The 69,587-nt window shown below is 54.9% G+C and overlaps 3 protein-coding genes and 1 non-coding gene across 5 annotated transcripts in view; 1 reads left to right on the top strand and 3 right to left on the bottom strand.

Moving 5' to 3' along the window:
- DNAI2 (dynein axonemal intermediate chain 2) overlaps positions 1-11,668 on the bottom strand; it is an 18,563-nt gene extending 6,895 nt beyond the window's left edge. Inside the window, exons 1-7 of the mRNA XM_059997890.1 lie at positions 11,486-11,668; positions 9,827-9,988; positions 8,723-8,844; positions 6,456-6,598; positions 5,333-5,446; positions 1,360-1,499; positions 113-235 (exon numbers count right to left, since the gene is read on the bottom strand). Coding sequence (XP_059853873.1) covers positions 113-235; positions 1,360-1,499; positions 5,333-5,446; positions 6,456-6,598; positions 8,723-8,844; positions 9,827-9,988; positions 11,486-11,668 — 987 coding nt within the window. The remainder of the gene's footprint in view (positions 1-112; positions 236-1,359; positions 1,500-5,332; positions 5,447-6,455; positions 6,599-8,722; positions 8,845-9,826; positions 9,989-11,485) is intronic.
- Positions 11,669-21,468: 9,800 nt separating this feature from the next.
- Positions 21,469-61,240, bottom strand: TTYH2 (tweety family member 2). Its single transcript, XM_059998355.1, has 14 exons — positions 61,112-61,240; positions 53,653-53,825; positions 48,212-48,323; positions 42,762-42,982; positions 37,803-37,898; positions 37,241-37,313; positions 32,843-32,912; positions 32,518-32,573; positions 31,950-32,042; positions 31,635-31,727; positions 29,709-29,851; positions 28,882-29,064; positions 28,358-28,436; positions 21,469-23,270 (listed from the first exon to the last, which is right to left on the bottom strand). The coding sequence occupies exons 1-14, from the start codon at positions 61,238-61,240 to the stop codon at positions 23,190-23,192; spliced, it is 1,602 nt and encodes a 533-aa protein (XP_059854338.1). The 3' UTR covers positions 21,469-23,189.
- Positions 23,940-24,067, top strand: LOC132415644 (small nucleolar RNA SNORA35). Its single transcript, XR_009517364.1, has one exon. It is a non-coding gene; the product is annotated as a small nucleolar RNA SNORA35 (small nucleolar RNA).
- Positions 61,241-66,226: 4,986 nt separating the features above from the next.
- Positions 66,227-69,587, bottom strand: part of RPL38 (ribosomal protein L38) — a 4,354-nt gene continuing 993 nt past the window's right edge. For both annotated transcript variants that reach the window (XM_059996491.1, XM_059996492.1), the window contains exons 4-5: positions 67,045-67,167; positions 66,227-66,301 (exon numbers count right to left, since the gene is read on the bottom strand). In XM_059996491.1, the coding sequence (XP_059852474.1) occupies positions 66,276-66,301; positions 67,045-67,167 (149 nt within the window). In that variant the 3' untranslated portion in view covers positions 66,227-66,275. The remainder of the gene's footprint in view (positions 66,302-67,044; positions 67,168-69,587) is intronic.

The following is a 69,587-nucleotide window of genomic DNA, read 5'->3' as shown; positions in this document are numbered from 1 at the left end:
CCAAGGTGAGAAGCAGCCTCAGGGTCCATCTGACACAGTAGCCACGGGTCTGCCCTTGGCTTTGGCTGCCCTGGCAGTGGAAGTCAGGAAAGGGAGAGGAAGGGACACCCACCAGAGTAGCCTCGAACTCCAGGGAGGTGGCCCCCAAGGCACGCTCCAACAGTTCCTTTTTGGTGATGTCCATGATGACGACCTCGGTGGGCTCGCTCATCTTCCGGACGTCCCACCACATGACCTGATGGGAGGAGGGGCCAACTCTGAGGCCTGAGGTCCCGCAATTCTCCTGACTTTTGCCTTCTCTACCCCCTCCCCCTTTTTGGGGCCAGTCACTGGGGCCAAAGGGGTCTCTGACAGAGACTACCAGCAACCCGAGGGGACAAACATGCTTTGAGAATCACTCCTTTTGGCCACAGTCCCAAGCCTGGTTAATTATCAGCGTCATGAGCAAGCTTCCTAAAATCCAGATGCCAGGGCCTCACCCCAGACCTCCCGAAGGAGAATTGCCAGATGTGGGCCCTGGAGTCTGTATTCTTAAAGTCTCCTCACAGCAGGGCAATATATAGCCACATTCAAAATGCACACATGCTTTGACCCAGAAATCCCACCGCCAGGAACGTATACTTCACATGTGTGCGGTAATCTATATACAAACACACTCTCTGCCACCTTTTCTGGTAACTACAAAATATTAAAATCCATTTAAACAAATTACAGCATACCCATAATTTATTAAGTCCTTAGCAGGCATGGGGCAGCGCTTTACGATATATGAAATCATCTTCAAGACATGCTAAATGAAAAACGTCAGGGCTTCCCTGGTGGCGCAGTGGTTGGGAGTCCGCCTGCCGATGCAGGGGACACGGGTTCGTGCCCCGGTCCGGGAAGATCCCACATGCCGCGGAGCGGCTGGGCCCGTGAGCCATGGCCGCTGAGCCTGCGCGTCTGGAGCCTGTGCTCCGCAACGGGAGAGGCCGCAACAGTGAGAGGCCCGCGTACCGCAAACAAAAACAAAAACAAACAAACAAAAAAAACGTCAAGTGCAGATGAACGTGCAAGGTGCACAGAAAGAGAGCGAAGACAGACACGCTTGCTTCCGTGTGCAGACGCGGAGCCTGGAGGCTGATGTGGGTGGGCGCCTACAGGGAGGGGGACTGGGAGGCTTGAAGGTAGAGGTGGGAGGAAGGCGTTCACTGTCTGCCCTTTTGTACCTTTGGGATCTTGCTCCACGTGCATGTATTACCTATTATTCAATTTAAAAATGGAACGAAAAGGAAACATGCTTAGGTAATTCAGCGGGAGGCCGGGCAACTGCTCTGATCCCCACCCCCTCGCCCCCCACAGCGCCTGGCTGGTGGGTACCTGCCCGTCCGTGGACGCTGAGAAGCACTCGGTGCCCGTCTTCGACTGCAGCCAGATGGTGCCGTAAACAGGGTCTCGGTGGCTGAACTCGATGGTGGACAGCTCTGCCACCAGGCTGCCCTTCCGGGTGTCCCAACAGGCTGGCGGGGAAGAACATGAAGGGGCTGTGATGGGGGCACAGGCTTCCTTTCTCAGTGCAGGGAGCACGGGATAGAGGGATGCTGCTTGCCTTGGTCTGGCAGGTATGTGGTTTTTTAGAAGCGGGGCTAAGTTCAAACCCGCCTGAATTTCCTACCAGCCCCCAAAGCGTGCTTCATCCGTTCCACGCAGCCCCTAACACGTGTTGAGCATCACACTGGGCACTGGGGAAGCCACTGGGATTCAGACAGCCACAGTCCCTGGGAGACAGGAAGGGAAATCTGCAAGTACAGCCCGTGCTGTGATTGCTCCAGGAGGAGACACATGGAGGCAGTCAGGGAAGGCTTCCTGGAGGAAGTGAGAAGGAACTAAGACTGAGGAAGAGCCTCGGGTTGGAGTGAGCCAGGCAAAGAAAGAAGAGCACTTCCACCCCAGGGAAAGGCTCTGGGAAGTAAAAACATCTATGCAAATCGCTCCTGCTGCATCCACTCATTCCCTTTTCGCCTCTATACCTTTGCTGCATCTGATCGGAAAGAAACAGAGGGAGATTTATCCTTTCTGCTGATTCATAATTAGTACGTCGCTTCTTCTGTTTTACCAAGAAAGACTCGAAGCTTACCTATTATTTTGTCCCAGTGGATTCTGTTTTCATTTTCCCACGAGTGTATGGCGAGGACCCACCCTATTACTCAGAGCTGTTTCTAGGAAAGCTGGTTTTGTAAAGCAACAACAAAAGTCCACGATCCATAAGTCTTGATTTATGGAATCCAAGTCCAAGGCATTTGACCCTGGACCCGTCTGGCCCAGAACCAGGTTTTCTTAGCTAAGCTCGCTCTGCTTGGGCAAAGCAGTACTCCAGGGTGGGTCCCACCATGTCTTTCTTACAGACAGCAGAGCCCCAGAGCCTGGGCTGGTCTGAGCTGGCATGAAGAACCACTGAAAGGGGTTATGAATGATGAGCGAGGCAGGGCTCCTGAATAAATCATGGCCAAGTGGCTTTGCTTCAGTCTTTTAGAGCCTGGGCACCCAGATAAATTTGCAGGAGGTTTATGGGAGCCCACGTCTATTTCATAACCCAGGAGCTCCCCTGGAGAGGAGGCGGCAGGTCTAAGAGGGAGATGAGAGGCCTCAGGAGGCTAGGAGGCCAGGAGGCAGCCTGGCCACAGAGAGGTGCTGAGAGGAGTCCCAGCCATTCCGGCCCCTACTCCTGGAGCGAGAGGGGAACATTAGGGGAGCTCGTGAAGACAGGAGGGAAGGGGAGCCCTTGTCATGTCTGGCTGAGTCTGGCCCGGGATGCAGACAGGAGGAATAATTGTTTGGTTACTTCAAGGCCAGAGGTGAAGGGCAGGCAGAAACCTTCAGGGCCCACGTGGGCAGGTTTCTTCTGAGCTCACCAGGGATACAGACATCAGTTTTCTGGGTGTCCCACCAGCAAAAATGGCAGAGTAAAGACCTCTGAGAATTCTCTCCTCCATAAAGGCCAAGAGAACCTTGGCAAAAATGGTCAGAATCAACTTTTTCAGAACTCTGGAAATTAGCCAAAGGCTGGCAGCAAATCAGAGTGTTTATCTGAGAAAAACGGCTGAATCCTGGTAAGAACAGTAAGTTCTGTTGCATTTTGACGGGCCCTAGTTAGGATCCTATACTCTCCGGTTCTATGGTAGCCTTGAAAAATAACATTCTGCCTTCCTGGTAAGAAACCACTAGCCTGACAGCCAAGGGATGGAGCAGAATGGAGCTGGAGCTCTTTCAAAGTCTCCTATTCCAAGAATTGTCATTATTTGACCTGTCTGTCTGATGGTTCCCTGGAAGACCCCCCCGCTACTTGCAAGGTTGTCTATATTCACCTTGACTTGGAGCTTGGCCAGTGAAAAAGGTCTGTTTAAGAAGGCAATTTTGAAAATAATTATGATTGCAGACAACTGATTAACTCTGCAGTGTCCCACAGTGGTGGATAACAAGTGGAGCAAACAATAAGCTAAGCAAAAAGCTTGAAAGGAGAAGCTGGAGAAAGTCCATAGGAGTTTTGAAAAGCTCCTGGAACCTAGAAGGTCACATGCATGGGTATGGCTGTGTGCATTCCCAGGGCTGCACACATACTTAGGAAAGAACTGAGAAGGCCCTAAGCTTTCACCTCTGGCTGACCTTAAGGCTTGGTGTGGTGGATAAGGCAGAGTTGACAACTATGCCTGGCTGAGTGTCGAAGGTGTGCACACAGAGCCTCCCAGCAAAGTCTGTGAGATTTACTGGTTCCAGATGACAACAGGCAGAAAACATTCACCTCAAGCGCACAGGGAACATTCTCCAAGATAGACCACACGTTAGGCCATAAAACAGGTCTCAATAGATTTTAAAGATTGAAATCATGCAAGGTATCTTTTCTTACCATAACAGAATAAAACTAGAAACCAATAACTGAAGGAAAACCGGAAAATTCACAAACATAGAGAAATTAAACAACATACATCTAAATAATCCATGGGTCAAAGAAGAAGTCAAAGGGAAATTAGAAAATACCTTGAAATGAATGAACATGAGAAGACAACATACTAAAACTTAGGTGTGGCTAAAGCCGTGTTTAGAGGTAAATGTATAACTGTAAATATCTGTATTTTTAAAAACCTCAAACCAATAATCAAACCTTCCACTTTAAGAAATTTAGAAAAAGAAGAGCAAAATAAACCCAAAGCAAGCAGAAGAAAGGACATAATAAGGATTGGAATGGAAATAAATGAAATGGAGAGTTTAAAAACAGAGAAAAATCAATAAAATAAAAAGTCGGTTCTTTGAAAATAAAACAAAGTTTACCAACCTCTAGCTAGACTGACCAAGTGAAAATGAGAGAACACTCAAATTACTAAAACCAGGAAAGACATGGGAGATGTTACTACCAACCTTACAGAAATGAAATGATTGTAAGAGAATGAACAACTGTGTCAACAAATTAGATTACCTAGACGAAAAGGAAAAATTCTAGAAAAACACAAACTATCAAAACTGATTCAAGAAGAAATAGAAAACATGAGAAGACCTGTAACAATTAAAGAGGTTGAATTTTCAACTTTAAAACTACCAATAAGAAAAATCCCCAGACCAGATGGCTTCATTGGTGAATTCTACCAAATATTTAAAGAAGAATGGCTATCAACTGTCCACAAACTCTTCCAAAAAAAACCAGAAGAGGAGTAACACTTCCCCATTCATTCTTTTTTTTTTTTAATGTATGAAGGTTTATTTAACTTATTAATGAAAGAATAAGCAAGATGGTAAACTGGTTTTAAACAAGTTTTGATAGAATCAGTTTCTAAACTGAATGAATGCCCCTGTAAATGGTCTTCATACCTCTTGTTTTAGCCAGTTCTATAATTCTTTTTTTTTTTTCTTTCCCCCCCCGACTCACTCTATATAGCTGGTATTACTTACACCCATTACCGTGTAGGTTGTCCCGACTGCATCTCCTGAGATGGAGCTCCCCAGTCGTCTCATAACCCCTTTGCCTCTAGCTAACCTAGCCTAGCTCAGGGTAGGCATACAGTAAATGTTTCTTGACTTTACGTGGCCCATAATTTTCTTAACTTTTTATTGTGAACTCATTTTAGCCTCACTTGAACTTCTACAACTGAAGACACGGCTGAGGTACCAGCAAAACCTGTCTCACCTTGACGTCTGGAAGCTGCAGGGAGTCCCCACCCCACTTTGTCCTCCATGGCAAGCCTGGCCCGGCAGGTGGGCCCTGGCCAGACAGCAGCAGGGGCCAAGCTGCCTGAGAGCCTGCAGGGGACTCGGGCTGACTCCTGGTTAAGTGCCGGGCTGCGGCGGGGGGGTCCCTCCTTACCGATCTGCCCATTGTAGCAGCCTGCCAGGAGCACATGGGAATCTTTGGGGTTGTATTCCAAGGTGACAAGAGGAGAAGACGGCTTTAGGACAATTTCTGGCCTGTTGGGGTTTTCTACAAAGCAAAACAACAACAACAACTATATATATATATATATATATATATATATTCTACCAGACCTGGAAAAAAAAGGACAGGGTCAAACACTTTAACCCCTTTTACAGGTGGGGGGTGGCAGGGGGAAGCCTGGAAGCCCCTCTCCAGGCTGCAAGCTCTGGTCCTCAGTGGCCAGCATCTAGCCCTGGAGGCTCTTCTACTGGTTTTATTTTTGGGAATCAGGATTGTGTGTGTGTGATTGTCATTCTAGTCCATTTTCCAGGTTCGGTATTAAATGAGGTTTAAGGCTTTTACAAAAAGTCAACTCTCCCCTGACTTGTGTGAACCAGCTGCCCTGTCTGTACAGCAGGGGTAATGATGGAGTCCAGCCCACGGGGCGGCGCTAAGAGCTCACTGAGCTCCTCAGGAGTGTAAAGTGCTCAGTCCTGTGCGTGGCACCTACACCTGCTAATAAAGGCTAACGTTTATTTTCACAACGACAGCAACGAGGGACGTCTGAGAGCATGGATGGGGACCACAATCACCTGCTACCTGCCGGACTCTGCCCTTGGAGTGAGCCCTTCTGTCAACAGCGGACCGTGCTCCCGAGTGGACACACTGCCCCTACTGGCCATGAATCAGGGGAAAGTGCTAGGACGGGTGGGACAGAGGTGAGTCCCTGCGTCCCTGTGAGGACCCCTTGGGTCACTTCTCAGTCTGCTGGGGACTCTTTCTGATATGCTCTTCAGGGACCCAGAGTTGGGTCTCCATGTGGTCTAGTCTCGAATGCCCTGGGATCTGGAAGTGAAGGGAGTTCCTGCTTCTGGTCTGGCTCCGCGTGGCCGCACCTGAACCCAGACAGCAAAGGGATGAGACAGTGGCTTCCTCCTGGGTCCCTGGACATCCCAGTGAGGGACCAGCCCCACGAGAGTCCCGCTGCTTCTACCTTCCTCCCCCCGGGTTTTCACAGGTCTCTGCCGCACTCCCTCATCCTTCCCTGTGGCTACCAGACCCCTCTGCTTCTCACCCAGGTCCCAGATGTACGATTCGTTGCTCATGCCCTCAGGTGCCCGTTGAAAATTCAAGCAAGAGTACGCCACTGCCAACTTCCTGTTGCCATCGGGGTGCAAGGAGATGTGTGTGGCTGGCCGCTTAATTTCCTGGGGATCCCTTTAGGGGAGGGAGAGAGGGCAGAAGACTGAAATCCCGGGCTCCCTAAATTTCGTATTTGCTAAAGTTTTTCTTAAAAGAATTCATACATATTTAAACATTCGCTCAGATAAATTTATTTTAAAAACAAAGCTGACAGGACTCCCTTAATTGGAAAACTGATCTCACCAGCCATAAATAAAAGCTAATAAAAATTAAGACAATGGAAATAAAATATTAAATTTCAGCCTGATGTCTTCGTTTGCTGAAAGTTCCGAGCCTGAGGCTTGATTTCTCATTAATATTAAACCATGAGGGAGGGTGGAGAATTCAGCCATTATGCTCCTTGGTATTTGCCCAATTGAGTTGAAAACGTATGTCCACACAAAAACCTGAACACAGAGGTTTACGGCAGTTTTATTCATAATTCCCAAAACTTGGAACCAACCAAGACGCCCTTCGGTAGATAAATGGATAAACTGTGGTACATCCAGACATCATTATTATTCAGCATGAAAAAGAAATGAGCTATCAAGCCATGAAGAGACATGGTGGAAACTTAATGCACATTGCTAAGTGAAAGAAACCAATCTAAAAGGCTACATGTTGTACGATTCCAACTATATGACGTTCTGGGAAAGGCAAAACCATGGAGACAGTACAAAGATCAGTCGTTGGCAAGGGTTTGGGGGCAGGGAGGGATACATAGGTAAAGTATAGGGGATTTTTGGACAGTGAAAGTATTCTGTATAATACATTTGGAACGTATGACACCAAGAGTGAAACCTAATGTAAACTATAAACTTTGGGTGTGCTGTAGGCATCCCCCCAAACTTCATATGTGGAAGCCTCATCTCCAATGGGCTGGTATTAGGAGGTGGGGCCTTTGGGAGGTGATTAGGTCATGAGGGCAGAGCCCTAATGAATGCGATTAGTGCCCTTATAAAAGAGGGTCCACAGAGATCCCTCACCCCTTCTGCCTTGTGAGCTCACAGCAAGCAGACGGCTGTCTCTGAGTTAGAAAGTGAGTCCTGGGAATTCCCTGGAGGTCCAGGGGTTAGGACTCAGCACTTTCACTGCAGGGGGTCTGGTGAGTCCTCACCAGACACAGAACTTGACATTGCTGGCACGCTGATCTCAGACTTTCAGCCTCCAGATGGGTAAGGGATAAATTTCTGTTGTTTATAAGCTATGCGACTTGAAACGAGTCCTTACTGGTCATGCTGGGACTGGGTGAAACACTTCCCAGGACCCTCAGTGGGTCACGGTAGCAAAATGAATCCTCCAGAGTTGGCATTTGAGGCTAGTCACGTCTGAAATCACAGGCATTCTCTGCATCTATGAGCGTACACACGCACGCACACACGCGCACATATATACACACATATACATGTATACGTGCACACACATGCACATATACACATACACACGTATACACGTATGCATACACACATGCACACATGCATATAGGTGTATTTTAAACAAAAAGTAGTGCTCTCTGCACACTGTTCTGCCCCTTGTTTTGCTTTGGTTTCACATAGTAAATCTTGGAAACTCTCTATAGGCACATAAGGAGCTGCCTCCTTCATTCTGATGGCTGCGTGGTATTCAACAGTGTGGGCATACCAGAACTGCTGGAACCAGCCCCCTACCGGTGGGTTTAGCTTCCTCCCAGTCTTCGGCTGGCACACACCCTGCCGCAGTGAATACGCAGTGACTTCACACATGTGTCTGTGGGATAGATTTCTTTTGTCAAATTTCTGCTGTCCTTGGAGGTTATTCCAGGCACACTCCTGAGAGTTTGGGACAAGGGTCTTGTTTACTCACAGTGCAGCCGGATCACTGACGTTTGGTACTTGATACATTCTCTACAGCGTATGAATCAACCACGCTTGTACACAGCTTTGCAAATTTGCTTTAGTCTTTCCCCAGACTCTGTCCTCCTTTTCTACCAACAAGGCCTGCCCTCAGGGTAGGTACCACTTGTCTGCTGGGAGTTTTATTTTGCTCTGTCCCTTATTAAGCTCGGATCACAGATGGCATTGTACCCATGGCATGGAGTGACTGGCAAGGGGTCACCTTTGGAAGCACCCACGCGTAGGGCTGAGAGAAATTGGCCAGACACCTGCCTGGCTATAGAGATACCTGAAAACACTGACGGTTTTAGCTGAAGGGGCCTCTTCCATCACCTCCACCGCATCCTCGTCATCAAAATACTCCTGGTAGATGTCAATGGCATTATTCTGCTTGATGCAGTGCTCCACGACCTGAGGAGGATACAGCGGGAGTTCTTAGCAGTAAAGGGATGTCCTTTCAGCCTGACCAGGGCTGAGATGGAGTCTGGGAGGGGCGAGAAATATCTAGTAGTCTTTTCCCATCCTTCCAGCCCATGCATTTTCAATGGGGGCAACATCTACCCTCCAAAAGGGTGGAAATTGGTTCTTGGGGGTAAAATATTATTACTTTTTTATACAAAGTACAGATATACATCCAGTACATAAATATATAGTACACCTACGGTATTACATTTTCATTGGGGTGGGGCGATGTCTAAAAAGGCTTCTTGGGGGACAACAATGAAAAAAAGGTGAAGAAACACCACTGCTCCAGGCAAACAGAATTAGTAACTACCCCATATATGGCATCCATCTCTTGTTTCCTCCACCCAGAAGGCCATTCCCCATTATTCCAAATTTCCAACAAGGAAAAGCTCAAGATCAAGTGCCACCTCTTCCAGGAAGACTCCCCTGATTCCTTCAGCAGGAAATCAACTCTCCCTCCTTATGGGGCAAATGGCAGAGCATCTTTTCTCTTACAGCCTTTCTTTCTACATTATACAGTGATACCTCTGTATTTGTTTTTGGCCTCCAATGGATTATAAACTCTTTGGGGCAGAATATATGTGAATTTCATTTTTGCAATCTCTACTGCACCTGGCAGAGACTAGAAGCTCCATGCAAATGTGTCGAATGAATGAATGATCCCTACTGGCAGGTAGCTGCTGGGTGGGCTTCCTTGGGGGTCTCTTTGCCCAGAGGATTTCCCACTTTTCAGATTCCTCTTAAAGCCCGTTCAGTCCTTGGACCTTCTGGTCTGCTGTGTGGACCTGCCTGCCTGCTCCCAGACAGAAGGTTCCATAACGTAGCTGGTGTCCTTCCCCGAGGAGCCACAGTTGCTGAGCTTGACACGCAGCTGGGGAAGCAGAGTGATGGCCGAGGCCCTGACCACTGGCGCTGAAGGAAGCCTTACCGAGCCCAGCTGCATGATGGTGTTGACGTAGTTCTCATCTTTCTCCACCTTCTTCCGGAAGCGGATCGTCTGCTCCAGTTCCAGGGGGTTCACATCCTTGGGCCAGCCCCCCTCGATGTGATTAACCCCCCGGGTCTCCATTTCAAACCGCTCTGTGTTGGCCTAAACGGAGAGCCACAGGTGAGAAGACGCCTGGCCCTGGTGGAAGCATCTGACCACTTCTGCAAACCAGTGTCCCAGGGCTCCCGGGTCCCTGGGCTCTGAGTGCTCAGGGATAGACCCGTGAGGTGCCCCTGGCCAAAGCCACTATATTTTCAGGTCCAGCAAGGAACTTTCTGGTCCTCAGGCGGTCACAGGCAGCCACAAAAGCGTCACCCCTGTGGAGTTAGCAGCTTTGCAGATGCTGCCAGTGGCTATGGAAAATCCAGTTCTGACCTGATCTCACCCCTAAAGGTCAGGAGGAGCCCACCCATCGGTTCTGTGAGATCCCAAAGGAAACCGTGACTAAGCTTTCTCCACCCTACCATTCACAATGTCACAGGGATCGAAACATAAAAACGATTAAGAGTGTGGACTTGCTTTGCCCATTCTCTGTTGTGGGGAGGTTGGCATAGATGTAGTTTGACCCCTTAAACGTGCCTCTTTTCCTCCTTCCCAGTTTTCCCCCATCTTTTAAATTGTGGTAAAATACACATGACATAAAATCTACCATTTTGACTGAAATGTACAAGTTAGTAGCATTAAGAAGGGTCACAATGTTGCACAATCATGATCACTATCTAATTCCAGGACTTTCTCATCACCCCAGATGGAGACTGCATACCCACTGAGCGGTCACTCCCCTTCTCCTTTTCCTTTTTAAGCCAGTTCTCACAAAAGCTAAAAGTTTCAACAGGGTGGAGCTGCTGACAGAGGAGACCCCGACGTGGTGTGGTCTTCATGGCTGCCATCTTGTTTAGGTGGCTACACCATGAACAAAACCACCCTGGTCCCCATGACAGTAGCTTGCCCTGGGAAAGCAAGAAACTCAGTCTGTTTGAACTGTGAGCTAGTGGAGCCGTCCACAAAGTGGATGGCCAAAGCGGTGTGACTTTCACTCCGTTGACTCGGGGACATGACAGTTGTGTTAACCCCTTCGGTCTAATCTTCTCCCAGCAGTTCTTGACATAATCAGGAGCGGATCACTTGGTTCAGACAGACCAGGAGAAATCTGGGAGCTTGGACAGCGACATGACCCCCAGTTCCTTTATCCTGGAGGCACTCTGACCGGCACTTTCTATGGGACCCTTTCCTTTTCCCAAGCTAAGCAGGTCCTATAGGTGTGAATCCCTGGCTCCCTCAGATACCTCTCCCAGATGCACCCAATGCCTAAAACAACTCTAGTAAGAGTCTTAGAGGTGAGGCCAGATTCCCTGGGAGAGAGAACATCTTGATTTACATCCACCCGGCCCAGGGAGTGGTTGGTACCGGGCCTTGTCCTGACCCTGGGCACCCAGGTGGGTCTGGGAGCGATTCTGCCCTCGTACTTCCAGCATCTTCACTGGTCCACTCTAACTGGCTTCCAGGGGGATGGAGCCACCCAGTCCCACTTGCCTACCTTGGCCAGCCACCCTGCCGGACCACACCTCCACTGGCCCGGCCCCTGGGGCAGGGACCCACCTCGTGCTCCGACATGCTAATAGAGCACTGGATGCCTGTGTCCACGGGGTTCCGCTCCACGAATTGCTTGGCCAGCTCAGGGTTGGGCGGTATGTCGATGTTCAGCTCTGCCTGGCGGTCGGAGAAGTTGCAATGCTTCCCGAACTCGCTGCGCTTCTTGACATATACGTACACAATCTCCATGGTACCAGCTGCTGCAGGAACAGAGGGAGGGCGTGTGGTGAGGGGTCCCAGCTGGCTGCTTCCCGGTCCCCACGGACCCTACCACCGGGGGCAGCTCCAGGTCCCCAATCTGGTTGCGGGGAGGGTTCCTAACGGATTTATCCAGATGCTGCATCTGCATTTGAAAAAATAATTTATAGAGTGATGACTACAGGCTAAGCATCATCTTGTTCAGTTCTTACTGTTGCCCTCTGAAGTGGACAATAAAATCACCGTTTTACTTTGGAGGAATCCGATATTTGGAGATACCCAGAATGCTTTGCCCAGGATCACATAGCTCACATGTGGTACAGCTGGTCTACCTGACTCCAGAGCTCTTACTCACCAAATGATAGTTTCTGCTGAGCTAGTATGCTTATGGCGAGGCAGGAAGAAATACTAATGGCGATTATGTTCAACTTAATTCCCTGCCACACACTGGACCTGATCATACAGCATATAGATTTGAGCCCCAGGCCTCTCTGGAAACCCTCCCATCCAACCACGTGATTGCCAGAAAGGCTCACCCACTAGGTTACTGGATTCTACCCTCCATCACCCTGTGGGAGCCCCACTGAAACCTCTTCCCCCTCCACGTCACTCCAACGGGGACAGGGCTGGGAGTCCAGCTGAGAAGGACGGAGGGTCAGACCCCTTCCCAAGCAGGCAGAAGAGGTAGACCTTTGGGAAACCTTCTGACTTGTGCTACTGGTCGTGAAAAGCACAGTGGGAAATTGAAAAGCAGGCTGGGTTGGACCCTGACTTCAAGTTCTGGCCCTGCCACTCACCAGCTGCTTGACCTTGGCTGGGCCACCCAGTCATTCCAAGACTTGACACACTTAGGATGCTGAGAAGGTGAAATGCAAGATCTCGGGCAGCAGCAGAGCCAGGGTTCACATGCAACGCTAGGAAATGCTTTCTCACTCTGCTAACTGGAAGTCTCAGACAGGCCGTGGGCCCTTCCCACGAATTGCTCTCGACTTGCCCCAAAAGACAAGATTAAGAAAATAAAGAGAGGGCTTCCCTGGTGGTACAGTGGTTAGAAATCCGCCTGCCCATGCAGGGGACACGGGTTCGAGCCCTGGTCCGGGAAGATCCCACATGCCGTGGAGCAATTAAGCCCGTGTGCCACAACTACTGAGCCCGCGTGCCACAACTACTGAAGCCCGTGCGCCTAGAGCCCGTGCTCCACAACAAAGAGAAGCCACTGCAATGAGAAACCCACGCACTGCAACGAACAGTAGCCCCCGCTCGCCGCAACTAGAGAAAGCCCGCGTGCGGCAATGAAGACCCAGTGCAGCCAAAAATAAAAAAGTAATAATAAAATAAAATAAATTAATTAATTTTTTTAAAAAAAGAAAATAAAGAGATAAGCTATAGACTTGGAGAAAATATTTGCAAATCATATATCTGAGGAAGGACTGTGTCCAGAATATCTAAAGACCTACCAGTTCCCAGGTGCTGTGAACAGCACTTACAGGCACTCTCATTGCATGCCCACTACAACACCCCGAATAGGTATCACAATTCTCATTCTACAGGTAAGGAAAATGATGTTCAGAAAGTACCTGGTCAAAGGTCAAAGTTCTTAAGTCTAAATAGAGCCAGGACCCACACACATCTGGCTCCGAAGCAATGATTCTCAACCCTGGCTACCCACTTAGAAACACCGGGAGGGCTCTGTAAACATCACAGTGCTTCGGTTGAACTGCAGATTAACTAAATCATCATCTCTCAGCAGTATTTTTACAAACGCCCCACGTAACTCCAGCCTGCAGCCAAGGGTGAGAACCACCAATGTAAAGTGAGGGCTCTTACCGCAGTGAGAAGCCCGCGCACCACGCAAGAGTAGCCCCCGCTCGCCGCAAGTAGAGAAAGCCCGCGTGCAGCAGCAAAGACCCAACGCAGCCAAAAATAAGCAAATAAATTAATTTAAAAAATAAAAAAAAAAATAGGGCCTTCCCTGGTGGCGCGGTGATTGAGAGTCTGCCTGCTAATGCAGGGGACACGGGTTCGAGCCCTGGTCTGGGAGGATCCCACATGCCGCGGAGCAACTGGGCCCGTGAGCCACAACTACTGAGCCTGTGCATCTGGAGCCTGTGCTCCGCAACAGGAGAGGCCGTGACAGTGAGAGGCCCGCGCACCGCGATGAAGAGTGGCCCCCGCTCGCCGCAACTAGAGAAGGCCCTCGCACGGAAACGAAGACCCAACACAGCAAAAATAAATTAATTAATTAATAAACTCCTACTCCCAACATCCAAAAAAAAATTTAAAAAAAAATTAAAAAAATAAATAAATAAAGTGAGGGCTCTTAATCTCTCAACCAACGTTTTTCGCCTCTGGGATGTCCATTCAAAACATAAGAGATTCCTAGACCCCCTCCTGCAAACACTGATTTACATGTGTGGGAGGAGGCCTAGCGACGCGTGTTTTACACAGTCACCCCAGAGGACTGTTAGGGCCAGGTATGTGTCTGACTCCACCTCCAGGGCCTCAAAGGACCAGACAGGTGGGTCCCGGCTGCCCCCTGAGATGCAGGGCCAAGAGCTGTGTGACAGCCTAGAAGCACGTGCCTGGGACCAGGCCTCAGGGCGACGAGGGTGGGAGGTTAACCCCTAGGTCCCTTTGCATCCACCTATGTTGTTCCTTGAAGACAATACCACCCTCCGAACCGCCCAGTCCCAGCCCCAGAACAACTCAAACTGCACCAGACTCACAGAGAGCGGTATTTCTCGCTCTTTCTTGTGGTTTGGAAACTCTTCTGCCCAGGGAAGGGTAAAAACAATGGCTTGGAGAACAGAGGGTGGGGACGGAAGCACAAATCACTGCCCTCGTGGGTTATTTGACATGGACAAGATAGAGCCTCGTGGAAAAGGATGCACATCCAATTAGCTTCTTCCTGTCCGCCAGCACACTGCTGCAGTACGACAGGGCTGCACCTGCGCCCCCTCCCTCCCCCCCGCCCCCTCCCCCAAGGACTGCCAGACTTGGGCAATTACAGGCTGCCTGTCTCTCCCTCTGTTAAAAGATAATTGCTACGAGGCAGCTAGCTCCTAGGGGACACGAGGGGTCTTAAGAGCATGAGGAAATCCCGGGAAGACAAAAATATCCTTTCAGCCCAGGTCATATCTTAACAGCTTTATTTCCTTCTTGGTGCTTCCTAAGGCCAAGCTAGGAGAGAGAACAGAGGCATTGTTTTCTATCTGGAGGCAGACAGAGGGGACATTTAAAGGCTGGCTGGGTGATGGGAAGACAGCTCATTCAAGGACCCAGAGCGGGCTTTTTCTTGCAAGCTGGTGGAGCGCGAACATGAATGGTGAGGTCAGAGCTGGGGGTCTCAGGAGGTCTCTTCCCGCCCTGGTGAGACAAGTCTCAGGGGCTGGGCGGCCCCAAGCAGCGCCTGAACGGGGGTGTCTGCAGAGGGGGCTTCCAAGGAAGGCGGGAGCAGCAGCGCTGCCCTCTGAGAGTTCAGGGGAGGAGATCGCCCACCCGTGGGAACCTCAGACCCACAGGCATCTCAAACACAAGAACGCGCAGAATCGGAGACGTGCGGATCTGAATGTCAAATATGCATCCTGGGGCAGTCAGATCAGAACCTTAACCAAACACAGAAACAAAACTAGTCTTGTGCAGTGATAGCGAGCAAAGTAATTCCTGGAAAAGAACTTCCTTTGGCTTAAGAGAACGTGTGTTTCCCAAGCAAGGAGACGAGGGAGTGGAGGGTGGCTCAGAAGTTCAGTGCAGGGTTTTCACAGGCAGGCGGGTGGGGGGGCGGCAACTTCCCTCACCACGGGACTCACTGGTGGTACAAAGGAAACAAGGTCTCCTCTTCCTCGTGTCCCTGGGGCAGCCCCCAGTCTTTGTGCTGTGTCTGGCTGGACAAAGGACTGCAGGGGGAGGGGCTTCCTGCCCTCTTTCTTCTGTCTGTTCTCCTTCTGGAATTTGCGGTCCTAAGGGACTCACTCGCCTTCAAAAGAGGCTGATCTCCCTGAATCCCTTCCTCTGTTTCACACTGGGTCGACCAGCAGTGAGCGCCAAGAAGTGGAGGATAGGGCTTCTCTGGTGGCGCAGTGGTTAAGAATCTGTCTGCCAATGCAGGGACACGGGTTCGAGCCCGGGTCCGGGAAGATCTCACATACATGCTGCGGAGCAACTAAGCCCGTGCACCACAACTACTGAGCCTGCGCTTTAGAGCCTGCGAGCCACAACTACTGAGCCCACGTGCCACAACTATTGAAGCCCACGTGCCTAGAGCCCGTGCTCTGCAACAAGAGAAGCCACGACAATGAGAAGCCCGCCCACCGCAATGTAGAGTAGCCCCCGCTCGCTGCAACTAGAGAAAGCTCGCGCACGGCAACGAAGACTGAACACAGCCAAAAATAAAAACAAATAAATAAATACATTTATTACAAAAAAAAATAAAAAAGAGGTGGAGGATGAGGATAGCCAGAGGTGGGAGGAGGTCCCCAGAACCGGAGGGTGATGCGGGACCCTGTCTACATCCTCTGCCCACCACAGTGTTGGCCCCTTGAATGAAGACGGAGGTCTTTTATTCATCCCCAGTGCCTGGTGCAGAGAGGGGCTCCCTACTCCGTTTGTCACATGCTGAATGTGTGATGTGACCCCGATCCCCCAGGCCTCTCCCCTAGAGCTCTTCTCCCTCCACTCCTCTTGTGGCCTGAAAAGCAAAGCACAGCAAAGGTAACAGTTTAAGAGACGAAAGCACTGGTTCTGAAAGCTGCGAGAAGAGCGCGCTTCTGCGGTTCAAGGGACCACGATGAAGTTTGAACTTGTTGCAGGAAGAAGGAACTAACGGTGTGACCTTGAGCGTGATACCCTAAGGGGCATAAGTATGCCCACTCCCGGGTTGAGGAATAAACTGATGCAGAGGGCCTGTCCCCTAGTAGGGGCTCAGTCACTATAATTCCCTGTCTTCTGTTCTTATCAGAAAGCTCTCCTCTTCACGGGCTTAGCCTCCTGGCACCCCAGCCCCAGGCTGTATTTTCTATCCATTCAGCTGTAAACCCTTCAGAGGTCTCCCGTCCCCTCCAGGAGACAGATCACATCAGGACCCGCCTGGCAGCTAGGGGTGCAGGAGGCAGGGTGTTTAGAACTTGCTGGGTCCCGTGACTCGGGAAGCATCGAGGGCAGCGAGGACTGATGGGGCGGGAGACCCTAGGAGAGCTAGTCCAGGAATCCACCATCCGGCAGAGCTGGCCCCGAAGGACGCCCCACGAGGAGTTTCTTGCACTAGCGGTGGTTCTCACACTTGGGGACTCCCCCTCCCATTCACTCTCCACTGTCCTGTTCAGCCGCGGACGTCCTCCTCGCACCCGCCCTTACCCTCGGTCCGTTCCTGTTGCCTCTGGGCCGCTGGGGAAGCACCCGAGCGGCAGTGCCGGCTTCCCGGCTTCTCAAACGGCTCGGAGCCTTGGAGTTTACCCGTTGCCTAGCAACCCTGGCTGGCCCCGGGCGCGGGGCGGTGCTGCGCAGCGCTGCGCGGAAGGCGAGCCGGAGCACGTGACCCCCGCCATCCCGCTATGTTGGAAGCGCCAAGCGGTCCCTCCCAAGTTAGTCAAGAACCGGTAATGATAAACGTGTGTAGAGTCTTTGCCAAGGCGCTTATCCGAGTCTACAAATATGCATTTGGCAAGATCCTGAGAAAATGCAAATTGTTCTCAGCGCGCCTCCGGGTCCTGCGCCCTGGTTGGGGCTCTGCTATTTATTTGCTCGTAATCCGGCGGGTCGTTTTACTACCCCTTCCTTCAGTTCCTCGTCTGCTAAATGGGAATTATAATCCCCAGCCTCCTTTCTGCTACCATATTCCCTGCACATTGTATAATAATCTTAAGTCTGACTACAGCACCAGAATGGAAACTCCTGGAAAGTAGGGACTGGGTGTTTCCACAGCTTAGCTCTCGGTTGCCACGTTGTAAACATGTACTGTTTATTGAATGGATGAATGAATGAATAAAATGAATTTCTCATGGGTTAAGGCAATGAGGGGAAATAATGTAAACTAAAAGAAGGGGATTTGGGGCTAGAAAACATGGGTTTAAATCCCAGTTTGGCCATTTACTAATCGCATGACCTTGGGCTAGTTGCTTTCCTTTTCTGACTCAGCCATCCTCGTTGGCAAAGGGAGGGGACAGTGGCAGTACTTAGGATAATTGGGAGGGCCAGCTGAGCTGACACGGCAGGGTGCCCAGGCTGGAGCTGACCGCAGAGCCGGCATCTGAAGGGAGGCCAGCTCTGTACCTCCGACGGCAAGGAATCTAATCGGAGTTCAGGGATGGGCGCTGGAGATTTGGAGTGGGGCGGACCATGTGTCATCCAAGAAGTAGCATTTGAGGTTGGAGCCAAGCCTTGAAAAAACGGTTATGAGCTGCAGGGGGGAAAGAGTGGGGAGAGGATTCCAGATTGGGGGGAGGGCGGGGCTGGTGTGAGCAAAGGAGGGGCTGTTGTCATGAAAGAAAGGCATCTGGGGGGCTGGAGTCCCTGCAGGGGGACAATGAGAGATGAATTTGCAAAGGTCAGCTGGGGCCAGTTTGTGGGAGATCCGAGAGGCAGTCTAAGGCGCCTGGCCAGCTTCCCGGGGGTTTTGTGAAAGTACAGGAAGAAAAGCAAACATTCCCTCCCTCAGGCTCCCCAGCTCCTCCATAAATGTGCTCTCACCACTACCGGGCAGGTGCAACAAAATGGCCACTGAGACGGCACTTGGCCAACCGCACTAACCAAAGGCGAGCCCAGAAGTGACTGCTGACATCAACCGCCCCTCCCCTCGACTCCCGCCACCAGTTTCTCTGAGTCAAGGAGTCCCTCAGGGTGGATGCCGAGGGGGGTGATGGGGGCTGGGTAAAGGAGCATCTGAAAGCCCCACTGAACCGGCTTTGTGTGGTCAGATGTGAATCAGACCCGGACAAAACGTCAAGAAGATTGGCTCCACCTTGGAGCCCTGGCTGGTTGGGACTGTGGTCCCAGGTGCCCTCCTCACCCCACCCCCAGCCTTGGGAAGCTGAGGCTCCCTACACACACGTTATGCCCTGGGCAGGGAAGTGAGGCAGAGGTGGAAAAGGGGGAAATGGGAAAAGTTGAAAGGAAAACTGCCCCCTCCTTTCTCCTATTATTGCAATGATTTATTACAGGCTCCCGATCCACGCCCCCCCCCCCCCCCACGCAGAAAGCCTGCATGCTGCCAACCACCAACATGCGGCTGTGTTCACTGGGAAGACAGGTGGCACCCACGTGCAAGCCCGTCTCAGCCACCCTGGGAAGCCAGCAATAGAGCATATAATTAGAAGTAGGCACAAGGATCCAGTTTAAAAAATGCGTGGTCTCTCAGATCTCTGCTCAATCACAGCAGAACTGGCAACTGAAATTCTTTGCTGAGAGCGGCCCCTGGCCCTGGACATCCCCAAGGCCAGTCTGCAATCCACTGCACTGCTGTCCCCTCAACCTCTTTTTCCAAGTTTTTATTGTGGTCAAGTACTCATAAAATCTACCACCTTAACCATTTTTAAGTGCACAGTTCAGTGTTATTAAGTACATTCATATTGTTAGGCAGCTGTCGCCACCGTCCATCTCCAGAGCTGTTTTTATCATGCAAATCTGAGACTCTACTCCCGTTAAACAATAAGACCCCACGGCCCCCCTCCAGCCCCAGGCAAGCACAATCCTACTTTCTGTCTCTATGATTTCGACTGGTCTAAGTGGAATCACACAGTATTTGTTCCTTTTTTGTAATTGGCTTATTTCACTTGGGCTTAATGTCTTCAAGGTTCATTCACGTTGTAGCAAGTGTCAGGATTTCCTTCCTTTTTGAGACTGAGTGATATTCCGTTGTACGGATAGAGCACATTTTGCTTGCCCATTCGTCTATTGACCCTGAGGTTGCTTCCACTTTTTACTATTATGACTAATGGTGCTATAAACGTGGGGGTATAAATATTGAGACCATGCTTTCAATTCTTTTGGGAAATGGAATTGCTGGATCATATGGTAATTCTATTTACTTAATAGAATTTATCTATTTTTAATTTTAAAAAAATATATTATTTATTTATTTATATTTTTGGCTGCGTTGGGTCCTCATTGCTGCTGCGTGCAGGCTTTCTCTAGTTGTGGCGAGCGGGGCTACTCTTCGTTGCGGTGCGCGGGCTTCTCATTGCGGTGGCTTCTCTTGTTGCGGAGCACGGGCTCTAGGTGCGTGGGCTTCAGTAGTTGTGGTACGTGGGCTCAGTAGTTGTGGCTCGCAGGCTCTAGAGCGCAGGCTCAGTAGTGGTGGCGCACGGGCTTAGCTGCTACTCCGCAGCATGTGGGATCTTCCCGGACCAGGGCTCGAACCCGTGTCCCCTGCCTTGGCAGGCGGATTCTTAACAACTGCGCCACCAGGGAAGTCCCAAGCTTTAATTTTTCTGGAGAACCTTCATACTGTTATCCACAGCAGCTGTACCATTCCACATTCCTGCCAACAGTGCACAGGGACCACTCCGTCTGCCGCTCCATAGGGATAAGTGTGAACGACAGCCTCAAACACACGCCTGTTCCCGGCAAAGGCTTGAAACACGGTCGATTCTGGGAGCACAGCTGCTGCATGGAAGTCAACAGTAGCTGAGGACCATGGGCGGGAAGCTGGGGTCGGCCTGCCCAGCCCTCCCAGGCTGGCCCAGGTGTTCAGCGGACAAATGAGATGCTGCAAAGAAAGCTGGAAAGACGCTGTGCATCCCCGGCGCCCAGGCCCATAGCAGCACCCCGTGGAGGTGAAGAGTTTAGGAGGAGAAGACAGCAAGGACCCGCTGCAAAGCTGGGAGAGGTGGCCCGCCGCACGACACCCGCCCCAAGCCCATGGAATGGCACAGAGGTGCCCAGCCGGGGCTTTGGGTTACACGCTCCCGGCCCTGACACTCTGTTCTCAACCAGGGTTCTTGGACTTACCCGACCAATAGAAATTGATTAGAGGTCAGACAAGAAATTCAGGCCAGGTTTTACTGGGGCCCCTGCTGCAGCAGGAGAGAGCGAAAACAAGTAACAGGTTCCCTTGCTTGCTCCCCGAAAAGGGGGGAGCTGAGCTGTTTCCTTATATGGGGTGAGGGTGGGGGTGTGTCCGGGGGTCCAGCTGGAAGGGTGGCTTAGGTGGTCTCCGCCCACCCCACTGGTGGTGCTGTGCGCAGGGGCATGCGCAGTGCCCTGCTTTTGCTCCCAGCTCTTCAGAAGTGGCGGTTGGGTTTTGGGGGTCTTTTTGTCCAGAGTTTGCCCCAACTGCACAGGCATGCAGTTATTTTTAGTCCCTTCTGGTTTCTTTGTATTTTGTTGCTTGAGGAGATGTGTGTCCAGGTGTAAGCACTGCAGCAAAGGGCCCCAGGTCCCAGCCTGTCTCAGCTCCAACTAAGTCCTTACTCTCTCTCTGCACCTCTGTTCTTTTATTTACAAAACGACCTCATAAGGTTATTATGAGGTTTAACAATTAATGTGAATACTTGGGACAGTCCTTGGTACACTGGAGATACTCAATAAACGCCACTCGTTATCAGCAACCTTAGAAGCAATGACCTTTAAAGGGAACTTTGGAGACTCGAACAGGAAGGCCTGTCCTTGGGCCTGAAGAGCAGCAAGGTCACCGCCGCTGGAGAGGCCCTGGGACATTCATTCAATAGCCCTGTCTTTCAATCCTTGATACTGAGGCCCGCTCTGGAGCACTCCCCGCGCATAACCCAGCCAGAAGGCGCTGTTAGGTGCCCTCGTCATTCCCAAAGTTGAGGAAGCTGGACACGGTGTGCATTTTAGTACCAGTGGTTTATTTCTCCCCCAGGTGAGGGCACACGTGTATCAAGCAGAGGTGTGCCCACACGGCCCCTTCAGGAACCACCCAAGGGATTCTAGTTTAGTTTACATGCATTGAAAACAACTCTAGTCGCCAACGAGTGTTAAGAAGCACCACCTTGATGTCGCCAAGTCCTGTCTGCACGTGACGGGCCTCACGAAGGTGGCTTCACGGTGCACGTATGTACAGGTGAATGGGGGAGACGGAGTCCCAGAGGCCCCGTGGCCCCGCTGTCGTGGGGGCTTGGCTGGGGGCTGAGAACCACTCTGCTGACAGTGTTCTGACCAGGAGGTGGTGCTTCCAAAATGGAAATGGAGCCCCTGTCCACAGCCACACTACCCTGCGGCCCTGCTGCGGTGTGCCGGGCTGCGGAGGCTCCCGGGCCGCGCACTCTTCGGCGGCAGGAGGTTGGAAGCACCAAAGACCCTAACCCTGGATCCTCAGCGGGAAGGATGGTGGGTCATTATTTTCTCCTGGTCCACAAGCTCCTTCTCACCCAGCAGGTGTAGGTCAGGGGCTGGGGGACAATGGGGTGGGGACGGGATGGTGGGAGAGGTAGGGAAGACACCTATCTTCACATCAGGACACAGTCAGCCCATTCTGCTAAAACCTTTTATGACAAACTTTCCTGAAGACAAAAGCGGGGGGGGGGGTGGGGGGGTGGGGGTGGGGAGAGCTGACCTGGGCATTGAGCCAGTCTCCTGGACCAGACTCTGTTCCTGTTCAGACTTGCCTCTTAGAGACTTTGTTCTCTCAAAATGCCTCCCTTGGGGTGGGATGAACCCACAACCCCATCAATCAGCATCTTGGGACAGGATGTCTCACTGATCTTTATTTTGGTAGACAAATCAGGTGGGAGGGATGAACCCCACATCTATAGTAAAAACCGGCTGTGCTGTGAGTTTCAATTCTTTGGATAATCAAAACTCTTTAAAACACTGGCAAAAAAGAGAACTGCTTTCCAGGTGTCTGTGAATACCTGAGACTGTCCCTATCCGCGGTGAGCAAACTCACAGCAGCGATTCTGGAATGGAGGTGAGGCGACAGAGGGTTGCAGAAAGACAGGCCCACCCCTGCCACCTGGAAGCCCACCAGGCACGAGGCTCTGGTCCCCCAGCCTCCTATGCAGAGCCTGCCAGTGCCTTCCCCTGGTGGCACAGGAAGAGTCCACCTGGCCCCGGGAGACGGATTTGGACAGTGTCTGGTCTCATCAGGGATGTCATCTCCTGATCCGCCCTTCCACCTTTACCTGTGGGGAAATGGCACCCATCCGAGCAGCCAGGAGGAGGCACAGTCCAGGCAAGGGGACCCTCAAGCCTGACCCGGTCCTCCTCACTGTCATTCACCACCTGGTGAGGGTGGGGCGCAGGCGCCAACTGAACCAGGCTCTCCCAGCTTAGGGACGGCCAAGCCCCTGGAGGGCATTTCCGGTGTGGAGAGGAGGTCAAAGGAGGGAGAGGCTGGTCCGAGTCATGGGTCTTCTGTCTGCCTGGGAATCTCAGCCAACCCCAGGCCAATTCTCCCTGAATCTCAGCCACTCCCTTGCGCCAGCAGGAGCCTTCCAATCCTGCAGGTCCACGCACAGTCTCTAGATGCCTTTGGTTTCTATGAAAGAAACACGCTTGCATTTGCCTTAGTTAAAAACCAAAATGGATCAAGGAGGCAGGAACTCCCGAAAGCGTGTTAGGCTGGAAACTCATTCCCATAGTGCCTCAGGTGTTCATCTGCCACGGACAGGTAGGTGGCCCTCATGCTGGGAGAGTACTGTGGGAGAGAGGGGAGGGGACAGTCAGAACAGGGTCACACATCACCCGTTAAACCAGACACCGTACTAGCAAAAATGCTGGAACTTCTGAGGAAGCGCGAGCTGGGCCAGCCACAGTGGCTGGGCACCAAGTTTCAATGTCAAGGCCTCGTGGCGATTATCAGAGGATCGTCGAGTGGCCTGGGCAGGCTTCGTGTTTGCTGATGCTTCCAACCCGGGGGCCATCAGGACGTCTGGGTCCCAGCCTCAAACTCTAGATGCACACACCGACCAGCCACCCTAATGCGGCAGTGTGCCTAGAAGCCCGCCTAGTGAGCAGGCCGGGGGCACAAGCCCACTGACCCAGAGAGCCAGGCTCAAATCCCAGCTGTGCACCTTACTCATCCCATGACCTCGGCGGAGGCTCTCCAGTCGCTCCAAGCCTCCGTTTCCCCACCTGCACGATGGCCCTAGGAACACTCAGCTCTTCCGCTGAAAGGATGGAGTGACATAAAGCAGGCAAGACCCCTGACACGGGGGTTCTCAAACGTGGCTGTGTATCTGAGACACTGCGGGGGCACAGGGGTGGGTCTAAAAGCAGCCTGAAACCTAGGCCACACCCACCAGTATTGTTTTTTATGTGATAACACACACATAACGTAAAGTTAAGCCTCTTGAAGTGCCACCAGCAGCACTGGCCGGTGACCCACGAGGCTCCCCCCTGACCAACTGGCATCGAGTAGTGCAAAAGCAAATCCCTCCATAAAGCTGGGAGAGTCACGCTGTGGGCTACACCTGCATGCAGCTGGGTACACATCTCCTGGGTCCTGGGACGCTGCCTAAGGAAAGCGAGGAGGTGGAGAGCAAGTCAAGCAGCTCAGTATCTGCTACTAGATAAAAGTGACTTGGGGCTTCCCTGGTGGCGCAGTGGTTGAGAGCCCGCCTGCCGATGCAGGGGACGCGGGTTCGTGCCCCGGTCCGGGAAGACCCCACATGCCGCGGAGCGGCTGGGCCCGTGAGCCATGGCCGCTGAGCCTGCGCGTCCGGAGCCTGTGCTACGCAACGGGAGAGGCCACGGCAGTGAGAGGCCCGCGTACCGCAAAAAAACCCACAAAAGTGACTATGTCTGAATCAGCTTAATAGTAGGTGCTCAATAAATCACTATTATTGCTTATTATCATCATTATTACTAGCTGTGTAGCGCTTAGCAATTCACATTAATCCTCTTAGACTCAGTGTCCTAGTTCGTAAAACAAGCTTGACAACTACTGGAATGATCTAAGATCGTCATGGTGATTATATCACAAGATAAATTCATTTAAATTCGCTGGCAAATTGCTCATTAAGGGTTACGACAGGAGGGATAAGTTGTTTTCTCCTTTTGATGTGAGAAAAATAAGACTATAATTATCTTACAGAAAAAAAAAAATGCCACGAATATTTTTCTGTAAGTTCTTCCAAGTGCAGCCAAGTCGGAGAAACACAAAGTTTAAGCATTCATTCACAGATGTCAGCCGGCCTCTGCTCGGAAGTAGAGACGCGGCTTCTTAGGTTAGCACATCTCACATCACACGTAGGACCTGAGATTCTGCATTTCTAACAAGCTCCAGGTGCTGCTGGGCAGCTAACTCCAAGTAGCAATGGTCCACAGGACCCTGACTGTCTCCTAGCGCCAGGGATGTTTCCGGGGTCCAGGTCTAGGCCGTTCACACCAGAGATGGACGAAGGCTTCCTGCTGGGGGGCAGGGAGTAGGGGCCTGAGACCCCTTAACCCAGTGGGTCTCAACCAGGGGCAATTTTGCCCCTGCCCAGGGACATCTGGTAATGTCTGGAGGCGTTTTCAGTTGTCATGGCTGGGGGCTATGGAGTGGGGATGCTACTGGCATCGCGTGGGTGGAGGCCAGGGATGCAGCTAAACCTCTGACAGTGCACAGGACGGCTCCCCACAACGCTCTGGCTCAAAGTGCTGGTACGCCGAGTGAGGAAGCCTGCCCCTGAGCAGGCTGCAGGCTTCACCTGGGAACAGGTTAGAAATGCAAATCCCCGAGCCCCACCCCAGATATTCTGAATCAGAAGCAGCGTGGGCCCAGCGGCCTGTACTGTAATGAGTCCCCCAGGTGATGGATGTTCAAGAGTGAGACCCCCCTCCTTGAAGCAGTATTTTCCAAACTTGCTTGACGACGAAGTTCGCCCGGGCTACGTCTTCAGTGAAGTCCCTGGACTGGTATTTTTAAACAAGTGCCTGGGTCATTTTTGTCCATCGGGCCCAGGATACGGTGCCTGGAAAGACAGGAGGTGATTCCTAGAAAGCAGAGCTAAGGGAAAACACATTTCTAGGCGAGGGAAGAGGCTGTAGGTTCCGATGGCCTGGCTTGATATCACCCACCTTAGTGAAATCCCCAGTGTCCCAGAGATGGGCTGGCAGGGGGAGGGATTTTCCGTACACCAAATGCACTGGGTACCGATGGATAATATTTAGAGCAGGTGCAGGGGGAGAGTGGGGAGCGGTCAGCTGTGTCCCCTTTACTGGGGCTCACGTCGTATCCTCCACGCTGTGGCTTCCTTGGTCAGCAGGCTCAGCCGTCTCTTCATGCCTCTTGCATGTTAGGAGGGGAGGGGGGTCATCTCTGGAGCAGGTTGAGCTGCGTAGGGCAGGGCAGTCAACTCTGCCAAAGCAACTGGAGTTTCTGGGCTGGTCTCAATTATAGCGGGGGAAGGTTTAGTCCGTCCTTGTCCTTGCAAATAAGGTCAGTTCTTTATTATCTCTGCTAATGTCAGGGAGAGTGGCCTGGATCTTTCAGAACAGAAGGTAATCCGAAATTCATTTTTATTTGGCATCCCAGTGCCTCGAGTAATTTATTTTTCACAGCAGCGGATCTCCCCTAATTATGTTGTACTGAGATTAATATTACAATCAGTCTGCATTCCCGGGGCCACAGCAGCTGGCGGGAGGAAAAAAGGAACCCCAGAGGCTTCTGGTTTAGAGAGAAGCCAGCTTGGGATTTCAAAGGTGCCAACTCTGGAAGCAGGCTTGGACCAGCTGCTCTCCCTGCCTCAGGCCCCCAGGGAGCGAGTAAGGCCTGGGTCTAGTGCTGTTTGTAAAAGGACAGCAGGGAGGCGCTCTGGGCAAAAAGCAGCAAGGTGGGGAGAGCCAGAGGGTCGGTCTGGGCACGACACTGCACACATTTGGGGCCGGTCATCCTGCGTGGTGGGCGGTGCCCTGTGCGCAGCAGCACCCCTGGCCTCCACCCACTAGATGCCAGTACCAGCGACCCCCCAGGTGTGACAACCAAAGATGCCTCCAGACGTGGCCAAATGTCCCCCGGGGGAGCAAGCTCCCTCCTGGGTGAGACCCAGTGCTCCAAGGTAAGGCTCAAATGTCACCTCCTTAGACCCCGAAGCAGCTCCTCCCTCTAGTCCTAAAGCACCACACGGCACTTATTACAACAGCTTTCTGAGTCTCCCCCCCACTCGCCCCCCCGCCCCTGCAGGCTATCCATGTCCTGAAGATGGGCCTGGGTCCCCATCTCTCTTTCTGGAGTCCGGCACTGTGGTTTTCCCCAGGCACACTTGCTGGATTCCCTGAGCGCACGTGAACGTTGCGGTTCTCGGGGCCAAGGTCTATTTCATTAGTCCCCCGTCCTTGGGGCTCCAGGGCTGCTATTTCACCAACTAGACGGCTCCTTCCAAACTACCTGGATGGGGCAGGTGAAACACCTCGCCCAGCCCAGTGAAGGCAGGGGCTCCTTCCCAGACAGACCCCTGGCTCAAGAATGCAGACTTCAACCTGGTCTTAGAGCCCCCCGCTTTCTTACATAGGCCACGCCTCCGTGGAGGAGGTGGGGTGGGAGGAAGCTTGAGTGACAGCAGGAGAGGGTGAAATAAACAGGTGGCTCAGTCTCACAGCACTTACTGCGTCACACAAACACGCTTCTGTAAGGATCAGTTTCTCCAATGCTCCAACCACCTATGTGCTGTGCGATTACATCCCCATTCTACAGATGGGGACACTGAGGCACAGAAAGGTAATGTACTCGCCCAAGGCCACAGAGGTCATAGGCAATGAGCTGGCATTGGAGCCCAGGCATTTGGTACTGGAGTCTGTTTTTTTTTCTTCTCTTTTGGCCATGCCACGATGCTTGCAGGATCTTAGCTCCCCGACCAGGGATGCAGCCTGGGCCGCGGCAGTGAAAGAGTTGAGCCTGTGTTTCTGAACCTCAGCTGTCTCTATTCGCAGCTGTCTCAGCCAGTAGTATGAGGTGACCCTCATACTTCTCCGGGGCAGACAGCTGGCACACCCCTCACACCCTGATGTTGCTTCTAGGTCCCCTGGCCGGGGTGGAGGGTGGGTGGGAAGCGCAGATCCCACTTGGGCACAGCCTGAGGACGTCAGGAGCTGCGGCGGGGGTGGGGTGGGGGGTTTGGAGCAGGCAGGTCTGGTATTAGCCCTCCCAGACCTGCCACTACAGGGGCCCCTGACCCTCTAGCCTAGGGTGTCAAGGTAAACGTAAATCTAAAAAGAAAAAATTTCCCTGGTGCAAAAAGGGAAAGAAATGCTTCTTTGAGCAGCATTTCCTTTAGAAAGCTGATCATCATAAATTACTCCTCTGTCCCTCTGAGAGGTGTGTAAACCTTTTTAAAGGCCAGCGAAGGCTCTCAGCAGTTTTACAATCCAGGAACGTTTTCTTCCGGGGCTGGGAGCCATCTCTGAAATGGTAGCATCAGGGAGACTGTCCCCCATCTCCCTGGCACTTAGGGAGCCCTGATGGCCACACAATTAGCAGGTGGATTTAGGATGAACCAGTGTGACAAATGGTGCTGCCGAGTCCTCTTGCTGGCGGACAGGAATCGCTCATCTTGAGGACGGGTACGGAATGCGGTGCCTCTATCTGCCTGGCTGTGTAGGATGAGCTCTGTCTCTACAATCCCCTTAGCAGACAGCCTGCGATGTGCATGGCAGTCTGGTTTAATGCTTATCTGGTAACAAAACTGTTTCATTCTTTTCTACCTCTGTGGCGGGGAGTCACTGGGTCCGCAGGAGGTTTTCTCTTCAATTATTCCCCCCTCCCCACAAGGGCAGTGCCCTTGCCCCGGGAGACCAGGTTACCGTGGGCGGAGGGGAGCCTCTTCCAATGAGCGGCACATTCTCGTAGCGTGGGTTCCCACCGAAGAGCAGAGCTTGGTTCCTGCAGGGCCGAAAGGAGCGGGGAGTGCTCAGGCTGGGGAGGCCGGGTGGGGGGTGTCTGCTCAGATTTCTACAGGAGGGTCCCGGAGGCGTGCAGATGGGAGATGGAAAAGGACCACGGATAGACGGGAGGGAGTGAGGGCAGGAAGACAGGGAGGCCTGGGGAGGAGCAGATGGGGTGATGGCGCCGGGAGCAGTGTGGCCTGGAGAAATGCAGCTTCTCGGGCCTTCAACCTGCCCTGCAAGCTTGAGGCAGAAGACCTGACGCCTGCAGGGGCTCTTCCTCCAGCACTAGATGCTCCCCGGGGGCCTTCCCACCTGGCATCCTGGCGCTGGCCTCGGATGCCTCCTCCCCACCCGGCTCTCTGGACCCAAACGTGCTGCCCGCAGATCCAGCCCGATGTGTCGGGGGAGGTACCGGGGAGGCCCTGGGAGCCCTGCCGTACATGTACTCCGAGACGGGGGCATTGGAGATAGTCTGGGCCGGGGGCTGCAGGCTGGTCTGGCTGCCCAGGCCGCTGCTGTAGCTGCAGAAGCTGCGAAGCTGCCCGCGAGGGGGGTTGTGGGCAGCGATGCGCCGGGCCTGGGGGTTGAAGGGGTCATCGTCGATGTCGTCGTAGTCTCTGTCCCTAGAATGACACGTAGGATATGGCCAGCTGTGAGGGGCGAGGGAGGCTCCAGGCAGTGCGGCCCCGGCCCGCTTCCCTATCTTTCCTCCCAGGACTCTCCCTCTGGCCACAGGTGCTTCCTTGAGGTTCTTTGATATCACTCTGCTCCATTCCCAACTGCACATCCACCTCCTCCAGGCAGTCCACCATGCTGACCACAGGCACACGGACCCTCCCTACCCTGCTTCCTTTTCTGATCTACTCTGAAGACACTGAAATACCATCTTGGCTCTGTCTATCTCCTCAATGAGACTATAGGTGCCCTGGTGCTACAATATGTCCTTCTGGTATTCTGAGGCACCCCTCCCAGCAGCCGCATCACACCACAAAGTCCTGCAGAGGAAGAGGGGATAAGCAAAGGATGCCAGGCTGTGGCATGACGTTGTCACCATTCTTGGCCCTGCTCCTGCCCTGGCCCCCTCCAACCTCCTTTTGGGGTTCTGTCTGGACTTTCAGGGACGCTTGGGCAGAAATCCAGCCAGCCTGTTGGGGCTGAATGCCTGGTCCCCCTGCTGCCCTTCTCCATCTCAGGTTATCAGCTCTCGGTTCAGTCACAGAGCTGAGCCTCCTGCCTCCTCCCCCAGGAAGCCGCCCAGGCAGCCCACCTGGTGGCACAGTGCTTCCAGGCCCCTGGCCCCATGCAGATCATGGTAGAGAAGGTGAGGGCAGCCAGGAGGGAGAAGAGGCCGAGGTACAGCAGGCCCTCGAGGCCGTCGTAGCAGATGCCAGTGAGGGCGTCCAGGTAGTCCTGGCAGAGGAAGAGGGACACACAGTTGGAGGGGGAGTGGGACACAGCCTGGGGTTTGAGCTGGTCTCTGAAAGCCCCTCTCCCCCAGCCTGGACTCGGGATCTCTGCCCCTCCCCCATCCCAAGCACCTTGAACAGTCCACGCTCGGGACCGCGACACGATGGGGCGTCTCGGGTTCTCTCTACAAGCCTTTGCTGAATACCTACTGTGTGCTGGGCTCTGAACAGGGCAGATGAGCTTGCAGGGTGGGGGAGCCAGGGGACAGGGGGCATTCAATCTGAGGCCAGGACGGCAAGGAGTGGAGTGTGCCTTGAGCAGCTGAGGCAGAGCAGACAAGCTCGGTGTGTTCAGGAAAGAGGAGGAAGGCCAGCAGGGGACAGGTGAGAGGGCACCAGGTCATGCTGGGCCTCGCCGGACAGGCGAGGAGTTTGAATTTTACACAAGGTGATGGGAAGACACGGGCAGGTTTGGGGATGGAAGGGATGTGATCCGATTCATTTTTTTTTTTTGCGGTACGCAGGCCTCTCACTGTTGTGGCCTCTCCCGTTGTGGAGCACAGGCTCCGGACGCGCAGGCTCAGCGGCCATGGCTCACGGGCCTAGCCGCTCCGCGGCATGTGGGATCTTCCCGGACCGGGGCACGAACCCGTGTCCCCTGCATCGGCAGGCGGACTCTCAACCACTGCGCCACCAGGGAAGCCCGATCCTATTCATTTTTAAAAGACCGCTCTGGCTGCCTGGCTGCCATATATGAAAGGTAAGGAGACAGGAGAAAGTGGGGACCGGCTAGGAGGTCATGGTTGTCACCCAGGGGAGCGGGATGGTGCTCGGACCAAGGCGGGAGCTGTGGAGGGAGAGAGAAGTGGACGGAGCAGGATATATTTGAGAGTATAGCTGTGAGGACTTGCTGAGGGATTGGATGTGGAAGGGGAGGAAGGGTACTGGGGCGACTCCCATGTTCTTAGCTCTGAAGTCAGACTGCTGGGGTCGGAAACCCAAGCACTTGCATTGATAGCTCTGGGATCTTCAGTAAGCTACTTTTTAGATATACATATAGATAGTTAGGTAGGTAGATAGATACATCTGTCTATCTACCTATCTATGTCTATCCATCCACATACATAGACACACACACACATTGCTTATCTATAAAATTTCCCATAAAATAACATGTATCTCACAGTAAAACTGTGAGGACTCAATGACATGTTGGATATAAACTGCACAGAACAAGGCTGAACACAGAACCAAGGACTCAGTAAACCGCAGCTGTGAACATTATTACGAATATTTGCTCGAATTCCACATGGGATGTGAAACATCGACACGCACTGGCTTTCTGCTCTGGGGGAGAGAGGGCCTCACATACTCCCAGTGTGTTCCCTGCACGATTGTCCGATATTCCAAACTCCTAGAGATGACCCTGGCAATGAGAATGGGATGTCCACTTGCAATTCAGGAATTGGTCAGGTAGACCAGATGGCTGGGAGTCTGGGCAATGGGGAACAGCCACCCTCATATAGCTCAGGGCCCCCCAGCGTTCTAGAGGTAAACGGATCCAACTCTCCTACCTGCACCCCCGGGTACCTTTCACTGAGGCTCCCCGGCTCAGCTACTGGAGAGAATCCAGAAACCAGGCACCTCTTCCACCCCATTCCCTGGCCTGAAGGGAGCCCAGGTAATCACTCTCCCAGCCTCTGCAGCCTTGTCTCTGGGAAGATGTGGCCTGCTGGGGTGCCCCCCCCGCCCGCCTTCCACCCGCGCCCCCAGGGCCACCCCGGCACCTTGTGCAGCCCCCGGCAATCCAACATGGCCATCAGCTGGTGGAGGCTGGACTCAGATGAATTCAACAGGAGCTGGATTCTGAGCAGATCTTTCTGAAGCAGGAAGAAGGAAAGAGACAAACATGCAGACAGACAGAGAGGCAGAGAATGAGCGCTGGGGGGAGGGCTTGTGGATAAAACCGCAAACCGCAGCTTGTGCGGCGAGGCCTTCAAAGCCAAAGGAAGCGGCTAGGCTGCCGGGAGGGGAGGGAACACTTTCTTTCCACAGCCCGGTCTCCGAAGCCCGGCCCTGTGGGAGGTGGCCGGCCACCTTACCTCTGCTGTGGGGAAAAGCGGGACAGCAAACTGCAGCAGTCCCGTCACCTGGATGTGCATGGTGGTCAGCGAGCGCTGGAAGATGGTCAGTGCCTGGGCCAGGAGAGACCGAGGTCCCGCATGAGCTTCGATTCCCAGGAGACCCCCGCAGCTGCCTGAGTCCCCTCCCCCGTGTGCAGCTGCAGTGGCTTCCCTGATCATGGCCCTTCCTGCTTACAGGAGGTCTTCCCCTCAGCCCTCAGGCTTCTTGAGAGCTGCCCCATTCTCTTGCTTCCTGCTACTCTAAATGTCCTGCTGGGACAGCCTTGCCGGGGGTGGGGCTTGTGAGAAATGCAGAATCTTGGGCCCCAACCCAGACCTACTGCACAGCCTCTGCATGGTAACCAGCATCCAGGGTGGTGGATGGGCGTGCACGCTGACCGAGAGCACTGTCCCCTGCAGAGGACCCCAAAGAACACCCAGCCACTGCCACCCTATTGGTCAGCGCTGGGGCTTGGGGACAAGACGGAGCGAGGTGACCACCAAGGGGGCTGGGGGCAGCGTGAGGGCTGGGCTGGGCGGGCCGTACCTGCTGGAAGGGGCTGCTTGCACTCTGACTGCAATACAGGTAGTAACGGGTCACCTCTGCAAGGCAAAGACACTGGGTCAGGCAGGAGCTCACACGTGACCAGGTGCTCATTCACCCTCAGCGGCCAAGCCAGTACCCAAGCTCCCAAAGGAGGTAACTTCGAAGAAATGACCCAGTGGTCCAGCTGGACCTGAAGTACAGGGGTGGGGAGGCGATGGGTGACTACCGTACTGAAAGGGGTAAGTAGAGGCACAGCCTGGCTGACCACGGGCCTGGACTGAGCATCCTGAGTGGCTCTGACCACAGAGGCCCGAGAGCTTGTTACCTGTGCGGAGCTGGCCCTCCGTGATGTTGAGGATGAAGGCGTCGGGAGCCGCGCAGAAGTCGCCGGTGCCCTGAGCCGGGGAGAGACGGGAGGGGTGGAGGAAAGTCACACACCGGGGCCCTGGGAGGAACCGGGTGCCCTTGGCCCCAGGCACGGGGACCCCGCAGCTCAGACCCAGGTGGGCAAAAACAGTCAACAGCCATCCTCCCTGCGCTCGAATCCTGGCTCTGCCCCTGCCCAGCTCTGTAACTTTACAGACAAATGCCTTACCCCGTGTCTCAGCGGCCTCCTCAGTCACATGGAGAGAAAAACGCTATTCACCTAATGAATTAATCTACATAAAGTACTCAGAAAAGTGGCCAACAGCAGGCACTACGATCCGTTAACTCTTATTTCCAAATGCCTCTTCTGGGATGGACCTGGGTCAAGGGTAAGCTGCGGGACGTGTCTTGGAGAGTTATTTGCACCATGACCTCGTTCGCTCATCCCTGTTTTATTTTTTGTCTTGCAGTTACCAAGTCCATCCCCGCTCTGGGGCTGTCCATCTATGAAGCCTCCCTCAGAATCTCTTTCTAAAGAACTACATTGGTGCTGAATCCGTCTTTGAGCTTTCGGGTGCAGGTCCTGTCATGATGAGATGGGGGACCAGGAAGCGCACGGGCTGAGAGGACACGGGTTCCGGGCTCTGCCACTGCTGCGTTGGGGGACTGGGACACCGCAGCGCAGCCTGGCTAGGTGACCACCAAGGGCCCACAGGGCTGAGTGCAAGCACGTCTGGGCCCTGGAAGAGGCAGCAGCAAGGATGCCATCCTCTGAGCCAGGCCCTCCCCAGATCTGGCCTGGGGGGTGCAGTGGGACACTGGGTAGAGGGGGACTTCCACATTTCAGAGCAGCCAGGGGAAGCTCTGGTCCTCTGGCCTGTTCCAAGGGGCACCCCTGCTCCAGTGCATGCTCTCCAAGCCGGGGACTCCTCTCCATGGCCCTTTCCTGCCAGTGCCCTGTCCTCCTTCAGGAAGGGCTGCCTCAGGGGGCAATGCTGGAGCATCACTCATTCATTCACCGAATTGACAAATATTTATTGAGCACCTACCAGGTGCCACACGATGTTCTAGGCATGAGACAGTGGCAAGCTGTACCACGGCACTTATGGTCTAGAAAGTGTGTGTCTGGGTGGGAATGGGGAATAAGACGCCCCTCCAGATACAGAGCTTCCACAGAGCCACACCTGTACACACGCACATATACACGCTCACACAACCACGTGCCTCAGGACCCTGGGAGAACCGTTTTATACTCAAATCACTAGGGTCCATCATCAGACTGGTTTATTAGTATAAGTCAGAGCTGCCGCACCAGCGGGCCCAGGGTGCACCCTCACCCTCGTTAAGGAGTGGCAGAGAGAGGGGAGCCAGAGCCAGGCAGGGCCATGGAGAGGCCTTGGGAAACATGATGAGCGAGGCCGCCATCTTCGTCTGGGTCACCCCCAACAAATTTGGGATCCAAAGAAGGACAGGAGGCCACTGGCAGAGGCTCCACCAGGGATGTGCCCCTCACCCCCCCTCCTCAGGCCAGGTCTGCTCTTCAGACCCTCAGTGAGGATTCAACCTTCCTATCGGTGAAGACAAGGGCCGTGTGTGCGTGTGCACACGTGTGCTTTCTTCACGCAACGGGGATGGGGATGGGGGGCGGGGGAGGGTGCGCTGAGCACAGCTGGAGTCACCCTGTGACCCTCCTAGACAGGTAGTAAATGTGCAGGAAACCAATGGACCCTTACTACGTGCCTCCCAGGGGTCAACCAACCCATCTCTTCCCGACAACAACCCTTCCAGGCGACTGCTGTTCTCCCCATTTTACACAAGAGGAGACAAGGAGAGGGAGGTCTGGGGAACTTCAGTTATGTCCCTGGGGCCCCCTGCTGGGGAGGGGGGAGGGGATGAGGACCCAGCCAGGGGGGTTCCAGCGGCCAGGCTCCTTGGGCTTGGAGTATATAATTGTAATATTTACCTATTATTTGCTTTTGTATTTGTTCAAAGTATGGGCTATTTTTATAAAATTCTTTGGAAGTTTTTCCTTTATTGATTGGAAGCAGATTATTTTTTGCACTATTAAAATAAGCTTATTATATGAAATATTAAAAAAAAAAACCCTCACTGGGTCAGGGCCCAGTGAGGTGGGCCCGCCGTCCCTCCGTGGCCGATTCTCAGGGAGACCTCGGCTCAGTCAGTGGTGCTCTGCGGCCGAAGCACCTGGGTGACCCTTTCCTCCTTCCTCTCCCGGGAATCCACTTCTCCCCCTTCCTTCTCCTTGGGCGCTCTCTCTCCTCTCTGCCCCTCATCCTTCACCTCTGCCTTACACTCCTGACTGCACAGGGGGTGGTCGGGCAGATAAGGCTCAGCTACCCGGCTCCCAGCTCCCTCCCCATCACATTCTTACGGGCAACAGCTCCACTCCTGTCTCATGGAGGCCCTTTGGTGGGGGGGTGGGGGGGACGGGGAAGGCAGGGGGTGAGGCCACCCCTGCAGCAGGAAGGCAGTGTTGGAGCTCTGGTCCCACAGATCTCAAAAACAAAAACACCCCCCACCCCCGAAAAACAGGCTCAGAGAGCAGGGGCAGTGGCCACACAAAAGCTCCCCACAATAGCCTTTGAGGGCCTGGCTCCTTCACCCCCAACTTCCTATTAAAATGCAGCAGGATCCGTAGCCCCATCAAAGGCCCATTCACTCCCTCACCCTCTCTCTCTCTCACACACAAGGGCCTGACTAATCGAATTAGGGAAATGGCCTTTCTCTCCAGCTCCCTGGCATCCCGGGGCCCTCAGCTGGGAGCTGAAGTCCCCGCTGGGAAGGAGCTGTCTCCCAAAAGGCAGCCCGTGGTGGCCAGCTGGAGGCCATCGCTGCTTTGAGAAGGCAGATGGGGGAAGGGCCCACCATATGCAAGCTTCCCTGCGCCCACTCTTGTCCCTGGAGGAGAGGCTGTCACCAGGCAGTCGTGCGTGGGGCTCTGGCCAGCAGCCGCTCCCCCCAGACCATGTACAGCCCACCCAGCTCCAGATGAAGGCAGGATGCGCTTGAGTATGGCCTGCGCTCTCCTCCTCTGCTCTTCCCTGTATCTGGAGGGGCCTCAGCCCCGGGGATGTAGGTTCCGCCTGTCCAGTGTTCCCTCCTGCCCAAAGCCATGGGCAGAGGGGAGACAAAACAGGAGATGCCCACCTCCTCCCCCTGCTGGACAAGCTTTGCCCAAAGCTACTCTGAGCCAAGCTGCACCAGGGTCTACTCATTTTGGGGGCATCATGGATGCAAAGTGGTCAAGGCCAGAGCCACCAGCCAGCCCCCAAGTCACTGGGCCAGGCACGTATTTGGGTAGAGGGGTTCCAGTGAGCCCTTTTCTTTTCTCCCCAGGTTGAAAGGGCAGAACGGATGCAGGTCACGGGGCTACTTTGTGGCCCTTAAGTCAGCTAGGGGTTCCCTGAAATCCCTTGGTACATCCTGCCCCCTGTGCCCCCCCCCCCCACACACACACTCTGCACCACCATGTATCGATTCACATGGGATTGCAATGATCTGCCTACAGGTCTTTCTTCTGCGGGCTGTGACTTAGTCAAGAGCAAACATCACGTCCTCCTGTTTCTGCATCTCCAGGCACCTGCACCATCGAGTGCCACACAGCCAAGCATCAGCTGAACGAACGAACGAACGAATGACTGACACGCACACAGCTTCTCTCGAGCATTAGGTCTATTAAAGACCAAACATACCTGCACAGGAAGCTTCCCCCCTTACACCCCTGACCCACCTTGTGTGTGTGTGTGTGTGTGTGTGTGTGTGTGTGCACGCTTGGTTTTGTTTTTTTCACATCTCAAGGCACCACACCAGGAAACATACACCACTGCGTTTTAGGCGGTGTGTGCGAGTCCAAGGGCAAGGGGACGGGAAGCAGGTGAAACGCCACCTTCCACGTTCCTGACACCGGGGAAGCCGGCCCAGGAGTGTGCTTCTGAAGCTGGAGGGCTCCTCCAGCCTGAGGTTCAAACCCCGCCCACACCCACCAGACCTGGTTAGTTCTTTATACCCAGAGAGAAGGCACCTGGTCATCTGTGCCCGTCCTCACGAGCCGTGGCTGGGAATGGGCCAGCGGGGTGGGAAAGGGATCAGGCTCCACGGGTCTTATCTTGGCTCTGCCCCGAAATGCCTCGTGACCCTGGGCAAGCCCCTTCCTTTCCCTGGGCCCGTGTCCCCATCTGAAGGGGGAGGGGCTGGCACAGATGAGCCCGGCCCCTTTAGTCCTGAGACTCTGCGATTCTATTAGGGACTGAGACTGGCAGCTGGCCCTACCCTGGGAACGCTGGACAGACGGTCCACCTGGTCAGACCACCCAGCACCCCCAGGCCACCCAACTCACCACCGCCGCAGCAGTGTCAGCAGCCAGGGACGTCCAGCTGAGAAGCAGGGCCACCACCCCACAGCACAGCACCCTAGGAGAGAGGCAGCTGCCGGTGGGATCCAGGCCGAGGCCGGCAGGCGGGGGACCCCGTGATGGCTGTCACCCCGCCAACCTTCAACGCCCTCCCTCTCGGCTACGATCTTGTCCCCCCGACCCCCAGACTCTTGCAGTGGCCCTGAGGGCAGCCTCAGCCCCTGCCCTGACATCGCCCCGCTGATCGCTGGCGGAGGGATATGGACCGATGCCTGGGGTACAGGTCCCTGAGCCGAAGAGACACGGCAGTGAGGGCGCAAGCTGAGGAAGTGAGTGTCTCTAGCGCCTCAGCTGCTCAACAGTCAGGCCCAGGAGGGAGGGGACACGTGAAGAAAGTCTGGTGTGGCTTGGTGTCCAGATGGTGAGCCAGTGGCTGCTGCCCCCACATCCTCCCAGCCCTGCCAGGCCCTCATCTCTCTGCTGGTGGCACTGTCACCCCACACCCTTGGCCAGCTCCTGTCCCAGGCCCAGAGGCGGGGCTACTCACGAGGCCAGGAGGCACCTGGAGCTTTTGGCCAGTCCCAGGCAGGCGAGGAGGCAAAGGACCAGGTCCAGGACGAAGAGCAGGAGGTAGGAGAGCCACCTGAGCAGACCGGAAGGGATGGTCAGGGGAGCAGGGCAGAACTGCCCACCTGGGGTCCACCAGGGAGGCCTGGACCACTGCCCCAGGCCCGCTGGACCCTTCGTGATTCAAATAGCCCACAGCCAGTGGCTAAGCAAACTAGACCAGGGGGCGCCCCTGCCCCGGACAGGAAGAACCCAGCGTGCATGGTGGACAGCTCCTCTGGGCTCTGGGAGCTGCACCCCGCTTCTGCCCGGACAAAGGAGTCACCTTCCCCTGCCCCAGCTGAATGTCTGAACCAGCACGGTCCCCTGAACTTTCTGCAGTGATGCAAGTGGACCACCTCTGCACTGTCCACTCTCTCTGCCCCTACCCACGTGTGGCCAGGAGTGGGAAACATGGCTGGTGCAACGGAGGAAATAAATTTCTCCTTTCATTTACTTTTTTTTTCTTTTTTTCTTAACTTTTTAAAAAAAATTGAAGTATAGTTGCTGTACAATATTACATAAGTTTCAGGTGTACAATATAGTGTCTCACAAGTTTTGAAGGTGATACTCCATTTATAGTTATTATAAAATATTGGCTACATTGTACAATATATCCTTGTAGCTTATTTTATTTTTTAAAATTTAATTTTTATTTTATATTGGAGTATAGTTTTTTTCTTTCTTTTTTGGCCACACCCGGCGGCATGTGGGCTCTTAGCTCCCCGACCAGGGATCGAACCCACGCCCCCTGCAGTGGAAGCGCGGAGTCTTAACCACTGGACTGCCAGGGAAGTCCTGGAGTGTACGTAGTTGACTTACAATGTTGTGTTGGTTTCAGGTGTACAGCAAAATGATTCAGTTATACATATACATATATCCTTTTGATTAGTGTTTTTTTTTTTTTTTTCTGCGGTACGCGGGCCTCTCACTGTTGCGGCCTCTCCCGCTGCGGAGCACAGGCTCTGTACGCGCAGGCTCAGCGGCCATGGCTCACGGGCCCAGCCGCTCCGCGGCATGTGGGATCTTCCCGGACCGGGGCACGAACCCGTGTCCCCTGCATTGGCAAGTGGACTCTCAACCACTGTGCCACCAGGGAAGCCCTTGATTAGGTTTTGATTTCAACCACCTTTTGTGCCAGGCACCGAGCTTAGGGCCAGGGGATTCTCGGATGCGTGGGTTCATCCCCAGACCATCAGGAGCTCGGGGTGGGGCAAGGGAGCCCAGGCCAGGTCATCCCAGGGCACCAAGAACCTCCGGGCCTCCCAGCCCCTCACTCCTCTGGCCTTTTGCTGCCCACCCAGGGCTGAGGTGATGGGGAAAGGCAGTCACACAAGCTGGAGAACTTGGCAAGTTGCACCCCCCTTCCCCCTTGAGCCTCAGTTTGCAAACCTGTGAAGGAGGCCGGAACTCTGTGAGGATTAAGTGCTCGCTAAATGAAAAGGGAAACAAAGAAAGGCAGAGGGATTCCGGGGTCCCTGCTTTTCTGCTTTTCCAAAGCACGGGCTGCAGAGCCCAGGGTACCCAAGTCCAAGGGTGCTGACAAGACCCCAAGCAAAGCACCCTGGTTCGTTCCCTTCCAAACAGGATCCCAAGGTGCCCTCACACCTCAGCGCCAGCCTCGCTGAGCAGCCACTTCCATCGGCCCTGCGCGGGGGGACCAGTCTGAGCGCTGGGGACTGGTGGACGGAGACGGCAGGGAGCAGAGAGAAGGGGCTTCTCCTAGTCCCAGAAGAGGGAAGTCTTCTGATCATTATGTCTCTTGATGCAAAAGCCAAGCAAATTCATTGACTTCTCTCCAGCAAATGTTTTCGGCTTCACTAATACCACAAGGAGGGTAAGAAAGAGCTTGGAGTGTGGGGAGGGAGTGGGGTGGAGCTGGAAGAAAGTGACAAAGAAGCTCCAAGTCGGGGAGAGCACGCTGGAGGCCGCCTGGCAGCCAAACCAGGTTCCTTCCCCCTTTACGAATGGAGGCTAAACGCCTCAAAAAGGGGGCAAATCAAAATCCTCGATTCCCTGCTTGGAGCGGAGCCGGGCAGCCACTGTAGTCTCTGGAGCTCCCAGGAATGGATCTAGCGGCTCTGGGGAAGTGCAGAGCCCGCCCCGCCCACCACTAGGACGAGGCCACCAAGAGCCAGTCTTCCTAGAATCAGAGTCGGAGCTTGAAAGAACCTCAGGAACATCTAGCATTAGAATCTCATTCTACAGGGCTTCCCTGGTGACGCAGTGGTTAAGAATCCGCCTGCCAATGCAGGGGACACGTGTTCGAGCCCTGGTCCGGGAAGATCCCACATGCCGCGGAGCAACTAAGCCCGTGCGTCACAACTCCTGAGTCCGTGCGCCACAGCTACTGAAGTCCACCTGCCTAGAGCCCGTGCTCCGCAACAAGAGAAGCCACTGCAATGAGAAGCCCGCACGCTGCAAGGAAGAGTAGCCCCCTCTTGCCGCAATTAGAGAAAGCCCGCACGCAGCAACGAAGACCCAATGCAGCAAAAAATAAATGTTTAAAAAAAGAACCTCGTTCTACGATTGTTAAACTGAGGCCCGTGGGAGAAGAGCCTGGACCAGGAATTCCAGACTCTCCATGTCTCGGAGCCTTCCTACAAGAGACACAGCCAGCCACCAGGCGCCTCTGAAAGTCCTGGTTTCATGTTTCCAACATAAAGGTTTCTTGTTACCTCTCTCTCCTCTACTCTGCACGTTAGCAGGAAATCAGTTAGGACTGCTTCTAACCGACTCTCCACGAGGACTGTGTTTCAAGGCATCCACGCCTCCTTGTGTAGTAAAGGGTTCCTGGAAACAGCTCTGCGAGGCGGATGCATTTTCCCAGAGGAGCCTGGTGATGACCTGGGGATGTGTTTCTAACCAAGAACTTGGCTCTCGCAGGAGCAGCTCAGGCCCCTGCTCTCTCAGCTCCTCCCATATCCGGTGTTGATGCGATTGCTGTTACACCCTTTGTAAATCTCCGGAGAGGAATCTCTTAGCTTTTTAATTGCCTCCAATACTTAGCCAGGCCTTGTGTAAAAGTACTAAAAAGAATTTGCTTAGCTGGATGGCTGTGCTCTAGAACCATTTGGAAAGCAAAGATGTGGAGGCTGTCCAAAGGAGACCCAGCCCCTAAGGCTGGTTAGGTCATGAAGAATAAAATAAGGCTTTTGTTTTAGGGCAGCTCAGGCAAGAGGCGGGAGCAAACAGCAGATGAGGGGAAGGGACAGAGCATCACTAATGTTCAGAAGCCACAGGTGCTAACCTTGAACTAGACCTGAACAGGGGTGGAAGCTGGGGATGGGGGCTCCAGAGGACGCTCTCAGTCGCCCACATTGAAATAGATACTGTGCAGCGGTCACCACGCTTACCCCAGTTTTCCATAAAATCATCTTAAACGTAAGTCCCGGTTGATACATACATTCTGACTTATTTCACCACAGTCATTCTCAAAGTGCCCCATTAGGCCCTTCGGCGTACATGGCCCCAGGTCAGTTCCACTCAGAGAGAATGGCAGGGTCAAAACGGATACCTAACTTTCCACGACAGAAAGATCTAGGAGGCTCAGGCAATGACTGTCCCTCACGTCACAGGATAATCAGATGCCCCTGTACTGGGTCACAAGTCACAACCAGTCCTTAGAGTTGGCAGTTTCTTTGTGGTCACTTGGGAGAAAGGTGCTTTTGCACGTGAGAGAAAAAAAATCTGGTGGGAAGCTGCATTGGTGACATCTGGAAAGGCAGGGGCTGGATGGGTGGAAGGGGAGGAACAAGGAGCGCTGTCCAGGGCTGGGGGGCCTCATGAGCTCCCCCTGGTCGGGGCCCGGCCATCTCCTACCTCGGGGAAGGGAGAGCCCTGGATGGGGAGGTCTCTGGCCAGAGGCCACCAGAAGCATTTTCTCTGGGTCAGTTCAGCCTGGGATGAGGCTTTCTCATAAAGGGGAAATGAGCCCAGAGTAAACTGTGCAGCGTTGTGGTAAAGACTCTGACCTTTGCTAATGGCTTGAAGGGGAGGCAACAAAGGGGGGCGGAAGGGGGGGTGGCGGGAGGGGCATCCAAAGAGCGGACACCTGCTCTTCAGGGCTCCTGTGTCCATTGCTCCCCAGCACTGCCTCCGTGCCAGGCGCCCTGCCCTGGGTGCGCAAGGACGTGTACGCCATGAGTGGGTGTCACCCTTCGGCTGGGAGCCCCCCAAAGCCGGGACTGCCTCCTCCTTTCTTGGTTGTCCCCAGAGTGACCTTCACCAGACCCTGTGCGTGGAGGGAGGGCAGCCGGTCCCTGGTCAGCTGGCCTGTGTCCAGTGCCTTCACCTGGGATGGGGTTTGGGTGATGGGGAGGCAGGGGAGACGTAAATGAAACCCCAAAGGCTCGATGACACAGGTATGAACCTGCATACCTGACATGGCAAAGGTGGGGTGGCGCCCCGCAGCCCACATCACTCAGGCTGGAGGCATCTCTGAGCTTGCTAAGCAGCTGCCCCTGGGGAGAGGCAAAGAGGCTGCCGTCTCCCCTACGCCCTGCACCTCTGGGGCTGAGAATGCAGGTGCAGGGAACCCTGTCCCAGAAACCCGGGCAGGTGAGGAACCCATAAGCCACCAGCACTTCACCTAGCGCCAGCCACAGAGGATGCTGGTCCCGGAGGAGCCCCTTGCTGTGTGCGGGGTGGGAGGCCAGGTCCAGCCTCCTGCGCTGAGATCTCGGCACATCACTGCCTCTCCCTGGGGCTCAGCGCCTGCCTGTACAAGCAGGCTGTACCACACGCCCACCGCTCGGCCCCCACCAGCTCTCATGTCCTAGGGATTTCAGTCATTAAGGCTTAAGACCTTCTGGTGCCACTTCCCAGCCCAAGCCCCAAGACGCTGGCTTGGATGAAGGAAGCTGGGGCAGCCCCATCACCCCTCCCCGGGGCCCCTCACCGGTAGTACTCCACGTAGCCAGTCTGGTTGACCAGTTTGGTCAGTTCCTCGGTGACCTCTGTCCACACGGGCACCCCTGCCAACTGCACGATGATGTTACCCGCCATCTGCTGCATGAACTTCAGCGTCTGGAGGTAATCGCCCCGGGTGGCAAAGATCTCACTGAGCCGGGCCAGGTGCTGCTCGAGGTCGACCTTCATCTTCTGGGTGGTTCCAGACACCTGGGGAGGGGCGGGGCTTCTGAGTCTGGCCTCGGGTGGGAGGAAGCCAGAGAGGTAAACACTCTGCCTCAAACTCTGGAGGAGAAGAGCTTGGCCTTGAATGAGTGCCCCACGGGCGCCACCCCCAGCCCTGAAGAGTCATGAGGCTGTGGTCCAGACGGAGGATGGACAACAGAGGCTCCCACTACCTGCCCAGCCCATGGGTCCCTCCACCCAGGGGACAGGCTCGATCTGGCCCTAACCAGGACCTGGGCTCCAAGACACAGTGCTTTCCTAGAAAGACAGACCCAGATGGGGAAACAAACAAGAGAAGCCATTTTTCTTCCTTGAAGATTCTCTTCAAAGTTTAAACACCTTGGGTGATGAATTCTTTTGGGGGGTGAGGAATAAAACGTTTAAACTGAAGAGTCCCTCTGTTGCTACCTGACCTTTTGTTCCCACAATAGGCTTTCTCAGCGTCTCACAAGAGAAAGGCTTTGTTGTAGAGCAAAGGACAGCCCACAGCGTCCTGAACCCCCCGAGTGAGGGCAGAACAATGGAACTTTGAAATAATACAGGCAGACGGGATCCTGCCTCCGAGCAGCCGGGACACGTGACAGGAGGAGGAAATCGGCGCCTTCTCTGTGCTTGTCCACCCGCCCCCCCCCCCCCCCACGTTTGTCCTGCCTGGAGCTGAGCAGAGCCTGAAGGAAGCATCTTTCTGCTCAGAGGTAGAGAGGGAAGGTCAGTGGAAGTGACTCTCCTGGGCCTGCAAACAAGGACCACAAGAATTAGAAAGGTGCCTCTCGATAGCCCAGATGCAGGGTCCCGGCAGGGGCTGGAGACCCAGCCTGGGAACCCCAAGCACCTCCCTGCCAAGCCCGTTCTGAGCCTGGGTGTCAGCACGAGGGGAAGAAGGGCTTCGTTGCTCTGAAACTGTAATGCTATACCAACAAGCACAACTGGTTGGAAGCGGGGAGTGTGCGCTATTCCTCCAGGCAGACGTCAGCTCCCCCTGGTCTGGAAGGAAGAGAAAAATGACCTAGAATGGGAGTTCCCTGGCGGTCCAGTGGTTAGGACTCTGCGCTTTCACTGCCGAGGGCCGTGGGTTCAATCCCTGGTCGGGGAACTAAGATTCCACAAGCCTTGTGGTACTGCCAAAAAAAAAAAAGACCCAGAAGAAGGTTTAGGAGTGTCCAATGGGGAGAGCTCTGCAGAGAGGTGATCAGACCCCACTCCTGGCAGCAAACGCTGTTTCTCCGCATCAGGGGGGACTTGACAGCAACTTTGTGGCCTTTCACATCTGCGCTAGGCTAGGAGTTCCTGGTTCCAGAAAAGAGAATGGCCCCCTTTGTTGCATTTTATGTTTTTCAGTGTCAGCGGCTTGTTCCTTTTCCCGGCTTGTTGCTGGTTCTTACAAGCTGGCTAAGGACTGAGAGATACCAAAGTGCAGAGATGCTGGGCATGTACAAATGAATTCAATAACTAAACCTCACCCTAATAAACGTTCCTTTTCAATTCAATAAGATCAACGGACAAGTGCTTTGCAGCCATTGATCCAAAGGCACTCAATAAATGTTCACATTGGGAGCAAGACCTGTACTGTGTGATATTTTCATATTCCTATATGATACCCAGCACACTGTAGATCACAGGGCCATTAAAAATGCTCTGTAGGGGGCTTCCCTGGTGGCGCAGTGGTTGGGAGTCCGTCTGCCCATGCAGGGGACGCGGGTTCGTGCCCCGGTCCGGGAAGATCCCACATGCCGCGGAGCAACTGGGCCCGTAAGCCACAACTCCTGAGCCTGCGCGTCTGGAGCCTGTGCTCCGCAACGAGACAGGCTGCGATAGTGAGAGGCCCGCGCACCGCTATGAAGAGTGGCCCCCGCTCGCCATAACTAGAGGAAGCCCGCGCAGAAACGAAGACCCAACACAGCCAAAAAAAAAGTGCTCTGTAAACTTTTCCTGTAAGATGACTTTTTTTCCCCTTCCATAGCTCTATATGTTTAACTTCTCTATTTCTTAAATTCCTCCTTGGAAAGAAAACCCGAAAGCCAGGCCCTCTCTTTCCTCCTGATGTCTTCCCATAGGAGACGAAACAAAATAGAAAAAATTAAAATCACAGTGTTGACCTACTTACACCCCCGGCTTCCCCACTGCACCTCCAGTCCTTAGAGGTTCAGCACAGAGCTCCCCACAGGGAGATGGCGATGGGCACACTCAGAGGTGGACCAGGCACTCCCACGGGGAATCGGGAGGGCCGGCTCAGCTCCCCAGGCTGGGGTGGGGTTAGGGGCGAGCTAGCAGGTGGTAGAGGAAGCTGCTGCCCCAGAGGATGGAGCCGTGGTTCTCCAGCTGTGGCCCCTGGACCTGTTATCAGCTGGGAACTCGTTATAAATGCAGATTCTCAGCCTGGTCCCAGACCTACAGAATTGGAAAGTCTGGGGTGGGCCCCCGCCATCTGTGTTTATCAAGCCCTCCAGGGGATTCTGTTGCAAGCGCCAGTTTGAAAATCTCTGAGACGGAGGAAGCTCCCTCCTGGAGGGGGAGTTGATGAGGTTTTCTAGACAGGCAGGGGATGAAGGGCCCGGAGATGAAGGGTGGAGGCTTGGCAGGCCGGGGGCGGGGCCCCCATCTCAGAGCCTTGAAGGGAAAGGCTAAGACCAGACCCCTGGGTTCCAGTGCTCGCTCTAACACAAACCAGCTCCCTACCCTGCAGCAGCAACACGACCTCTCTGTGCCCAGTTCCTTCCCCAGGGCTGCCCACAGGCCTGATGCCAATGCAAAGGGGACCCCAGAGGAGCCTCAGTGGCCACCAGAACATGGGGCTCAAACTCGAGCCAGCTGAGCTCCCAGGGGCCGTAGAGCCCAAGGCCCTGGTTTTAAGCCGAGACCCCAGGGGGTTAGAGGTGTGCAAGGTGCCCTGAGTGAGTCACTGGGCCCAGATCGGGGGCGCTGGATCCAGAGAAAGGACCCACCTGGCCCTCCCAAATGACCCTTTGTGACCCCCCAAATCAGAGTGTGCAGCTGATGCAGGACCCTCCCGCCACCCACCGAGGCCCAGGGCTCCCTCAGGGAGGAAGGGCGCAGGCCTGGGGCTTCTGGTCTGGGAAGCGGAGCCTGGGAGGGCCCACCTCGCTCTGGCCCAGGTCTTAGTCGCCTGACTTGTCTCCTGAGTGCCGCCGCCCCCCAGTCCAAGCCTCCTCTCTCTTTCGTGGTGATTACGGTAACACACACAATTACAGTAATTATAATAACGGCACCATTAGCATAGGGTCCCCCCTCCCAATGTGGAGCGCTTTTTGTAGATTACCAGGCACTTTCATGGACATTATCTCATCTAACGTCATTTATGTGATATTCGGCCTTCACCCCCCTCCAATCTGGGGAGCCCTCTAAGATCTGCTGCCTCCCCTGGAGCCCTTGGGACTGGGAGTGTTGGGTGCCCACCCGAGGCCCAAACCAGCCCCATAGGCCCAGCCAAGGATGCAGGTCAACACAGGAGGTGGCCATCAGGACCCAAGCAGCTCCTGGCCGGCTGGACCATCACCAGAGCCTGGGACGCCTGCCTTCACTTTTCAGAAATGGTGGAGAGAGGATGAGGGGCTGACCGCCAGAGACACACGGAACCCTTCCCTTCAGGAACACGGGGGCATTTAGAGACCTGGGGTCTGATGCACAATGTCCACCCCTGACCCTGGGGAGCGCTCAGCTGGGGTGGATGGACCCAACCTGGGGGCCTCGGGTCCAGCTCATCTACGGCGGATAAGGACATGAAAAGCTTGAATCTTCCCATCAGGGCGGCTCTGGGACTTTCTTCCTCAGCCCTGCGGAGCCACGGGTCATTCCTTACAATGGTCACAAGTCAGCCAGTGAAGGTCATGGCTCTGGGGCTTCCCGGGGAAGGGATTCTCCTTCAGGGGCTGGTTCTTCCTCCAGTGGTTCTGTGCTGGTGGGTGGAGCCCCTTCCCCACCAGGGCAGAGGGGAAGGCGGGGGTCCCCAGGGAGTGAGCTCCCCCCAGGCCCCACCCGGTGCTGGTCAGGCGGCGTTCGGCCCCTCAGCTCCCCCATCCCAGCCGCCCCATCCTCACCCCATTAGAGCTGCTCCAGCCCAGTGTCCAGGCAGCTCTCAGTCCCCAGGGATGGGTCCCAGTGGACACAGGGGGTGGTTGGATGAGCTCAGCAGGAGAGCTGGGCCCCTGCTCTGGTGTGTGACCCTCGGCTCCCCAGAAGGACCCTCTCTGCGGCCAGAGCCACGGCACCCAGCACCCAGCCGTACCCCCGAGGAGCAGCACAGCTGTCTCTTTAAGGGAGTCCCTCCTGGGAGGAGCCGGGCTGGGGGATTAAGGCCTGAGAGGAGCTTAAGGGAGAGGAGGGGCACTGAGGTCGAATCCTCCTGAAGCCGCACCAGGAGGAAGTGAGGTCCACAGGCTCCGGTCGGGGCTGGCTTGCACGGCTGAGGCCGCCTGACACAACTGCTCATTTGCTGAGGTCACCCCTCTACTGGGGAACTGGCCCAGAGGTGATGGCGGACAGGACTGGCATTTCTGAAAACTGCCCCGGAGCCTGGCTCCCAGGGCGCCAGGGGCTGCTGGGAAATCAGCTGGAAAGAGCCAGTGCTTCCAGAGAGAAAGTGACAAGCGCTGGGGGCCATGGGCTACCTTTTTTTGAAGACCCTGACTCTCCCCGCCCTCGAGGCTCAGCAAGTGGACCTCTTCCTTGGGCAAAAACTCCTTCCTCTCCTCTGGCCAGCCCAGCACATCCTTCACCCTTAGCCCCCAGCTGGAGTCACGGCGCCTGGAAACCAGAGCCCGGAGGACACCTTGCGGGGTTTGGGGCTCTTCACTTGTTTTTGAAGAGTGTTGACATCTCCTGGACGCCACCCACCATACTCTACACCCAGCACTGAAAGTGAACACAGAAAACACCGCGGGGCCGACTGTCCACATTCAGGGGCCTCTTGAATAAATGGCACTGTGCTCAGCTCTGCTGAAGATGGACGGGCTCTGATCCCACAGCCGTCCCGGCCCCCAGGACCCCGCAGCCTTTCTCCTTCGGTCCTCACTCCTACCCCTGCCCCCTGTGCCCCCCGCCCCCCAGCCTAGGGAGCAGAAATCGCCGGTTGGCTCCTGGCAGGACCAACTGGCAGCCCCAAGGGGAGTCCGGGCCCCCTTGGAGCCGAGCTGGCTGGGCTCTGACTGGGGCTCTCGTTCCCACCACGCCGACCTCACCGGCTGCCCGAGACCTTACCAGCACGTCGATCCCAGAGAAGGTGTGGTTGGCATTGTCCAGGGAGTAGATCAGCTGGTACACCCCGTCGTTGGCCTCGCTGTTTCCATAGAAACCAACGCCCACCGCAGCACTAGAGGCAAGACCCCAAAGTTAGAGGTGACACCCAGAGGAGAAATTTTGTTAGTATACTATTTTTTTAGCGCCGTTTAGACTTCATAACGAAACTGAATGGAAAGTACAGCAATTTCCCATATACCCTGTGGCGCCTCAGACGCCCAGACAGCCTCCCCAGCCGTCAACAGCCCCCGCCAGAATGGGACAATTGTTACAACTGATGAACCTACGTGGACACGTCCTTATCACCCAAAGTCCACAGTTTACATTAGGGTCACTCTTGGTGTCGTAGCACAATCTTCTGGGTTTGGACAAATGTATCCGCCATTATAGTTTCATACAGAGTAATATCACTGCCCTTAAAGTCCTCTGTGCTCTGCCCGTCCATCCCTCCCTCACTCCTAACCCCTGCCAACCACTGATCTTTTTACTGTCTCCATGGTTTTGCCTTTTCCAGAGCGTCATATGGTTGGAATCCTACAGTACGTAGCCTTTTCAGACGGGCTTCTTTCACTTAGTAATATGTATTTAAGATTCCTCCATGTTTTTTCATGGCTTGATAGCTCGTTTTTCTTTTTTTAAGCGCTGAATAATATTCCATTGTTTGGATGAAGACAATTTAGCCATTCACCTACTGAAGGGCTTCTCAGTTGTTTCTAGGTTTTGGCAATTACGATGAAAGCGCCTTTAAGCATCCATGAGAGCACGTTTTTGACTTTAGCTGAGGAACTCTTTCCTGGGTAGGGGAGAGGGGGTGGTCTAGAGTTCTGGCAGATGGGCTGGCCGGGGGAGGGAGGAAGGTTCTGGGGCAGCGGTCTCTGGCCTGGCCAACTAGCTCTGCAGCACATTTCATTCAGCCAAAAAGAAAATACTCCTGTTCTCCAGTCCCGGGGCTCTGAAGGGTGGAAGATTGCTGGCCGGGCCCTAGGGATTTTGATGCTACAGTAGGTCCGGGAGGGGCTCAGGAACTCGTACCTTTGCCAGCTCCCCAGGTGACTCTGACACACGTGGGCTTGGGGACCACTGAGGTCTCATGAAATCACACTCACCTCTCCCAAACCCTCCAAGGGTTGGGGATGCCCCCTCCATTCTCTATCCTTTCACCTCCACTTCCCCACACCACACATGAGGCATCTGTCCTGCTGAAATGTTTGGGCTTCTAGAAAGTCCCTTCTTAGTTTGAGTTAGGTTGAGCTGAAGCCTACCACCTTAAATCACGTACCTGCTGGCTCCTGGCTGTCCTCGGGGCCAGACTGGAATAAGCTTCCGATTCTGCAAGGCACCCTGTCAGACATCTGAATGGGGCTCCGCGTCACCCTTTCTCTGCTCTACGAGTCAGATGTGTCCTCCAGGCCCCGGTCTACGTCACCCTCTGGTTCAACTCTCTCTACTCATGTCATGTCACCCTTAAACGTGGCCTCTGAGTGAAGCACCCAAGCCCAGCTGGTCCCTCCAGCTCCGAGCACAGGGGGCTAATGCCCTGGGGTCCTCCCTCCCTGTCACTGACCTTGTGGTCCATGAATATCCCTGGATTTCTCCCCAGGAACTGCCGCTAAGCGCAGGCGTTCCTTCTTCCTCTAGTGCCGTATTGCTTTTTGTTTTGTTTTAACTAAAAGAGGAACTTTAAATCCATCCCTGTGAAATTTCATCTAGTTGGTTTTAGTCCAACATTCCAGCCTGAACAAATCATGCGAAGTCTTGCCTCTGTCACTGATCATACTTTCTCTGACTCATAACCCTGGGGGGTCCTCTCAAGATTCATTAAACAGCCTCCTTGAGTTTTCATCCAAAACGCTGATTTTGCGGGGGAAAGATGAAGACACATGTGCAAACGCTTTGTACCCTTTTTCTTTAAACAGGGCAGAACCTGGGATGGAATCCCCTGGGAGACTGTTCTAGAAACCTCCTTCCAGGGTGCCCTTGACCCCCAATTCAGTGTTTCTCAGAAAGCGGTCCATGGACCACAGGACAGAATCACCTGTTAAAAGCGTAGGTGGGGGGGGGGGGGGCGGGGGCGGGGGGCACACCGCACCCATTTGTTACCAGTATGGTCTGAGAATGTGCATTTTAAAACAAGGTTCCTATCTGCTTCACGTGTCTGACGCACGCACGCATGCACGCACCAGCTACAGTTTGGTGAACCCATGAGTAAATCAGTATTCTTTGCATTCAACCAGAATTGTTCAACCAGGTTTGAATCCACTTAACCACACCACCACACAATCCGTAAATACAGCATCCGCAGGGATACTGGGAGGACCTTGGTCAAATGCAGAAATATTCATACATTAAATGTATTGTATTTCTATGAGCTTCTCTTTAGTCACTTCATCTTTTAAATTTCAGTCTGCTCTGAAAAATACCTTTCGGTTGCTCCTTGTGTTTCTAACTTTCTCTGCTAGTTCTCTGTGTCATGAGCCAGTGTTTTCTGGGGACTCGGCCTCAAGCCAATGCTCTCCCATCCTTTTAACTCTCCCTTTCCCTCTTTTCAACGACGGAGGATTCTACTTTTGCGTCTTCTCATGGTCTATGGATTTATCGGAGATGATGGTTCAAGAGGGGCTGTGTAATTGCACCCAGTCTTCGGAGACAAGTCTGTGGTGCTGTCCCTCTCTGGTATAACAGCACCGCTCCCTTAATCAAATGTTAAATCACTCCCAAAGAGAGGTGCACTGCGAATTCTCCTCATGTCCCTTTTGCCTTATTCATTCTTTCTTCTACGGATTCAATCTCCCCTCTTCTCCGGGATCCTTGCTCTCAGAGCTCAGCAAGACCCCCGCCTCCTAATCCCCCCGGCCTCACCTCGTATCCCTTCTCCTTCTGCTTTTGTTGGCCCCCCCTCCCCGCTTCTCTCCCTCAACTCACTCCAGCTGGGCTCCAATCTGAGCACGACTCCAGTGAAGGTAACTGTGGGCCTCCACCGCACTTACTGCCTATCCCCCACCCTGCTGCACCCCTACCCCAGCCCCCTCGCCCGCCCCTCTGCTCCAGCCACACTGGCTTCTCTCAGTGCCTTAAAAGTTTTGTGCACCCCACTCCTGGGCATATACCCGGACGAAACTATAATTCAAAAAGATACACGCACCCCTATACTCATAGCTGCACTAGTCACAATAGTCAAGACACGGAAACAACCTAAATGTCCATCGACAGACGAATGGATAAAGAAGATGTGGTCCATGTACACAATGGAATACTACTCAGCCATAAAAAAGAACGAAATAATGCCACCTGCAGCAACATGGATGGACCTAGAGATGATCATACTAAGTGAAGATAAGTCAGAGAAAGACAAATGCCATACGATATCGCTAATATGTGGAATAATCTAAAATATGACACAAATGAACTTATCTACGAAACAGAAATAGACTCACAAAGAACAGACTTGTGGTTGCCAAGGGGGAGGCGGGGTGGGGGAGGGATGGACTGGGGGCTTGGGGTTAGCAGATGCAAACTATTATATACAGAATGGGTAAACAACAAGGTCCAACTGTGTAGCACAGGGAGCTCTATTCAATGTCCTGGGATAAACCATAATGGAAAAGAATAGGAAAAAGAATAACTGAATCACTTTGTTGTACGGCAGAAATTAATACAACATTGAAAATCAACTATACTTCAATAACATAAATTAAAAAAAAAGCTTTGCTCCCCCTCTCCCCCCGCCCACCACAGGGCCTTTGCACACACTCCAATTCCCTCTGCATGGAAGTATCTCCTTCCAGCTTGCCCCCACCTTTGCCTAGTTCACACCTTCTCATCCTGTTGGTCTTGGTGCCCTTGTCACCCAGTTCACACCCGACTTGAGTGGGCCATCCAACTTCACGCCTATGCCTTGTCTCCAGAATTACCCTTTAATTCGTAAGTACTCAGATCAAACAAGCACATGATCCTCTGTCTCTCCCAACAGACCGAGAGCTACAAGAAGGCAGAACTGGTGGCTGTTTTTCTGATCGCCGGCTCCCTCGTGCCCGGCCCAGGCGACCCGGAGAATTCTGAAGGAGGAGCCGTGCCACATACACTCCCGTTTTGAGTTTTCCTTAAGCGGCAGGTAATGATTACTTATTGGAATTGACCCTCCCAAGTCATTCTTACTGTTCCAAAGTATTCTTCTGTCACTTGCAGTATTTTTTGCAGAAAAATCTGAGTTCATAGGAGAGAGGGCTGCCTGCGTAGCAAGCACTACTGGTCTCTTTGGCCGTCTCCATCCTGTCTCTCCCTGCCCGCCCTGCACACCCTGCTCTCAGGAGGAGGCTGTTTAATACCAGGTACTTTGCAGGAGGCTCCTTTCTGCTGGGAGTCGTGTTTGTCTTTGAACTTGCGACCATGGCTCAACCTCTCTCCTTTAAGTTTATGATTTAAGCCCCGGCCGCGTGTCTCACCCAGCCCTGGTTCCCTTCCACGTGTTTGCTGCTTTGTCACCCCTGCAAAGCTGCTTTGAGTCCTTGCCTATCTTTTGGCTTAGATGCCCTGACACTGCAGGCAGGACGGGACCTTGAACGTGATCTAATGGAGAGGAAAGCCCTGGGGATGAGGTGAGCCGCTAGGGATGAGCCCCATCTGCCTCTTGTCCCGCTGCCGAGACAGTGCCGTGGGTTCTTGGATACAATGGACAATTAGCCATGAGGCATTCCACCCCTTGGGCCGGACCACCCCCCGGAGCATTTCAGGAGGAACTGAGGCTTTTGGAAAAACCTCTGCAGATAAAAAGACAAGAAAAATACAACTGGTGAACACAAGACCCGCATGTGTGTGTACACCGCCTGGGCAGCGTGGCTCTGACACACAGTCAGAAAGCCTCACTTCACCATCCGAAGCAAAGAAGACCCAGCTGATGGCGCTAAGAGCTATTGATCTTGTGAGAAGATGGCACTGATCTGGACTGGAGTCAGACTTTGATCGCAGACCCCGGGCGGCCGCTGGGAGGGGACAGGACGCAGAGAGAGAGCAGCGATGTCGCCGGTCAACTGCTCAGGGAGCTCGCTGCCAGGCTGGAGAGGTCCCCCCGGGGCAGGGGCTAGGGATGCACGGGAGCCTCCCCTCGCCACCCAGGCATCTGATTCCCACTGTTGGGCGAGAAAAGGCACAGCTTTCACCCTGGAGACAGGCCCTCCCACCCAGGTACCCGGAGCTCAGACAGGAGAACGTGGCCAGACAGCTGAGGAGCCACTTGGGGTTTGCTGGCGGCGGGGTGGGGTGGTGCGGGAAGTGGAGGGTGAGGCAAGACCCAGATGGTCAGGCCCACTTTTCTTCCGCTGTGTCCGCCTTGCAGCCTCACACGGAGACCCCCGCCACCCCCCGCCCGAGCGCGCACGCCGGGCCCGGCGCAGAGGGACACTCACCAGCAGACGAGCCCAGCCGCCACGGCCGTCCAGGTGATGCAGCAGGGGTGGCGATGCTTGGTCTGCACCGCACTGCTCTGCAGGGAGCAGCACACACACACCAGGTAAGCCGCGAGGAAGACGAGGTTCAGGCCCAGCCCGATGGCGGCCACCAGCCCCAGGAACAGCAGCGACTGAGGAGGGAGAGGCCTGGGGTCAGCACTCGGTCCCGTGGGTGGCAGGGGTGTCGGGAAGCGCCCTGCCCTCGGGCTGGGTGGGGAGTGGGGGGCAGAGGAGCTCAGGTGTGGGTGGGGGAGGACACGAGACAAGTGGTGGAAGGAGTGACGGCTCGAGCCTGGCCCCCAGGTCCAGGGCTTACACACCTGGATGCAGGTGCGGACCAGGCATTGTCTGATGGGTGCTCTGAGCTGCTCAAGACACAAGGCAGGAATCATCCCCAGACAGTGAGGTCTGTGGGCAGTGCTCCGTGTGACTGAGGGAGACAAGGAGATGGATGTCTGTGGGATCAGAGCATCCAAGGCCTCCTGGAGGACACGGGGCTGGGCGGGGTGTCTCAGAAGCTGCGTGGGGCCTGTCGCAGGGCGGGGAAGGGATGCCCTGGCGGATGTGCCCCACGGAGCCTTGTTCCAGGTATTGGGGTACATCCTCAACCAGAGGCCCACTCTGCGCTGGGGGAGGGGGGAGACGTCAGGAGATGCACCTGGGGCGTCCCTCTCATCACATCTTGAAAGGGACGGCGACCCCTAGATGCCAATTGCGGCAGCAAAGCCCAGAATTCTGAAGGGGGGAGGAAATGCCGTCTCAGGCCCGCCGAGCAATCAGGGTCCTACAGAAGGAGCCGCTACCCGTCAGGAGGCCCACGGCCCCCCCACTCCTTGCCTTCCAATCTCTTGATTCAGCCAGATGGACGCCAGATGGCAGCAGGACTGGTGGCCGCCAGCCAGGGCTGGACCTGGCTCTAAGTCAGGCTCCCGAGCTGACAGCCTCGCCCTGCTGCCCACGTGCCCCGGGTCGTTCCCAGCCCAGAACCCCCAGTGCTCCAGTCTGGGCTGTCAGGGCAGGGTGATGAGCAGAGTCGGGGGAACACTGGGGCCCTTCTGGGCTAAGGGGGAGACAAGACTCAGGCAGGGGCATGCGCACACCAGGAGACACCCCTGAACACAGAGGCTGGGGTCTGCAGTCCCGAGGCCCGGGGTCGTCTTGGACGGGGGTGGGCAGAGCCTCACAGGGGAGAGGGTGTCTGCTGAGCCCACGCAGCCGCTCGGCCCGTGAGGGCTTGGGCCGGCCTGCGGACCCCTGGCCTGACCTGCTCAGCTGGTCACCTGGACCGACGGGTTTCTGAGCCTCACGGACAAATGGCCAAAGCAGTGGGGACAGCCCAGAGGAGGACAGGAGAGATGGCTCAGGGTGGATGTGACGAAGTGTGGCTTTCGCCTCCACCTCGGATAAATATGTCTTAGGTACTGCCAGGAACTTGCTCCCCGACCCCCGACTCAGCAGCATGGGTGGTAAGCCCTCCTCCTCCAGGTAGCTGGGAAGGCCCAGTGGACCTGACCACACCCCCCTGCGGAAGTCCTCCTGGGTGGCAGGCGCTGGGGCTCCCGGGCCAGGGCCACTGGGCCTGTCCCATGGACTGTGCCAGGAGGCTGGCCTGGTGAGACGGTGGAAGAAGCTGCCACTAGCCGGCCCCCAGCCCATGCCCCTCACTGGAGGCCCTGTAGCCCCAGGCCAAGGGGAAGAAGCCAAGGATGGGGGTTTAGAGCCTCGCTATTCAAAGCGAAGTTCACCTTCTCAAGCCCCACCCTGGACCCAGTGAATCAGAACTGCACCAAGAGATATCCCAAGAGATCTGTATCTCATTGAAGTTGGGGAAACCCTGATTAGTGTCAACAGACTTTCTCAAACTGTTTATAGCAGCTTAACCTTTTCTTCAGACTCGCTTAGCAGAGCGCTGATGTACAGAGAGCCTCTGACTGAGGGGTGGATGTAAATGCCAAGCTTTGTCCTGGCCACCCCCTCGCAGGCCTGAGGCCCCTCTGCTAAAGCCCAGGACCCCCGTCACAAGTTGCAAACCACTGTGCATATACCCCAAGAGCCAGCAACCCCACTCCTGCATGTTCACCTGGCAGAAAGGAGGGCTCATGTCCCCCACAAGATACATGCAAGAATGTTCACAGCAGCCTAACACTGCGGTAATAGCCAAACACCAGAAACAAGCGAAATGTCCACCAACAAGAGATCGGATAGATAACAGGGACTGGAGCCACACGATGGAATATGACGCAGTTATGAAAAGTCAACTGCGGCGACAGCCAGTGATGTGGGAGAACCTCACAGATGTCACGGTGGAGGAAACAAGCCAGATGACACAGCAGAGACTGTGTGGTTTAACTGACGTAAGATGCAAAGTCAGAGAAACTCATCTGTAGTGACAGAGGTCCGAATAGGAACTACCTTTGGGAGGGAATCAAGTGGGACGGAGCCTCCTGGGGGGTCAGGAATACACTTTGACTGGGATGGTGTCACACACACACACACACACACACACACACACACACACACACACGTATTGAGGTGTACACTTAGGGATGTGCACTTCCCTGTAAGTTAATCCTAATTAAAAAGAAAGTAACAAAAACCTGGATAAACCTTTTGTATAGATTAGAGACCGGTTAACAGCCATATTTCTTCCCAGCTACCCTGGAGAGCCTCACCCTCAATCTCCCCCCAAACAGGAAAACCCACTGACTCTATCATGGGTCCCCATCCACCAAGGAAGGACCTCCAAGGAGTAATCTCAACTTGGGTTGGTGCCGTTTCAATCTCTCCAAACCACAGCCCGTCCCCACCCCCGAGCCCCTGCCCTGGCTCCCCTGTTTCACGCCTCACAGCCCACTCCGGCCTCCTGACCTCCTGCAAGCCTCGTCTCGTGCGCAGGGCCCTGGGATTCCAAGGCCGGGGGGCAGGGGTGGGGCTCCCCAAGCTGGGCATCTGGTCTCATTCGATTACCCTTGGTGCAGCCCATCCCCGGGGAGGCCCCGTCTGGGAAACCCAAATGCGGAGGCCCTTTTGTTAGCAGTTCCCCTCCAGAACTTTCCTCGGGCGCTGGGAGCACGAGGGCAGGGGCAGAGGTTAGGGTTAGGGAAGGAGGAGTTGGAGGGGGGAGGGAAGAGGAGCCTGAAGAGCCACCTCCCACGGCCACCTGGGTGTCACCGGCCACCTTGGTGTCACCGGCCAGCGGCCAACGGGCTATTATTTTCCGGCTGCTAATTAACACTGCGGGTCCCCGTGTGTCTGGGTGCGGGGAGGGCGTTACAGGGAGGACCTCCCGTCCAGAGGAAGCCAGGAGCTCTGCTCACACGGCCTCCTGCTCTGACAGCGCCGAGAAGGGAGCGCTCCAGGGCAGCTCCTGCGGCCGCGCCTCCCCGCCCCCGCGTCAGGGCTCGGGCCTCTCCCTCGTGGCAGTGACTTCCATTAGTTCTGGTTTGTCACTTTGCGATGAGAAACCAGAGCACGAACCCAGGACCCAAGCTGGGGGCAGCACTGACCGACTGGCATTCTGGGAACGCCGAGGCTGCGGCTGCACCGCGAGGGGCTCCTGCACTGGGGCGGGGGAGTGGGCAACAGCCCGAGCGCCCCTCGCCCCGAGACCCCAGGAGACAGAGAGTGAGCCAGCCGAGGGGCGAGACCAGGGCGAGAGGAGCCGGAGGGAGAGGCAGTGACTCGATAGGGTGCAGCCCCTCCCCCCCGGGGGCAGGGGGCAGGGCGCAGCGTGACTGTCCAGCTGACCGTGACTCAGGGCTCAGACTGAGTGAAGGGGGCTTCCTCTTCCCAAGCTCGGCTCCCCTCAAATCCTGCCGGCGGGCCTCCCCGCCTGGCCTTTCCTCCTGAGGACTGCCCCCCGAGTTGGGGGAGCCCTGTAGTTCTGGGTCTAGCCCCTCCCCCGGCCTAAGGACACACACTTGGGACTCTCTGGGGAGTCTAGGAGCGGAACCACCTAACGTCAACACACGGAAATCCGTGCCTCCGTGTAAAATATTAAGAGTGTCTCCTCTACTTCCTCACGCGCGTCCCAAGAGAACGGCTGGGCTACGGACGCGGCTGGGCTCTGGACGCGGCTGGGCTCTGGACGCGGCTGGGCCCTGGACGCGGGGCAAGGACCGACGGCGCAGGGCGCACACAGGGGGCTCCTGCACATGCGCAGGCAGGAGCAGCAGTGAAGCTTGGCGCGGCACTCGGGAGCCGCCGGGCCTCTCGGGGACAGCACCTCCTCGGTGTCTGGTCTCCCACCTCTCCGGGGAGGCGGCCGCATGCTGACGGTGGCAACTGAAGGAGGAAACTGAAGTGGCTTGTTCTGGGAGTCACTGCCGGGGGCAGTGCCAGGGGCCCTTTCTGTTGTCCCCAACTCTGTCCAATGGGCACCTGGCCAGCTGGGGCTTCCTCCTTGCCAAGCAGGGCTTGTGGCAACTTAGGGAGCGCCGGGCGCTGGCCACATGCTTTACACCCACTAACTGATCGGGTCCCTTCAGTAGCCCTTCGAAGCAGGGATCTGCTCCATCTCCACTCCTTCTCTCCGGGCAGAGGTCAGCAGACTCAGGCTGAGAGGTCTGGGCTGCTTCCTCGGATGGGGCTGGGGGCCCAGCGGGGCCGGGGCGTCCTCCTCCACCTGGGGCTCGCCTCACCTGCCCCTGCAGACAGACTGGGCACGACCTCCCCAAGAGCCTGGTGGATGGAGCCCAGGTAGCCTGAGCGAGGACTCAGGGTCAAGTCCACTGGCAGGGAGGGATGGAAGGACAGCCATCAGGGGGCTTCCATGGCTCCCCAAGACCCCTGAAAGTGACTGGGAGCTCTGCTTCCTCAAGGAAGTTCTGGGAACTGACTTTGCTCAGGATGTCCCAGTCACCAGGCGACCTGCTTTTCACTCCTAGATCTCCTTGCCTTCCAGATCCCCCGCACGGCTCGTCCCCGCCACGGAGCTTTCCAGGACGCACTGCCTGTTTCCAGTTCCATTTAATCTTTGTGTACACACACACACACACACACACACACACACTACCACAGGACGGTACTGTTCACTTGGACGTTTGGGGCATGAGCTGAAGCCCCCTCTGCATGAGTCTTTCAGTCCTTCCTGATCAGTGACTGTAGACACAGATCTTCCGTCTGTTCTCCATGGGTTATGGTACTTGGACACGTTTCTGAACCTCAAGGCCAGTCTGCGTAATGATTTGCGTCACTGGGTCCTATCACGTGCTATGGGACCCTCTACGTACTAAACATGTTTCAAGGGACATCTCATTTAATACTTGCAGAGGAGGAAAGTGAGGCTCAGGGAGGTACAGACACCTGCCATGGTCACAGTTTGAGTACTGAGATGACTGACAGCAGAAGGTGCCCAATCCAGGGTGTTAACTGACGTGGTGCCCTGACTTGGGCGGTGACCGCCGCTCAGGAGGAAGGGGACGAAGGTGGGGACGTCCAGGAGAGACCCACGGTCAGACAACAGGGGAACTTACCAAAACAGGAGCCGCCTTAAATAAACACCCAGAGCCAGACTTCCCATCCAGGCTCACCAGACTCATCTCCCACTCAGAGCCCTCAGGCGGCCTAAGTAGTACATGGAGGGTAGGGGTGGGGCCAGGTGTTTGGCAGCAGGGAGCGGCGGCCCTGGGGATGCCAGCACAGTGTGTCAGGGTCTGAAACCCCGGGGAGGAGAGGGGCAGGGGCTGTGAGTGGGTCCCTCTGGCTCATCTGCCACCTCTCCAGGGGACCGAGGGGGGTGGCCCAGGCTCAGGCCCTGCCAACCACAGCTGCTGGCCAGACGGGAGCTGTCTCTGGCGGGGGGAGTGCCCTACCGCCCCTCCCCACACACCAAGGTCTTCTCCACCCAGGCCAAGAGTTTACTTTTCCTCCAGGGGAGAGGAGAAAGCTGTGGTTGGAGGCCCCAGGGGCAGGATCTGGGGCGCAGGGTTTGGGACACAAGGACGTGGGGTCAGACACACACACACACACACACACAGTACGCAAGCAACACAGCTGTCTCTGAAATCATATCCGCCTCTTTTCATGCATTCATTGGGAGCGGAAGATTCCCTGGAGCTCTCCCCAGGTGGCTACATTCTCAGGGAACTGCCTTCCCCAGGCAGGGCTGGGGAGAGGGAGGCCAGACAGACAGGGAAGGAAGCGAACTCGGCAAGCCAAACCCGGCGACGGATCCCTGCCTAAGAGCAGGAAGGGGTCCTGATTCTCTCCTCCTTCTGGAAGGGCAGGCACCATCTGCCTGGGGCCCGAGGGTGACGGGGACACTAGGGGTTATTATTAGACTCCCTGTCACTGGCACCCTGCACACCCTACTGGACCAGGATCCCCGGCGCCCTGCAGGAGAGAGTCCTGGCAGGGGAGAGGTGAACAGCCGACCCCTGCTCAGCCTCCCTGGAGGCCCCACTCTGCCCTGACTGGCCTCACACCAGGAGACTGCAGAGAGCCTGACACGCAGGCAGAGGCTGCCGGGGGTCAAATTCCTGAACAAATGGGCCCCATCTTGGACTTCCCAGTCCCGGAATCTTTGACCCAACAGAAAACTACTCAGCCTGGCTACAGGGGCTAGAGAGGGCTGGGCCACACCTGAGAAGGCTGGGAGATTCTGCAATTGTCTGGGCGGGGAAGCCTGGGGAGCACCCCTTCTCCCCAGGGGTGCAGAAACCGCGGAGGCCAGCAGAGCAGGGCAAGGAGAGAATTGCAGGGATGAGGCGAGTGGCTGGCCAAGCCGCTAAGATCCCAGAAATCCAGGGCCTAGAAGGTGTGTCTGTACAGAGAAGGAGGGTGCGCTGGTGTGAGATGGGGCTGATGGGGGCCACCTTCCTTCCCCCAAATATCCACACGTAGCTGAGGGTCCACACCCCTCTCCCCCAGCTCTGTCGCCTTCCAGGAGGGGCCCAGGTAGAGGTGCTGGCAGCGGCTTCCACGCTGCAAGCAGGGGCTGGGGAGGAGAGTTGCTGCGGAGACGAACCGGGAGACCGGGAGTTTCTGCCCAAACTTCTCCCAGAGAGAGCGCGTCTTGTAACCGCAGAAGGAGGAAAACGGCGGGGCCCTCCTCAGCATCTCCGCAGCTGGTGCGGCGGAATCACCGGGTACGGGCACAAATGCCCCTACGCCGCGCGGCGCTGCCCTCCCCCTCGGCGCTCAGCCTCCCCGCCCCGCCACAGGCAGCCTCTGCGCCCTTCCCCCCCGTGTCCCTCGGCCGGCTTAACTCCCATCTTTCCAGTTGTCCCGGCCCATGAGGTTCCCAGACCGGAGGGCCGTAGGCCAAGGACTCGCGGCGAAAGGGGAGAAGGGGCGAAGAGGCTGCGGGGAGAGTGGGGGACGGGGTCTGGACGCCTGTGGAGAGCGGCGGGCTGGGAGGGCGGAAGGGGTGGCGCGGGGACTTGGGGCGCCGGGTCGGGGGGCGGCGCGGACTCACCTCCTGGTAACTCTCATCGCGGGGCCTGAAGGTGCTGTCCACCGGCTGCAGGCGCAAGCCGACGTGCGGGACGCTGTGCAGCCACACCACCCACCAGGGCGCGATATACTCCACGCGCGCCGCCAGCATGGCTCTGCCGGAGTGCGCCCGCCCGCTGCGACCGCCGACCGCAGCCCACCGCCCGGCCCGGGACGCGCGCCCGCCCGCCCCGCCCCAGGCCCGGCCCCGCCCCGGGCCCCGCCTCGGGCCCACCCCGACCCCGCCTTGCCCTGGACTAGGCCCCGCCCGCTGAGCGCGCGCGCCCTCCCCGCCCCCTCCGGGGGGGGCGCTCCTCGCCCTGTGCTCACCCTCCGGCTGCAAGGGGTCACACCGAAAAGCCTGAAGCGTGTTTTTGGCCTGGAATCTGTCCTGGCCCCACGGGCGAAAGAGGTGGAAGGAGAAGTGGAAACAGCCCCCAGAAGGCTTCTGAACCTGTCTCTGAACAGCACTCTCTAGGTCCCCGGGCTTCTGGTCACTTATCATCAAAGCCAGCATGTAGAGGGTCTATGAGTGCCACGGGCAGTCATGGCGTGAGAGGCGAGGCCGGCCGTTCCTAGCGCTCTTAGAGGGTAGCGAACTGACAGACTGGGGAAGGAAGGGACCCAGTCCTGGGTCACTAATTCCGTACTCACTCTCAACCGTGATTGAGCATTCACTCTGTAAGCCACGTGGGTTCAAAGACACGGTCCTGCCCCGGAAGCGTCCAGCGCATCTGCCCAAACAACTAACGGGTGCCGCCTGGAAAGCCCCGGGCGGGGATTAAGAGAAGCAGCCGATTCTTACCAGCCGACGGGGCGGGCCCCCTGGGGAGAGACCCTGGAATTGTCCGGAGGGGAGGGGAGGGAGGAGAGGGGAGGGGAGGGAGCACCGGGAGCGCCGGGAAGGGCCGGACATCCCAGGGAGACGCCAGAACCGTCGAGAACACAAGTTTACTGAGCGCCTACTACGTGCCAGGCACTGTTCTGTCCGTGAACAAAAGCGGATGGAAGCTCTGGCTGGGAGGGGATCGCAGTTTAGCGGGAGGTGGTAGCAGTACCCACGTGAAGACGGACAGCGTGCTAGGTTAGCGATGTTCTGGAGAAAAGCAGAGCAGGGTCGGCGCGTCAGGATGCGGGGGATGCGGTGGGGGCAGCCCCGGATCCGACAGAGCCTCGCGGGGCGGGAAGGAGGGGGAAGGCTTGGGACAAGGTCCAGGGCAGGGTAAAGGGCCGCCTGAGGTCGGTGAGGTGGGTGTGGGGTGGTTAAGGGGTCCTGAAGGGATCAGGCTTGAGTTACAGACAGTCTGAGAAGTGGTAGCGAGGCGGGTAGAGACACGGGTGAGAACAGAGACCCGGGAGAGGCTTCTAGGTTTCTGGCTTGGGGAACGGGGTGGATGCGGGTGAAACTCCACCAAACACGCGTGGCTGCTAGAGGGGGAGAGACCACACACGCCCCTTCCCCTATCAGAAATCCAGGGCTGAGAGATGGAGTCCTGTGCTGTGGTCGAGACCTCTCTCTCCTCCGGGAGGTCGCGGTCCGGGTCAAGGTTCCCTGAGCCTGACTGCAGCCGTCCATCTGCGCAGGCCCAAAGCTGAGGCACAGAAGCTGGAGAGCACTGTTCCTGTCACTGGGGTTTCCTTTCATTAATTCAACAAATTTTGATTGAGCACGTTCTCTGTTCTAGGGAATACAGTGATGAGAAAGACACACGTTCCTGCCGGCATGGGAAGTTTAATAGGTGAGGGGAGGCAGCCTCTATCCCACTCAGTGATTAACTACAACCCCAGCCCCGCCCAGCAACCCCCCCCCCACCCCCGGCAAAGTGCTTTCAAGAGCCCGGTGTCAGTGTGTGAATCGGCACAGAGTCTTGGAGGGGGGCGACATTTCCTGAAAAATGAAACGTGAGGTGAGAGCTGAAGTTAACCCCCAAGTCCTGGGGGAGGGTGGATTCGGAGCAGGGGGACAGTACCCTGTGAGATCAGGGACCAAGGTCCGCAGGGGACGGAGTGGAATCAGTACATGCAAAGCCCGCCGTGAGGGGAGCGACAAGAAGGAGAGGCTGGCGCGCTGCACCGACAGAAGCAGACCGGTGGCAGGCTGCCAGGGGCTGGGGTGCAAGACGGAACTTTGGGGTGGTGGGAATATTCTCTCTGGATTGCAGGGTTGGTTACACAACTGTACACGTTTGTCAAAGTACAGAGAACTGCATACCAAGAAGGGTGAATTTCACTGTAAATTATACCTCAGCCTTACTTTAACAAAAAATATATATATATATAATTTATATATGTATGTATATTTTTTTAGTTCTCCAACCAGGGATCGAACCCGGCCCCTGGCAGTGAAAGCTCTGAGTCCTAACCACTGGACTGCCAGGGAATTTCCCAAAACAAAGGTATTTTTAAAAAGAGAGAGAAACAAGTTGTCAAGGTAGGCCCGGGCCAGACCACACATGGCCCCAGAGGCCCTGGTCAGGGTCTTGGTCTTGAACCAGCCGTGCTGGTAGCTCAGGAAGACGGACCTGAAGCGGTTTCGTAGGGCCCTCGGCGGCGCTGAAAACCTGCATGGTCACGCAGCCCCCAGGCAGCCCCGGGACCTCCGGGATAGGCACCGCCTGGTGCCACATACACGTTCCCCTCCCCCTGCCCGTTGTCAACAGCTCTGGCTGCAGCTGCTGATCCCTGCCACAATGACCCGGAAGTTAGGAGGATTTGGCATTCCTCTAGGAAGATTAGAGTCACTACAGCAAACTGCAAGTGTCTTAGGGGAGAAAGGAGGGCGAGGGCATGGAGTGCACCCTGAGCATCGACTTTGCTGGAGCTGGGGCTGGGCCCAGAGACAGAACGGGTCGGGGAAGGGTGGGCCCGCAGCCCACACCTGAAGACGCTGACTGCACAAGCCCACCCTCAGGGCCATCACCGCAGCCACAGCCACGGGGGGCAGCCTGAACACACAAACCTGCTGGGCCGGTCTGCACCCAGCTGGACAGTGACCTTTCTAGCTGCTTCCCCGGAGGCCTGCTGACCTAGACGGGACGCCAGTGAAGCAGAAGAGAAACGTGAGACCTCCCAGGGCCTCGTTAAGGGGGCCGAACAGCCCTCTTGCCTACGAAGCTCCCCATTCATCTGGCGTGGCGGGAACCACTTCACCCAAGCTGACCGGCTGACCTCAGAGAGGCAGTGTCGGCCCTGCGCACCAGAGGGCTTGAACACATACCGATGCATCAAACCAACTTACGCAGAGTCTCTGGAACCAGACCTGGCCTCAGCGAACTTTTAAAAAGTGCCCTAAATGACTGGCAGGCAGAGGCCGGGGCTGAGAACCACAGCATGAAAGGATGCCTTCTCTAGACAAATGCCTGCGGGGTTTGTATCCTAGGAACTGGGGCTGGTCTCTGCAAAATGTGCTGGGACAAAGGGAGCCCAAGTGGTAAGCCCGCCCTCTTCCTGGGAAGCTGGACCAATGAAAGGGCGGGCAGGACTGGAAGCCGCTGAAGGCGCCCCATCTGGGTCTGTCGACAACCACTGAGCGCCGAGGACCCTCGTGCCGGAGGAAACAAAACCCGAACTCTTCAGGACTAGATTAAAAAGGACCTCACATGCCTCGAATTCTTATAGAAAAAAGCCTACAAACGATCTCAGCCACTTGGCTACTTGGGCGTAGATCTCAGTGTAAACCACGGCCAGACCTTCCCGGGCCGCCGGCGCTCATTTGCCGTAGTTTGGCGCCACCTCGTGGTGCACCCACACATCCGTGCCAAGACCCTAACCTCCATAGTGTAGCTCACTGGACTCTGAAACCACTGCAGTGGGGACTTGCCATAACCTTCTGGGAACTTAGTGCTGGGAAAAGCGCCCCCACTCAGCTGCCTGAGACTGGTCCTCGGGCTGGGGAAGACTTCCTGGCCAAGGGGTAATGAGCCCACAGGACCTGTGCCGGGCTCGTCATTGTCACCATTGTGGGAAACTTCCTTATTTCAAGCTCAATGAATTACTTTCCCTGCTTAAAAATGCGTGCCTCCTAAAACACTTGGCCCTCCATACTGCTCTGTGGGGAAGGGATGGGGGTCCTTCCATGAGGGAGGAGGGGTGCACGTAAGCGAACTGCCCTGCCACCGTGCAGACACTCGCTGGCCACAGGGGACCAACGCCCACTACTGAAGGCGATTTTGCCTTCCAAGTATTGCCCTATCTGCGTCTGGAGTCCTCCCCGGGATTGGTAACTGGCGCAGGGGGAGCTGCGGTAGTTTCTCAAGATCATTCATGTCAGCACGTAGTGGAAGCAGGACTGAATCCCCAAGGAGCCAGGCCTGGCTGGGAGGTGGGATTCGGGCCTTCACGCACCTGTCTGAGCAGCGTGTCCTATCCCCACACCCACCACTGCACTGCCTCAAGGTGCGGGGTCAGATCTCTGGCTCCTCCATTTAAGTGTTCAGACCGGTCTTTGGGTTCCAGGGGCTCCTTTCGCTGGGCTAACATCCACTCATCTCCATGCTTAACTCACAGGCTCCTTCTCAGAGCCCCTCATCTAAACGGTCCTCTCATCCGCGTGAGATGATCTCACGGCACCAAGTACCACTCCCGAGCTCCACTTGATCTTGAGTAGCACTTAGGAAACACACAAGAGCGAATTTGCACTCCTGTGCCTGAGAACACAAGTGTCTTAGTCGAGGGAGGGAGGGAATCACACATCCACCTCCGCATCAAGAAACATTTCAACATGGCAGACACAAAAGCGCCACCACCTCCTGGGGAAGAGACGGCTTCATTTACTGCCGTTTCCAAGAAGGCTGATCAACTCCTCCTTTTAACTATCATTTTCATGACAAGGGAGCTCATTTTACCTAAATGACTTTTACATCCCAGGAGTGCAGACTGGCTTCACTTCCACCAATAATTGGCTCTTTTAACTGCCTATTTCCATCTACTTATTTTCAAACTTAGGCTTAAGAAAAAAAAAGGATGGCTTTATTTGTCCACTGGGATCACAGCCCAAGATTAGGGATGCAACAAGGTAGCAACCAGGACCCCCATCCTATTCCCACCAGAAGCCATTCCAAGTAACACCCACACCCCCCAACCTCAAAGAAAAAGGCCATTTTGAGAATTACAAATTTTTTAATACAGTTCAAATCAGTGTGCGTGATTCATTTCAGCTCCTTCACTGCCAAACCTAGAGGAAAAGAGACACCAGAAGTAAGCCACTCAGAAGATTATTCATTTTATCTGAGCTACTGCTTGTCTGGATTTTGCACTTAAGCTAAAGAGGGTTTGCAAAGCTCAGAAATTAAGCCCACCAGGACGGTTTCGCTTAAAACATAACAGTTAGTGTTTGATGATAAAAACGTTCCCTCTCTCAGCCTTTCTAAAGACGTTCCAGTTAGTCTTACAAGGGCAAGTGGTGCTGGCTGACTTCTCACTGTGAAGCAGCAGCCTTTGGAACCCCCTCTGGGCTCCTGGGGCAGTTTCCTCCCAGGTGCCCTTTTGAGCCTTCCACCACCAGGACAGGCCCCTATGCTTAACTAACCTACGCTCATGGCCTGTTGTATTTAATAAGTCCCTCAACCTATAAACATGGGGGTCATCAATATACCAGCACCTACCTACCTTGTAGGGCCGCGGTGAGGATGAGATGAGTGACAGAATGAGCATCGGCCGTTATGCTGCTGCATTAGGAAAGCACTGAAGGGGCCGAAACAAACTTTCCTGTGGCCACGGAAGCGATTTCTGCTATGGGATCTAACCTCTGAGAACCACACATATTCCCTGCACTACACCCACAGCAAGAGCAGATACTTAGACAAAGTACAGAATGGACTTCCCTCATTCTGGGGAAAAGTGAAGAAACAAGGTGGTGACACAGGGACCCCCACACTCCGGGCCGCTCCCCACACCCGGGGTTCCCGCCTCACTCACCTGGGGGCAGGGACTGCTTCAGCTTCTCCGCCTTCTCTTTGTCTGTGATGACCAAGGTGTAAAGGTACCTGCTACATCGAACCTTAAACTTCACATTATCCTTATTTTTCTTGATCTTGACCGCTATCAGAGACCAGAATTAACAATTAAACTGTATCACAGAAAAGAGAGGGCGCACAGTCCACCGGCTTTGTAGTTCTGCAGGACATGGCACGTGTGACAGCTGTGCTTGCCTCCCTCCACTGTCCCTCTGTTGAAACAGAAAACAAGATGCCCCCGCCCTCCTCTGAGCTCAGTATTTAAAAATAATGTCAGAAATCTTCATTTCCCTTACGTTACTACTCAAGAACCTGGAGCTTAATGTTTATATTTAAAACACAGGTAGTATCTGGTACACTGAACACATCCTAGAACATCCTGTGTCCATCTTATTATTTTTTAAGGGATGAAAGTAGTTCATAAAGTAAGGAGATGGATTATCTGCTGAGATCAAGAACTTTCCACCACCCTTCTAGAAATAACTGCATATGAGATGCCATCGGGGCGATGCTAAGGCTCTTCCTTCAGGTCCCCCCCCCCCCCGACATACTGAGCACGTGCTGAAGCTTTTCCTCAAATGTGAGCAGAACACATGTTCTGGGCTCTTTATTGCAGCTCAGACAACAAAGAGCCCCAAGTGTGCTCAAAGTTCAACAGCGCAAGGTCTGAAATGTAGCAAACAGTGTGGTTACGTACAAGCGTCGATGCACCTTCATGAGGCCGCCACCTATTCTGGCGGCAGGAAGACACCCGCTTCCCAGGTTACTCATGTCAGGCACCTGTCAAGTGCCCCGTTCCGACTTCTACAGCACAGTTAACTTGCACTCACAACCCACAGCTCCATCTCTGCCAATAAACCGCTAAAGGGGTGGGACGTGTCACAGGAAGCAGAAGCTCCGTGGCCCTGCGGAAGGCACGGGCTGCCCTGGCTCATGTTTTAATAAATCAGGCACGTGGATATTTCCTCAAACCGACCTATTTTGCTACCTTAACATTCCTCCCAAAGCTAAGCATACTGCGTCGTCCCTAGTAGCTGCTGTACATCTATAAACTAACTGAACCCTCACAAGATAAGGCAGACGCATCGCTTAAAAGTGTTTATTCAACGTCATGTGATGCAGCAATTCTACTTACAGGAATATACTCAAAAGCACAGACAGCAGCAACAAGAGATATTTGTACAACGTTCACAGCAACATTATTCACAACAGCCTAAGGCAGAAACCACCCAAATGTCCATGGACGGATACGGAGAAACAAAATGTGGCGTGTGCACACAATGGACCATTTAGTCTTAAGGAGGAAATCCTGACAAATTCTCCAACGTGGATGAATTCTGAAGATCTCATGCCAAATGAAGCAAGCCAGTCATGAAAGGACCAACACCAGAGGATCCACTTACACGACATACACCGAGAAGAGCCAAACTGATTGAGACGAAGTAGAATGGTGGTGGCCAGGGCTTGGAGGGAGAATGGAGACCTACTGTTTAATGGGTTACACAGCTTCAGTTTTGCAAGATGAAAATTTCTGGAAAAGGATGGTTGCGCGACAGTGTGAACATACTCAAAGCCAGTAAACTGCACACCAATAAATTTTATATTTTACAATTAAAACCATAAAGAAATATTCAAAAGTGTATTCACAAAACACTCACTGAGCACCCTATCACATCCAGGGGAACGGGACCCCTACTCTCACAGGTCACTATCTAAACTCAAGCTCCCCAACAGAATTAAAATGCAAAGCCATCTGATGGATTTGGTGTCACTTGCTCAACGTGCTGAAGTCTCTAAGAGATCATCTGATCTGATCCTTGCACCAATCCTAAGAGACAGATGTCATCAACCCCTCTTCAACAGAAAGAAAACAGTGGGGTTGTGTTTACCTCGCTAAGGACAGCTTACCTGCTGGTAGAGCTGGGATCTGCCCAGGCAGTGACAGCAAATTCCGTGGCCCGGACTAAGGCTGACCTGATACATTTCCTTTGTGCACCACAGTACATACAAAAACACAAGCGCACTGTCACCCGGGGTCCCCACCACCCGTCAGGACAGACATTCCCACCAGATGCTACTTGTTCTCACAGGTGGTCACCAGTTCACACAGCACCAGGGGATCAAAGGCAACAACCTGTTTCAGGTAAAGGGGACACAGACATGACTCTTCCTGAAGCCCCGTGAACTCCCTCAAAGGCTCTCCTGCACGCCACTGCTTCACCCTACCAGTGACACAGGGCATCAGAGACGGCTGGCACCTCAGCCCACCTTAAAGTAAGTCAGCCCGAGAATACTCCACCTTCACGCGTTATCCGATTTTCTCTTTAGCACAAATCTGGGAGGGAAAGAAAGCTATAAGGAGCAGCACAAGAAAGATGACTCCGGGTTAAGGCAGTTCAAGATCTAGTATAGAGCACAAGCTCCCCACACCTCCTTCAACTACAACACAGGCACACCAGCAGAATTCCCTCCCCGTGTAGAGAGAACACACTGGCAGCTGCGGCT

This window comes from Delphinus delphis, chromosome 19 (assembly GCF_949987515.2).
Source record: "Delphinus delphis chromosome 19, mDelDel1.2, whole genome shotgun sequence".
Lineage (NCBI taxonomy): Eukaryota > Metazoa > Chordata > Mammalia > Artiodactyla > Delphinidae > Delphinus > Delphinus delphis.
The sequence above is the reverse complement of the archived record's forward strand: the minus strand, read 5'-3'. Positions and strand labels throughout refer to the sequence as shown.

What these genes read in the sequence shown, in the direction of transcription:
- TTYH2 (XM_059998355.1), bottom strand. Translation starts at nt 61,240, where the DNA reads ATGCTGGCGGCGCGCGTGGAGTATATCGCGCCCTGGTGGGTGGTGTGG. An exon ending in CTGACACTGCTGCGGCGGTG is followed by an intron (nt 32,913 to 37,240) that starts GTGAGTTGGGTG and finishes TCCCCGGCTCAG; the next exon opens with GGCACCGGCGACTTCTGCGC. An exon ending in ATTGCCGGGGGCTGCACAAG is followed by an intron (nt 29,852 to 31,634) that starts GTGCCGGGGTGG and finishes TTCCTCTGCCAG; the next exon opens with GACTACCTGGACGCCCTCAC.